At 43.8% G+C, this 50,477-nt stretch overlaps 2 long non-coding RNA genes across 8 annotated transcripts in view; both read left to right on the top strand.

Moving 5' to 3' along the window:
• The first annotated feature begins 2,599 nt into the window (after positions 1-2,599).
• LOC147019750 (uncharacterized) lies at positions 2,600-38,735 on the top strand. Of its 6 annotated transcripts, XR_015061503.1 has the most exons (8): positions 2,604-3,369; positions 11,319-11,388; positions 12,495-12,586; positions 17,071-17,249; positions 27,557-27,657; positions 34,780-35,026; positions 35,612-35,669; positions 36,643-38,735. It is a non-coding gene; the product is annotated as an uncharacterized LOC147019750 (long non-coding RNA). The 6 variants fall into 6 exon arrangements; XR_015061502.1 differs by lacking the exon at positions 36,643-38,735 and having other exon boundaries at positions 2,606-3,369; positions 35,612-36,618; XR_015061506.1 differs by lacking the exons at positions 35,612-35,669; positions 36,643-38,735 and having other exon boundaries at positions 2,600-3,369; positions 12,495-12,590; positions 34,780-35,605.
• A 6,277-nt stretch (positions 38,736-45,012) lies between these two features.
• LOC147019749 (uncharacterized) overlaps positions 45,013-50,477 on the top strand; it is a 7,278-nt gene continuing 1,813 nt past the window's right edge. Inside the window, exons 1-2 of one of the 2 annotated variants that reach the window (XR_015061500.1) lie at positions 45,013-49,705; positions 50,283-50,477. The exon at positions 50,283-50,477 is cut by the window's right edge and continues 58 nt beyond it. This is a non-coding gene — a long non-coding RNA (uncharacterized LOC147019749). The other variant, XR_015061499.1, reaches the window with a different exon arrangement.

Here is a 50,477-nt window from a genome sequence, read left to right as displayed (position 1 = left end):
CACAAGGCACCTTGAGTAACTTCCTGCTTAATATTCCCATCTAGGAATCTTGCATTTTGGAATTCATCAAAGAGCAATTGGTCCTTAAAGTGACAACACATCGGTATTTGACATTATTGTGTGAGAAAAAGGACACCTATGGATGATGTCTCACTCCATGTCATAGTTTCCTTTATAGATGAAACGCGTGACTTGTAAGTCAAAATGGAAAAATATTTGGAAAGTTTATTTTGAGCTTTGCCATCATATTTGGAGATCGTTTGTTGAGCGATCCATAGATGATACCCCATCACACCAAAGGTGGTAGCTGTGTACCTCGAGCACGTCACGTGCTCCTGGAACATTTGCGAGCAGGACACGGAGCATGCGAAAGTGAACACGGAGTTTGTACATGTCTGAGCTGGTTCAAATGAATAACAGTCGGCGGCTGCTCGGGGTATTACTTGGCAAGGGTTTTTATGAACTCTGTATGTTTTGGATTGCCCTCAATCAGGCACGAATGGATGGCTTTCATTAGGGGCACTTTGTGGCTTTGCTCGGGCGCTGCGTGTAGAATCTATATTACAGCTGACAGATGGTAAGAGCTCTCTGGGCCTGATGCTGCTTTTATCGTATGCTGTATGTCTAACGTAGCCTTATCCGGCTTCAAGAATGCGATCGCTTGGGTGCGTGTGAGTACGGGCTGGAGCTCAGGCCGTGTTGGTCCATTCCTAATGAGGCACTACATCGGACTCCCTTTTCGAGAGAGCAGGTATCTCTCCAGCACTCATTTCGCTACAACCTAACACTACATTCCATTTGTCGTACAAAAGGATGGACATGTTTTGGAATTCCAGGAAATTGGACTTTTGTTTGCATGTGTATAATTTGGAGAAACTTGAATGATTTTGAAGGTTTTCGACGTTTACCGTGTTTCACCTGAGCTCATACATGGGAAGGATAGGGATTCCTGCGATGAGCTTTGGACTGTTCATTTTGAATCCTCATTCCACATATTAGGCTCTGCATTATCGTGTGACTTACTGGAGGTTTCCATGGTGTGCGTGTTATACGTCCTTATATTATGAATGTTTCTCCTGATTTTTGAGCATGCTATTGTGTTTTTAAAAAGTGAATAAAAAAATATCAGGCATGTATATTTTCACAGTTAAAGACAGAGTTAGTTAAGTTGGTGGAGAAGGAATTGATGTTTTATTAGGCTCTTACAATATTAAAGCAATGTCTAAGAACAATTCCCTTGAAGATGAAGCACAATGAACGAGTTTTCAAGAACATTGTTCGTTGAGAAGGATTATGAGAGGTTTTGGAGGTTAATGAGACAATACAAAGCCTGTATGGTTAATTGTCACCCTGTGATAGCAATGTTACTTGGAATTTTGAATGATGGCAGTTTTCCATCAATAAAAAAATAAAAATCATAAAATATATTTCCGGTCAGGAACACAATTTATTATTTGTATTAAAAAATAATTTGGAAAGCTCAATCCAGGATTGAGGGGTGGGGAAGTACATTAAATAAGATATGTGAAGAGTTGTCTTTTCTGCACACAGTCAAGGTTTGTTGAAAAGTAAGATGGTTGGATGGCAATAAACAATCGTCCTGCATGCAAGAGAAATGCAGGGTGGGTTCGGTGAGCAGGTATTGAGGTTTGTGGATAAGCTTTGACTGTTCCAGAAAGGACAGGTGCACGTCGTGTCATGTCCAGTTCGCACATAGACCAACTTTATTGTCGATTCTTCATTTTGAGATGTACTAAAATCTATATATCCCCACAAAGCTCTGCATTGTAACCCCATGCATGCGAAGCCAAAAATGTGGTTAAGCAGTGGGTTCACTTTGTCTGTCTGCCTGTCTACAAAGGTCAGTCTATGATCGAGAGGCTCCCCAATTTCAGTTGAATGTTATATTTTGAACACTGTAGAACATGAATCAGAACTCGAACCTGTAAGTTTCACAGTACACAGTACTTTGGCTCTGAATTTGGCAGATTGTATGGAATCTCGTCCTGAGCGCACATCCGCACAGAGGAGTGAGATATATTTTTTTACCCTATCTGTCTGCCTGGCAGTCAAACAAAATTGAAAATCCTTCAAAGCAGGAAACTTACTGTTTTTAGGGACATCATAAGGGACACAAACAACAGGCGCGAACAACTAATTTATTATGCTAAATAAAGTGGTGTAAAAGATGGTGCATCAACTGCGGTAAAGTTCCAAAAAAAATGCTTTCTTTCCCCGACAGCTTTTAAAACCATTATTTTATTCAAACTGATTTATAAACTTTAACACTAGAACACAAATTGCTTTCTCGACACTCAAAAACCTTCTGTTTAGTATTACTTGGATAAAATATGACGCTATTTTATGCATCTCGACCAATCAAATGTGCCGCTTGCACTCTCAGCGTTGGGGAATATCGAGATTCAAATAAAAATGGTAGTTCATAGGAAATATAGATCGTGTTCGGAAACGCAATAAACAAGAGTTTTTAAAACCCTTCCCATGTACTTTTTTGTCAAGACTGTGTGGGGTATGGTGTTCGAGGAACTCTCTTGTTAAATGCTCCGTTTCATTTGCACGCGTAACCACATTTAATAGGAGTCGCTGTTCAGTCCTGGTCAACAATCACCTTATTCTCTCACCTTTGTGATCTTTCCAGTCTGCCTATTATACTTTGCCCTTCAGTCACCTTATACCAAAATAGAATTTCACTTACTGCTCTTGCTTCACTCACTTGGTTGTTTCATTAATATTTTGTTTTTGATTTTGTTTGGTGTCAAACTTGTGATTTAAACAAAGTATGCCGTCGCCGCTTTGGAGAGATGGGCTCATTAGCCTTGGTAAGGTAGCTCATCCAGGCGAATGAAACTGAATCCAAATCCCCCACTGCCTTGTGGTTAAAGTTTTCAATCCAAATGCGAAGGATTTAACAAGGTAAAGGCAGCGATCCTTTTTTTTTTCTTTCTTTGTTTTTTTTAATGGAGATGGCCTTTGCATTCGTTAACCCATGGGCCACCCTTGGGCAAGTTGTAATACCCAATTTTAGCCTCACAATCAGAGTTATGTGAAGCAATTGAAGCAGGTGGTGGATGGCCATGCAGGCAGCTGATACATATTGGCAGTAATGGCTGAGTGGCCTTGATGCGAGGCAGAGGATTCTCTTGTGGAGAACAATGGCTAGGATCACTCATCTAGTACAGACACTGTCTGGAAGAACGACACTGGGGTCGGTGCAGTGCAGGCATGATGCGCCGAATGACCTCCTCTTGTGCCACATTTCCTTGTGTGTATTCGTTAATGCTCAAGATCTGATCTTATGAGGTTTCCAAGCAATCGGCCTGCATATCCAGCACTCAATTGCAGACTTAGGTAAGTGGTTATTTTTATTGTTTTTTTTTCCATTTTGTATTTCCTATCATGATTTTGTGCAAGCTGCAATGCAATAGATATTGTTGAAGGTTACAGTCGTGTTCGTAGCGAGTTTGTGAGTAATTGTATCGGTTGACCGCGTTTTCTAAGGCAGAGTCATATTCACGGCTAATGGACAGTGGTCATTAGTTATGGTTCTCTTGTCAACCTGGGATGAGATAAGGGAGCACGAAGTACAGGCAAATATATAAAGAATGAAAAGCTGGTTGGAAAACCAGCCAATAGAGAGCGAGTTAATCGGGGAACAAGAAGAAGAGAGGGAGATTCTAAACGGTGTGATGAATGTTTGATATGGGCAATATGAGATATCAGGTCAAGTTAGGTATGGGAGCATCCACCAGAACAGCGCGTCGCTGCGTCCATTTTCCGCCGGTACTCCAGGGGCCTCCGTCTGGCCATCCCCCAGGCAGATGCCTGGCCCATCCCCATCTCCTTGAGATGCTGATCAACCTGCTGCAACCACGAGGCACGTGGTCGGCCCATTGGCCTCATCCACTCATGAGACTCCCTCGCTGAGAGAATCTGGTGAGCAGGATCAGCGTCAGGAAAACGAGCCACATGTCCATACAGCCGCAATTGACGCTCACGGACTATGCAGGTAACAAATCTCATTAGAGTCTCTCTCAGCAACTGCTCATTGGACACAAAGTCCGACCAGCGATAGCTAAGGATTCTCCGAAGAGACCTGGTACCAAAGGAATTAAGTCTCCGTCTCAGATCCTTGGTCAGAGTCCAAGTCTCACATCCATAGAGCAAGACTGGAAGCACCAAGGACCTGAAGACTCGGACGTTCGTCCTCCCGCACAGGTACCGGCAGCGCCACATCCCATTCCATGACTCCCCAGGCCCGACCCAGATGTCTATTGACCTCTGACTCACAACCAGCAGAGACATGAATATCACTGCCAAGGTAAGTGAATCTCTCCACAACGTCAACATCCTCACCGCAAACAGGCACAGACAGGACAGCAGCATCCAAGATGTCATTGAAAGCCTGGATCTTAGTTTTGCCCCAGGAGACCTGTAATCCCAGTGGCTCCGACTCCTCATTCAGCACCTCGTGGGCCCCCAAAAGGATATCGAAAGTCTCTGCAAAGATGACTGCATCATCTGAGAAATCAAGGTCAGAGATCTTGACATTCCCAAACGATGCAACGCAACTTGATCTCTCCGACATCCTCCCTAAAATCCAGTCGATACAAGTGCTGAAAAGTGTGGGGGCCAGTACACACCCCTGATGAACTCCAGGAACAACTGGAAATAAGTGGCGATGGTACCACCACATCTCACAGCACTCTCAGTACCAGAGTAGAGTTCAGACATCAGATCGATCAGTTTTGTTGGCACCCCATGAAGACCAAGAATCCTCCAGAGGGCATCCCGATCCACTGAATCAAACGCTTTACAGAGATCAACATAGGCTGCAAGCAGCCCCTGCCGAAACTCTCGTCTGCGTTCGGTGAGGACAAGAAGAGCAATGATACGGTCAATCGTTGACCTCTTTGGTATAAAGCCTGACTGCTCTGGATGTTGGTGCTCAAGCAGATGGTGGCAAACCCCATCAAGAATTATCTGAGCAAAGACCTTGCCCAGCACTGATAGCAGCGTCACCCCTCGGTAGTTGTTGCAGTCTTGGCGATCACCCTTCCCTTTCCAAAGAGGGACAACATGGCCCCTCTTCCAGTCAGTTGGGATGATGCCTGTGTTCCAGACAGAGCACAGAACTGCATGCAACGACACGAGTGCAGCATTTCCACCATCCTTGAGAAGTTCAGCATGGATGCCACAGATCCCTGTACCTTCACCCCATTTCAACTGTTCACCGCATCCTGTGTTTCCACAAGCAAAGGTAGACCACAGTTGATTGGAGGGTCAGCAACAGGGATTGTGACATCCCTGACGTCCAACTCGGCAGCTGGTGGATCAGCCTGGTTCAACCGTTCAAAGCAACCGGCCCAGCGGGCCTCCACTTCGGACTCCTCTGTCAAGAGCCTACCTTCCTCTGCTCTAACTGCAGTACAGTGAGGGATGGGCTTGGATGAACACAATGCGCAAATTCCCCTGTAAGGACGATGAGAATCCCTTGACCACAGGTGATGCTCCACCTCCTCACAGATTCCTCGCACATAGGCCTCCTTGTCCACCCTTAGCGCACGTACAGTTTTACGACACAGTTCCCTGAACAGCTCAGCTCTGCCATTCAGCCTGGCTCTGTGGCTCTGGTCAATGGTATCCAGTGTCCCTTGAGAGACAAAATTCTTCTTTTCCCTATGGTGAGTTCCAAGACATCCACCGGCAACATCAAGGACAGTGGTCTTGAAGGCACTCCACAACTCTAAAGGACCTCCCAAAGCACCCAGACCCCTAAATATCCATTCAGCTTGTTCGCAAACTCCTCAGCTATCCTCTCATCCTTGAGCTTGCCAACATCCAGCAGAGGCTGGGATGGTACCATTCTCCTAGATTTAAGGTGCAACTTCAGAGTTGCTACAACAAGCCAGTGGTCAGTATTGAAGAACTGAGCACTCCAGTGGACCCTGCAATTCTGGATCATCCTCCAGTGACCATCAACGAGGACATGGTCAATCTCGTTTTCCACACTGTCAGCATTGGAATACCAAGACCAGCGATGAGCTTGTGGACGCTGAAACCATGAAACCATGACTTCTTGCAAAGTCAAGGAACTTAGTGCTATTCTGGTTCTGAGTTCCTGACCCATGGGGACCAACACATGTCTCATAAACATCCCTATCAGTTCCAGTCGATGCATTGAAATCCCCCAAGACTAGAAGTCTATCTCGTCTGGGGCACTGATCAACAACAGACTCGAGTGTGGCGTGGCATGCATCCTTCACGGTGAGATCACTCGCCTCAGTCAGAGGATAAACAGAGACCAGGGAAATGACACCTAAGGAGTGACGAATCCTTCGTCTCAAAATACGCTGGTTGACCGGTGTTACCTCAATTATCATTGGAGTCAGCTTATTGGACACAGCTACAGCAACTCCTTGGGTATGGTAACCATCAGAGTGACCAGACCAATAGTAGGTGTAACCACCCACCATGATCTCACCACAATCCGGTCTCCGAACCTCAGAGAGAGCTGCAATACCGATGTACAACCGCTTGAGCTCAGATGATAACAGAGACAGGTGATCATCCTTTCTTAGGGATAGGACATTCCAGGCACCCACCCGAAGGGACCGCTTCAGGTTAATCCAAGGAGACCGCCGTCTGGTGGACGACATCTCAGCACCACTCCGACACACTCTCCCGCAATCTGACCCGGGAATGTTACCCCGTGGTTTCCCTCCTATCATCAATGATTGGGGGTTCCGAAGGCTTTGCCCCAATCCCGTCATCCGGTGAGCTGCCCTGCGAAGGGAAGCTGCACAGGAGGTACTCCCACGGAGTGGGTTTTCAGATTTCTTTGCGTTTTTGTGTTTGCGGAATGAAGGGTTTTACGGTGGCCGGAGTGCAAATCCTGCCACCAACCTCCTAATAAGAAGTAACCCAACTGCAGGAGGACGTCCGCAGACAAAGTTGGGCACGAGATATGGATGGCCCTTGGCTCACAAGGAGCTCCTCCACCCTTTGTGATGAATGTTTGTTATGGGCAATATGAGATATCATGGAGACAATAGTGTAGAAATGGCACGCCTGACAATTGATATCGTTAGGTTGAACGAATGAATAGCAACTTTACAGGAGGTTTTCTTTTCACATTTAATCCACTGCACAGAGGCTCGAGGAAGTCCATGAGGAGTGAATGAAGCATCACCTGAGACTTTGTCTACTCCTTCCTGTTTGTTTCAGAACTGCGGCAGTAGATCCACAGTTACCACTTTAGGTTGTAAGAACCTCTTTTGTGAAAAAAAGTCATGGATCATCCCAACTGCCTTTATGTGTGTGTATATATGTATATATGTATATATATATATATATATATATATATATATATATATATATATATATATATATATATATATATATATATATATATATATATATATATATATATATATAACAGTGATACAGCCATTGTGGAAAGGTTTCAAGACATTATATGATCCCAAAAGTTCTACCAGCCATCCTGCCAAAGCCGTGACACATTCCCCAAAAGCGTTTGCGTGCGATGGTCTGGTGTCGACGTGAGTGGGCTGGGTGCGGTACGAAGCGGCTTCTCATGTGGTTATCGTGGGGCACGGGCAGATAGAAGGCTCGACGGACTCACAGACCCTTTTATCTTCCTGTGCGTTCGAGCGCAGCTGGGCGGCTGCGTGCAAGCCCAGGGAGGAGATCGTGAGGAAGGTGATGAGGTGGGGGTACTGCATTGGTTGAGGGGAGGAGGGGTAGGCCTTCTGCGGTGATGTTTACCACTTGTGGCAGCTTTAACAGTGGCGGCTCGGAGTTGGAGACGATTGGATTTCATACCACTCAACTGGCACTCCTCCATACTCCAACCCCTCCCCACAACCTCATACACATTCTCCTCGCTTCATCTTCCTGCTCGACAGAGCGTCTTGCTGAGGACACTCCGCTCTCATGCTGAGCTTTTGTTCTCTCAGCTCTGGAAGGTGTCCAAGCCAGGTGTGCTTGTGGACCTACAGAGCGTGCCCCGTGCGTCTTTCGCTCGCTGTTTCTCGATCTGGACCTGGACCGTAAAATTGCTCGGCAAGTAGCAGAGAGAGAGAGAGAGAGAGAGAGAGAGAGAGAGAGAGAGAGAGAGAGAGAGAGAGAGAGAGAGAGAGAGAGAGAGAGAGAGACAGAGACAGAGACAGAGAGAGAGAGAGAGAGAGAGAGAGAGAGAGACAGAGACAGAGACAGAGACAGAGACAGAGACAGAGAGAGAGAGAGAGACAGAGAGAGAGAGACACAGAGACAGAGAGAGAGACAGAGACAGAGACAGAGACAGAGACAGAGACAGAGAGAGAGACAGAGAGAGAGACAGAGACAGAGACAGAGAGAGAGAGAGAGAGAGAGAGAGAGAGAGAGAGAGAGAGAGAGAAAAAAAAAAAAATAAATAAAAAAAAAACGTTAACCACAAATTTTCCGTGTTCTTTGGCACGAAAAATCTTCCTCATCGGAGCGTTCGCTCGTTTTCACAGCCGCACCTGCACAGGATCCAGGGGGTTCGCTCGGTGCACCCCCAACCCCCATTATCAATCCAGTGTTTCCTTTTTCATAATAAAGTGGCTCGCACACTTTATTTCATGGCAAATACACCACCAACCTTAACCCCTCCGCACACCCCCGCTCTCTCACATCCCCACTCTGCCTCCCCCATCCACATTTACGGGGGTTTTTTTTAACCTTAATTTCATAAATATGATATAAGGAACGGCATTACCTGTAATGAGGTTATCGGTGTGTACCGACATCCAATGGATGAGCCACACACTTGACACACTTTGCCAAAAAGCCACGACTCACCTGTTTGGTGCATTGTGGGCACAGGGGTCCCGTCGTCGTCGATGGGCATACGCAAACTGTACAAGGAAAGATGTATCTTGAACATCAAGTATTTTTACAGTATATAATTTGCTGTATTTTTAAGACTTCCAAACTCGAACCTGAAAACGAAACATTTGAGTGGTAGTGATGATCCATCGAGTCCGTGGCTTGTTTTAAAAGTCATTTACTGAGAATTAGCCTCTTTTTCTTTGAGAGAGTTTCTGTCCAGCCACATGACGAGCCCCATGATTGCTGTGTGTCGTCATACTGGTGTAATTGTTTTAAAACTACTAATACTACTACTGCCTATGGACAATCAGCATCCCCTCCAGGATACTCGAAGAGTTTAAAAGCTCTTTGTCTCCTGATTGCCTGGCGTATCTGGAGACTCTCAGTGAGGGTGACAAAACTATGCAGACGTCTATCAGTAACTCCATGGACTTTAACATTAGACCACAATGTTACGAGCTCTCTCAGCCACCAATATTGTACACCATATGAGTAAAGCCCCTGGCACATCTGAAATGTCCTTCCTGTGGGCTATCAAGGAAGGATATATACCTGCTAGTTATCCATTCGCTTCATTAAATAGCTCTTGAAACCTAACAAGATACTCCCTGGCATGAGATTCTTCCACTTCCTTTGCCTGTTCATCCATGTTGGGATTCACTGTATTCGTGGGGCAGATAACAGCAATTTTTGAGAGGAATCGTGCAAATGATGATACAAGCATCAAATTTGGCACATTTGTTCTCCAGGAGATTCTAATCAAATCTGCCTGATTGGCCATTTGAAGATTCCAAATTTTGCAAAATTTGAAAAAAAAATTAAAAACATTCAAAAAAGTCAAGATCACGAATCAATGTTGGATGCTGGCTGAGATTAGTGAATGTTTCAGAAACATCATCAAAGACGTTCCAAGTCTGCCATGCAGTTTTCTTCCCTTTACCGCAGAAGGCAGACACGACGTCACATCCAGTGAACGCATGGAAGTATGGGATCCCTCGAGCTTTCTCAGGCCCTATTGCAGAAACTACCTCATGGACTGGAATCCATCGCACCTTGGCTCCTTGGCCAAAGGCAATCCACATGTTCTCAAGACCTAGTTCCTGTAAGGATGGCAGTACAGATATTGCTATGACTAGTACGTCCGTGTCATTAGCTTTAATGATAATGGACTTGCTTCCATCCGTCGTTGCATCCCTGGCGTGTACAAATATTCGAGTGTCAGCTTCTTCATGACAACATGGAGACACAGCAACTAGTGACTTCCTTGTGTTACTAATGGCATCTTCTCCTTTTGTGACATGACTGTGATTGTCGTCTGTGCTTCACACATCTTTTCCGCAAGGAAGTGAAACAGCTCAGTCTTGTTGTTGTCATCTCGAAGAAAGCTTCTCCAGTTACCTGGGGTCTTACTGGTTCCTGTCACTCTTCTTCTGATTCCTTGCCCCCTTTTCGACCTTGCCTCAGACTTCAGACTTGACTTCTTGTACACATCAAACACTACGTCCACCCTCTCGTACCTGGCACCATAGGATTCCAGCTTTGGGATGATGTCTTCTTTTGCATAGTCATCAAATATCTTTGAAGTGCGTGGAGGTAGGGCATTGATAAGTGCTGAGCCATCAATGATGACTGCATCTCCCCTTGGTTCTCTGTCTGGGATGTTCACTTGTGCGTCAAGAATTTCAGCCAGCTGTGACTTCAGGTTTTTTTGAATTTTTTTTATTTTTTCAAATTATTCAAAATTTGGATTTTCAAATGGCCAATCAGAAAGCCCTGCAGAACAGAAATGCCAAATTTGATGCTTGTATCGTAATTTGCACGATTTTTCTACTATCTACTACACTATATCTCTCCCCAATGCCAAGCATAATGGTGGACTTAAGTTGGAGGTAGCTTCATGGTGCATTAAGCTTGGGAGCTATGATGTGGCATTTCACTAACTTCCAAGAGGAATGTTGTTTTTGTGGTGAAAGAGAAACTATATTTCACATATACCTACAATGCCGCCATGTTCAACCAATTTCTTTACTGATGAAAAACCTGCTCTTACGCTTCTGGCTTCACTTCTGTCCAACACTTTTTATCATCAGGTACCCGGTAAAGAAACAAAGCAAGAGACAAGATGTCCTTGTTAACTTTATTTTACCTGTGGAAAAATGGCAATATATAAAACCAGGAAGGGGAAAATTGAGAGAAATGTGCTGGAACACAGTTCTCTATGCCTGAAAGTCTTCATGCACTCACGCATTGTTTCAGAGTATAAGGAGGCAGAACATTGCAACACTGTTCAAAAGTTTAAGGAAACCTGGACCATAAATGATGCACTTTGTCGTATTTCCCCGCAAGATACTTTGCTCTTATTTGTATAAATATGTTGTTTGTTTGTTTGTTTTCGTGATCTTCTACCTCTCCTTTTGTCTTGGTAGTGCTTTCTCTTTTGAAATGCTGCACCTTGCCCACTGCAGCCCCGAACATGGATTAGCAGGGATGAGGAAAGTGAGTGACATCAAATAGAATTGTGGTAATTCTAACAAAAGCACTATGATGACTACGACCTACTACTCTTGCATGAGCATTCATGAGTGTACCAGTAAAGTATTTGTATTTTGTAGTCTGGTGTTCTGCCCCAAGGCAGGTTCAGTATTACCAAAGCAGTTTCTTGGCAAGGATTATGCTGGGTGGTTTGCCACTGCCTTTCCAGCAGTAGTTGGGGCAGGAATTTGTTCATGGTGCCGGCGATAGCTCACCGACTCTTTGTGAAGGACACAGTGGGATCTTTAATGTCCACCAATTAATGTCGGCATACGGGACAACCAATTGAACATCTGTCTAAGGGACTACGCACACATTGATGAATCACGCTGTATGTGAAACACCGGGATGACAGTTGATAGTTGGGTTGGGATTTGAAACCACGCTAGACTAGACGGCTTTCCGGGACGGCTTAGAGGAGAGTGTGCATACCTCTCGGCCATCCTTTCAGCCCCAAAGTACTTGTATTGCACTTTAATTATTTAATGTCATACTTGTAGCAATTGGAGTTCCTTGTTGATCAAAACAACTGGTGGATGCACTTTTGAGAATATTTTAAAATGCCCTAATGAGACAGTTTACAATGACTATGTTATGGTCTATGATAAGAATTTCTGAAGGATGTATAATATGGTCGATTATGGGAAATGTTGAATCCTTACAATAATTTACGGACCGATGTTTGTTTGTTTGTGTGTTTGCTTGTCGTGCTACTCACACAGTTCTGGGCTGATTTACAACCAGTTTTGCTACATAGGATCAGCAGGTCGCCAATTAATGTACAGGGGTGTTTTTTATCTTTGTCGGTGGTCTTGGTGGGGGGGAGGGGGTGAATGCAAATTCTCTATGTGAATGTGTATCATGTAGTGTCACCTTCAGGTGGGGGAGGGTATTACAAGTCCCCACCATTTAATGTATGCACAGATGCACAGATAATGAGTAAGTCGCAATTTGATTCCTGTCCCCACATTTTCCAGAAAATTACGTGATGTGTATTGAATTATAAAAGCTATCGGTATATTTTTGCTTCATGCACGTAACCTGGGTTTTTATATTTTTTTCGCTTATAGAGAGCTGTCAGTTACCGATACACCGCCGAAATCAAGGTATGCATTGCAAGATGAAGAACGTGTTGTATGCTTGGAACAAGATCGTCCATAGGGCAAGTATGCTGCCAGTGAAGTATAATATGATCGACGAAAGGAAATGCTGAAGGATTTATAATATGATTAATGATGGGAAATGCTGAAGGATTTATAATATGATCAATGATGGGAAATGCTGAAGGTTGTATATATGATCAATGATGGGACATGCTGGAGGATGTACAATATGATCAATGATGGGAAATGCTGAAGGATGTACAATATGATCGATGATGGGAAATGCTGAAGGATTTATCATATGATCGATGATGGAAAATGCTGAATGGTGTATAATATGATCGATGATGGGAAATGCTGAGGGATTTATAATATGATCGATGATGGGAAATGCTGAAGGTTTTATAAATATGATCGATGATGGGAAATGCTGAAGGATGTATAATGTGATCAGTCATCGGTCAGAAATGATGAAGGATGGATAATATTGTTGCGGACCTGGGGTTGGGAGCGAGAATACTATGGGGGAGGGGGGAGGAGGAGGGGGAAAAGCTACCTCGGGTTCCCACCAGACTCTCCAGAATCACAGGCCGTCATACACAAATAACTCCATGACGCGGCGGGTCACCAATCGGCCATGAACGCCAATAACTCGACCACATGACTTAGGGTCCTCCGCCTATTGAATGCCGGTTACCTAATGGTCACGTGATCTAATTACCCGGAGATTTGTCCTTGGTCTGCCTTGTTCAAACCGAATCACCTTACCGGATTAGATGCAGCGGAGCGTAACTAGGAAAAGGACGTGCCGGCTAGGAAAACAGATCATTGGGGGATAACATCCCGGCTCGGCTGGGATACGGACCATGCTGGACCAATGAAGGAAATGATGAAAACAAGCTGGGCGCATTTCTACACAAGCATTTATTTCAAATTAAGCAAGGAAAGGTATGTGGCACAGTGAATTAAAATGGGGTTTATTATTATGTACAGCAGAGATAGCAAGGAATTTGTGGGGTGCGACAAAAGGCAAGCAATTTACAAAGCAGACACAGAGCAGACTTATCCCATTAGAACTTCTACAATCTTAACTTAGGCTATGACAGGCACCATCACACACACACACACACACACACACACACACACACACACACACACACACACACACACACACACACACACACACACACACCCGAGGAAGATTTGATAGCCAGAAGGAAAGAGAGCAGATGAGGGCTAATGGCCTTGCAATACCTGGCACGGTCAGCTGATCAACGCAACCCATTATGCTTATGGAGAGGTAGGAGTGAGAAATATGGGTGTCTAAGGTGTAGTGTGGTGCAATATTGGGGGGGGGGGTGCAGTGTCGGGCAAGAGGAAACTGTGATTGCCAATCAGGGATGCTCTTTTGTCCGTCCAAAGGGGACGAGATAGAGGGGTGGAAAGAGAGAGGGGGAGAGAGAGAGAGAGAGAGAGAGAGAGAGAGAGAGAGAGAGAGAGAGAGAGAGAGAGAGAGAGAGAGAGAGAGAGAGAGAGAGAGAGAGAGAGAGAGAGAGAGAGAGAGAGAGAGAGAGAGAGAGAGAGAGAGAGAGAGAGAGAGAGAGAGAGAGAGAGAGAGAGAGAGAGAGAGAGAGAGAGAGAGAGAGAGAGAGAGAGAGAGAGAGAGAGAGAGAGAGAGAGAGAGAGAGAGAGAGAGAGAGAGCAGAGAAGATATGTGAGGCAAAATATTCCTAGCCTCGTCGTGCATAGGTCTGTGAGTGTAGCGTGTACCTCCATGGGATGCTCCGCTTGAGCGTTTCCACCTCGAGAGTCGGCGTAGTCACTTTGCCGGGGCTCGTGGAAATGTGTGTTCCGCACAGATCCCAGAATAACGTCTGTTGCACATCAACCATGAGTGTAGATCCAGCAACAGGCAGACAACAAGGAGCAGTGAAGAAGAGGGCAAATCAGAGAGGTGAAGGAGAGGTGAAACATAGTCGTGATGGGAAATGTTGAAGGATCTATTGTTACAAATTTGGAAGCCTTGTGCACACAGACAGACAGCCGTCCCCGTTGCTTCGTTATTTCGATAAGTATGTGTTTCTTTTAGAATCCATCCCCTATGTCTAATGGGAATTACGTGTACATGCACTGCGAAGTTATTTTATAGATAGGATTTTTACACTTATGACAATGCCAACAACAACACTGCTCGAGGAATTGTCCGCGCTGTTCATGCCCTCATGAAGCGTTTCGTTCTGGCCTGGCGCCAAATGAGAGAATGCGTCGTTTTGTGGCCAATGGGTGACGAGCGGATCAGAGCCGGGGGCAGTCCTTTGCAAGTAGGTGGAGCCGCGACACGCAGTCCGCCCAATAAAGCAGGCCACGCATGAGCGGACCGTGCCCGAGAAGGATGACGAAAGAAAGGAGAACAAATATTTTTTACGCCCCGTGAGCTCGAGCGCGTGGTCTGGTTCTCGGATCGCAGCTCGACGCTGGTCTGGTCCCATCTCGCTGGCGCTGGTCTGGTTCTCTGATCGCAGCTTGACGCTGGTCTGGTCCCATCTCGCTGGCACTGGTCTGGTTCTCTGATCGCATCTCGGCGCTGGTCTGGTTCTCGGATAGCAGCTCAACGCTGGTCTGGTCCCATCTCGCTGGCGCTGGTCTGGTTCTCTGATCGCAGCTTGACGATGGTCTGGTCCCATCTCGCTGGCGCTGGTCTGGTTCTCAGATCGCATCTCTCGATGCTGGTCTGGTCTGATCGACGCTGGTCTGGCCTCATCTCGTCACTGGCGCTGGTCTGCATCTGGCTGCCCTGGTCCGTCTTTTGGTGACCGGAGCTCCGGGAAGGGGTGGATGTCCAGCCGCGCACTCGCGGCAAGGTAGCTAGCCATCCTGACTCCCAGCCGAACTATCCTCCGTGGCTGGAGAGCCGAATAAAGACCATTTGGGTCTGTTTCTTTTGTGTGTGCGTGTGTGTGTCTGTGGGCCCAGTCTATAAGTAGGAATTGTTTAAGTGCTTTTTGCCTTGTACATACTTGCATTGCTTAGTCGTGATAACTCTGCCCTTACGTGCTTCCCTCGTTCCCCCGATTATTGTAAATAAATATCCCTATTGTTGAATGTTTCAGCTCGTCCTCGTCCTTTCCTTCATTGGTTTAGCACGGTGCGTGTTGGGTGATTAAAAAGGCCGTTGTTGCTGTAGTTGTGCATTTGGACCGACGGGACCTCGGTAACCATCCGCTTGGGTTATGCACGGGTCGAGCACGGAAACGGCTCGCCCCGTTCGAGCTCCATCGAGGGTGTGAATTCCTCGGTAGCTCGCCATGTGGGCCTCTAGGTATTTTGAAATTTGGAAAGTAACCCTGTACCACGTGGTTGAATTATTGACGATTCACGATCCTGTAAGGGACCCGTACCTTCGGAGTTATCCGAGGGTAACGATCTGAATTCCGGGTGTTCGGTGGAGTCGACTCTGCTGCTTCAACTAGCGGTCCTGCTCGTCACCGATACCCGGCCCACAACAGTATAATATGATCGATGATGGGAAATGCTGAAGGATGTACAATATGATCGATGATGGGAAATGCTGAAGGATGTATAATTTGATTGATGATGGGAAATGCTGAAGGATGTACAATCTGATTGATGATGGGAAATGCTGAATGATGTACAATCTGATGGATGATGGGAAATGCTGAAGGATGTATAATATGATCGATGATGGGAAATGCTGAATGATGTACAATATTATCGATGATGGGAAATGCTGAAGGATGGATAATATGATTGATGATGGGAAATGCTGAATCATTTTGATGTGGTTGATCATGTGATTGCTCAGCACTATAAGGATGTGCTCCTTGCGAAGTATTTTCCTCGACTCATCGAGTATGATTGCTCATAGTGATTGCGTAGGTGGAAAATATTTTTTTCTTATTTCGATTCGAGAATTTTTGTAATTCCTTTCGAGGAACACAAATCACCAGATTTTTACTGCATTGCACTCGGTTTTCCAAGCCTTGACGTGGTAACTTGCTGGTAACAGCCTGTGGATGTGCATGACGTTTAGCCCCGCTCCCTTTTCCCCAACCTCTGCCAAACGTGAGCACACCGAATCACACCCACCCTCCCTTTTCCAGGGAGTACACACCTTATGCAGACGACACGACCGTTGCTGGCCTGATTCTCAACAGTGATGAAAGTGATTACCGTAATGAAGTGGAAAAACTTGTGTGGAATTGTGTTCTCTAACCAATCTCAAACTCAACGTTGTGAAGACAAAGTAAATTATTGTTGACTTCTGCAAAACACAAAACTCCCATTCAACCCTTGGTTATTCACAATGCTGAAGTTGAGATGTCACTTCTTTAAAATTTTGAGACATATTTCTCATGATCTTAAGTGGAAGATATACACCAACCACTGTGTGAAGGAGGCTCAGCAATGGTTGTTCTTTCTTAGAAGGTTGAAAAGTTTTGGTGTTGGTCATCCTGTGTTGATTCAGTTCCATCGGGCAGTGATAAAGAGTATCCTGACTGTCTGTCACTGTCTGTTATGGCAGTTTGATGCAGTATGACCGATCCCGACTCAATTGGATAGTAAAGACTCCTCGTAAAATTATTGGGTGCGATCTGCCCTCCATCGAGAGCCTGTTCTCCAGTCGAGTGGCGTAAAGAGCGAAAGCCATCATCCGAGATGAGTTCCACCCAGGGCACGACATTTTTGAACTTCTCCGTTCAGGTAAACGTTATCCTTCCATCAAGACCAACTGTAATCGCTTGCACGACAGCTTTTACCAAACGACAATCCACACCCTCAATGAATCTGTGTCATAAGTTTTGTGACGTTCTGGATATTTTAAACCATGCCACTTGTTTCATTTTTCTCATTTCATTTCAACACCAAATTGTTGTTTAAGGCTCTCTATTCACAATGAATCTATATCTATCTATCTCTGTCCATCTGAAACTATTTCTTATTCAATGTAATGTTTCAGCATACACTGTCAAAGTACTTCTCATTGTATGCGCATCACATATATATATATATATATATATAGCAATAAACTCATGATCATTATGATTATTGGGTTCATTCTTTGGACCTATCCAATACCAAGCTCTTGGATTTGTGATATGCAGGTAACAACACCTTTAAAAGTTTTTGATAGCCATTCTAGACCCACGTCGGACATGGCTCCCTTGGGTGACTTCTTCTCCCTGCGTCATTCATCCAACTGAGAACCTGCCGCGGTTTTAAAGAGTGATGATGAGCAGTGACTTCTGATGTGGGAACGGGGGTAAAGGGTCGAGGGATAGGTCAGTAACGAAAGCAAAAGTACAGGGAAGCTTAACGGCAAGATGAGAAGAACCTTTTCAAGATAAAGGGTTGAGTTCTCATGGGCCTTGCCTTTGTCAATTACATGAGTCAGGTGTGGTCACTTTCCTCCTACACACACATATGTGCTCAGTGTGGGACTGCATTTGCCACCGCACGCACACATAAGTGAGTGTTCGGGTATCTCAGGGGCAAATCAGGAAAAGTTGTCTATATGATATTCTCTTAAACAAACAGCAAACAATGCACAAACATCGAGCTCATTTATAATAACAAACCATATGGATGATAGATCATGCCTGGAAGTTCTACAACCTTTGCTGAGCTTGGTGTATCATTTCTTTGAATGTCTGTCTTGTTCTCACCATCATACATTTCGTTTATAATCAAGAGGCAATTGATCGTTCTCGGTTCACGCTCTCCCATTTGAGCGATCTCGTGTAGGTTCGAGTCCTGACCCGACGATAAACCATCATCCTGATGCTTCTCTGGCAGAGTGCATTGTGTCATGCAGAGGATGTTAACCAGGGTGTCCAGTCTATGCACATTTGTTTGTGGACGTTAAAGTTCCCATGGTGCGTTTTGAAAAGTGGCGTCTGTTGTGTGCCGGTACAAACTTTGTAAATTGTCGATGTTCACCTTAATCTACTGGGCCATGATGAATGATGATGCAACCATCAGGTTGTTTGATAATTTAATTCCAACTGAATTATGCTTCGGATAGATTGGCTGATTGGTTTATTCACCCTGTCCGAACTTGAACGTCCCAAAGCATGCACAAAACTATAAAGACAGCCGGCTTGGTTCATCGAGTGAAAAGCCACATCTGGGCAGAACTGTTCCCAGATGGTATACGAAGCATGCCGGTAAATAATAATCGTGGTCTGTATATCCATCTCGAGCAGTTGACTGAATGCGGACAGACTACAGTCTCGACCCAGTGGTCGGCCGGCCTAATTGATCAATCTGGCTGTGAGAGCGATGACCTTTTGTATGCACTCCGATCTGAGATGGATGTGGCTGCTTGTATGGTATGTGAAGCTCGGCTATACTCCCTCCAGGCATCTGGCGAGGAGATCCCTCCACCCATGAGTGTGGCGGACTGGGAGTCGTGCACTGCCACGCAGCTGGGTTAGACCACCTTTGCCCTGAATGACTGACGCTTCAACACATCTTGTGTTGGATTCATTCCACGAGATATCACATGACATTGCTATTCAAACCTTTTGTCTCTGATCACCATGCAGTGCTGTTCAGAATATGTATTGACTCAGTCTATCAGGACAATATTGATTATTAATATTATCATTATTGTTGTTATTATTATTATTAGTAACCTGTGCTCGAAGCACAAAGTGGGGTTAAGCAATTGGTTTACTGTCTCTCCATCACTCTATTTTTATGATCAAGAAACTTCTTACCTTCAACTGAATTGTACATCTTGAACACTGCAGAACATGAATCGGAACACAAACCTGCAGTTTAGCAGTACTTTGGCTCTGAATTTGGTCTCTTGTACAGAATCTCGTCCCAATCGCACATGTGCGGAGAGGGTAACGTCATTGATTTAGTCTGTCTGCCTATCTCACTGTCAAACAAAATTGAAAATCATTCCAAACAGGCAACTTACTGTTTAGGGATGTTATGAAGGACACAAACAACAGGCACGAATCACGAATGTAAAGCGTTAAATAATGTGCTGTAAAAGAACAGTGTATCGATGGTAGTAAATCTCCGAATGAATGTTTTGTTTTTTGTTTTTTTTTGTACATGCTGTCGAGGCTCATATGAGAGCTAACACACAGAATGTACAACAAGGGGAGCAGGAGAGGGAAGGACAAAACAGTGGGGAACAGAGACATGAAGAGATCTATGGAAGGGAGAGGGTTGGGGTGGGGTACACAGGGTAAACAAGACAGACACCACAGGGAATTTCAGGTCCTGACACGACAGGGACTTTCAGGAAGGAAAGCAGGGAATTTGAAGTCTGGGTTTCGGGTGGATTAGCGGGGGTATAAAAGATTGAGGATTTGGATGGGGGAAGATAAGAGATGGTGGTGAACAGCTGTTTTAAAGACCTGGAGGGAAGAGTGGGATTGAAGAGAGTGTGGGAATTTGTTCCAAAGGTGGGGAAAAAGAGAAATGAAAGAGTGAAGGTGACCAGTGATTCTTGATTTTGGTAGTTTTACTAGAAAGAGGTTGTTGGCAGACCGTGAGCGCCTTGCGGAAATATGGGAGGGACATATCGCAGACAGAGCAGGGGGGGGGGTGAGGTCAGAGAGGAGAAGATAGAAGACAGAAAGACCACCGACCTGCCTATGGTGAGAGAGTGAGAGACCCAATGACTCAGCCTCATCACAGGAGATACCAATGATCCTAAAAGCCTTGGTTTCCACAGCATGAAGCCAAGAAAGATGAGAGGTGGGAACACCAGTCCAGAGAGGAGAGCAGTACTCCCTGAGGCTGCAGCCAAAAGCTTTGGATGCGGTCAGGAGCTCAGTTGGCCAAGGAAAGACTTTTCACGACAGATGATGCCCAGTCAGTGACTGGCTTTGGAGGCCACCTTGGAAATGTGGGTTTCTCAGGAAAGATCATGGCAGATAGGGAGACCCAGATGCTTGAATGAAAGGACTTCTTCAAGAGGATTGTTGAGAAAGTAGATGAGGGGGGTTCCAGACGGTCCTTTCAGAGAGACATAGTGAGAGTGTGAGATTTGTCAGGATTGAAAGATGTTCCAAGTATTGGACCAGCTTGTGATTTTATCCAGATCTTTGGAGAGTGAAGCAGCTGCCGCATTGCTGGTCTGAGGGATGACAGGTGGTACGGCAGAGGGTGGAGTCACCAGCAAAGAGATAAAGTGGATTTTCCAGAGAGTCGGATAGATCATTGATGAAAACCAGAAAAAAGAACAGGGCCCAGAACGCTCCTTTGAGGAACTCCAGCCTGGACAGGAAGAGAGGATGAGAGTACTCCATTTAGGGCCACATGTTGACTGCGACAGGAGAGGAAGTCTGTGATCCATGAGTGGATATGGCCTTGGATACCATAGGAAGAGATTTTGGTCAGCAGGGCTGGGTGCCAGACCATATTGAAAACATATGATATGTCTTGGGATATGACTCTGATTTCATGTCTGGCATTGAGGACCTCCATCCATTGTTGGGAGAGCAGAAGCAGCATATCCAGCAGAGAGTGACCTGGTCTGAATCTAAATTGTTTTCAACAGCCTTTAAATTATTTATTTATTTCAGTGAATTATGTAGGCGTGAACAATGTAGAACACAAATCGCCTTGTTGGCACTTCCATAAACCTCCAGTTTAACAGTACATGGGCAAAATTGTACGCAGTCTCGACCAATGAAATTTGCCGTGTATTTTAAGGGTGGAGTAACAGCGAGATTCAGACAAAATGGCAGCAATTAGCGATGATACCACAGAGTTAACCTCGTCAACGAGATGTGTTTGTTTTGTGCATCTTTTTTGAAAGATCGTTCCAAAATCATCAGTTTCTCCATTTTAAGAGTTGGAAAAATGGTTCAGCTCTGGATTGTTCTGTTTGACCTATCAGCTTCATCTGGTTGCCATCGCGCTTGTTATTCAAGTGCTCAAACAAAGCTAATCTAGTTCATGCTTGGAAACGCAACGCAAGAGTTGAAAAGACCCTTCCCATGTCCTTTTCCTCAAGACTGCCAGACATGCAGACAGAGTAAAAAAAAAAACAAATTTGTCACTCCTCTCTGTGCATGTGCGATCGGGACACATTCAGAGCCAAAGTATTGCTGAACTGCAGGTTCGTTTTCCGGTTCATGTTCTGATTCGTACATTGCCTGCAAACAATCTGTTCATAAATATCCTAATGTTGAGTTAAAGTCAGGATTGATCCTTCACTCCCAATCCTATTTTAAACTGGTAAAAATAGGATTAGGAGTTGAGAGTTAAAATAATAAAAGGACCACATGCAATCAAAAACAATTTCATCAATGCCAATAATTTTTTTTGGGGTTGAACTCAATGATTTTGCTTCCCCAAGATTAAAGATCTTTCAATTCAGGAAAGTCAAATGTCATACCACAAGGATTAGCTGGCAACCCCACTGTCTACTTCTTTGGACGACTCTTGGAAGATGTTCAACCCCTGGAGCTCCTCTGCCTCACCATCAGACCACATCTCCAAACAGCCTTCCTAGGTTGTCTGATGCCTTGGTATTCTCCATGGAACCAAGTTTATTCTTAAATGCTCACCCCTCATTATAGTATGTGATGCCTTCACCAAAGTATCATGGAGTACGGGTCCCCACTGGGCTGGTACAGCTGCTTCTCATGTTGCATCCCTGGAGGTGATGATCGAGCACAAGATTTTCTGTGTTATTGGAATATCTCGGCATGTAGCTGAATCTAAAAGTTGTCTTCTCATCCTGTCTGCACACCTCAACTGTTTTATTTCTCACTTGTAATCCTTGGAACTACTATGCCTCAACCTGTTCGGTCAGTTGAGGTATATGTTCTCCAGGGATTACAAGCGAGGGATTACAAGCCAGAGTTCATCAACCTTCCAGGTCAGTCCAGGATTGACCTAGCAGGTTGATGAACTGCATTTTCTATTCTCTCACTTCTGGGGTCTCACTCTACCACCCCCCCCCCACTCTCTTCCTTCCATCGACTAACAACCACCCCTGTGGGGGTCACACACATTCTTTCAGAAGCCAGCACTTGGTTAGCTTCCTCAATTCTAAGCTGAACGCTCACCTACATCCCTTATTCCTTATGGGTCTGTCAACCTGTGAAATGGACTCCCTGTGTCTGTTGTCTCGTCCGCTTCTTGCAGTCCTTAAGAAGTGCTGCCCCTCATCACCTCATGCTTTCTCCCATCCTGGCCCCTGCTGGGTTTTATTTTTCTACTCTTGCTGCCCTCACTCTCCAGATTGTATTCTTCTTCTTTTTTTTTTGCTAATCAATTTTCCTCTTCTTCCTTTATTGCCTCTCAATTAATTGTTTACATTGTGTTCATATGTTTTTATCTGCCCGTTTCACTTTTACCCTGTTTCAGTCTTTAAAGCTGTTTCTCTCGAGCATGAATCTCCTCCATGAGCCTTGCCTTCTGCATAACAATACCCATTATTGATGCAAGGGTGAGATGCACTTGCATGAAATTATAGCACTATGTGTGCCTGTCTTTCCATAAGAGCCAAGTTCTGTATCAAATTAATGGACTGACAGGATATCCCAGAGGTAGTGTACACGCCTTTGAGCTGTCTACTCCAGGTTCGAATCCCAAGTCGATTATAAATATTCTCGCTGGTCCTTCGCAGGCAGAGCATTGCATTGCAAAGTGTGTCGTGCATCTGATGGGAAGTTATTCTTTGTGTGCCATCCTCTAGCATTAGATGATTACGTTAAGATATTTTGAAGAAGACTAGGCCATTGTGTGCAGGCACCCTGAATAATTACAATTTCCTGCTCTAACGAGCCGTGGAGCTAATGTCGGTCGCCATCTTGTGGTGGACCTCGGGTTCTATCAGGATTCTATCAGGACCAGTGTCTACTTCTTTGGACCAGCGCTAAAGGACCAGCATTCTATCAGGATAAAATTACAGATACACACCCGTATAGAGAGACTCGTCGGACAGTTTAAGCATTTGTAGACAAGGAGAAATCGCAGTGCGCTGAACAACCTCAAAACTGGCCAAGTCATGAAAGGCGATAGAAATAGGATGGTGACGATGGATAATATGTCATGGAATCCTAACGAAACCCAAATTACATTTTTACATCTACAGCAATTACACCCTGTAGTGCAAATTTATTTTGCACTGTCTCTTTACAGATAAAGGCAACTACATCCAAAGCCGCTGAGGACCACTCAGCTAATGGGGTGTAAAGCAGTCTTAGGATTGACCTTTGATCTGTTCACGTTGCCTTCAAAGCCAGCTGATTGTTTGAGGGCCGAAGGTCAGGTTGTTGCTATTGTGGCCGCGCAGTGGTGCGGTTAGCACACACATCCTGGATGCTGTCACGGTGACTGCCCAGTCAGTTGGGCAGTTATCAAAGTGATCATTAAGCCAACCACCTTTAAACAAACTCAATGGGTCCTTATTCTCATGTGGTTACAGGACAATGCTGTGATCAATATTTGCTTCATATTATTATGGCGTGGTTATAATAGCACTTACAGGCCAGAGGTTCCACAGTCCCATGTACCGTGTTGAGTCATAAATGTCTCCATATTATTTCTCCTATATCGCTTTGAGCGGGTCTCAAAAGGTGGAGTGGAGCCCTCCTGGCATCCAAGGTATACTCTTTCTATTTATTAGGATCACCTTTTGAGGACCGAGTTGTGATGTTTTGACCTTTTTATCGCCAAAGCTCGTTCTGTTCTAATATATTTGTTCTGAGGGATATTTTATGACTATCACCGCATATGATTGTCACAGCCTCTAATAATTTGAGTTGTAACACTTCCTGGTATCGTTTTCAAAATCCCCGTGAGGTTCTGCTTTCCCACTCCAGTTGCTGTAACTATCATTGGCACAATGTGTGTACTCCTCAGATTCCAGGTTCTGTTTATTTTGTTTTTCCATGCCTAGTATCTGGACATTTTTCGAATTACCACGTTATTTAGGCCAAAGTGACTGGGTACAATCACCCCAATTACCAATGCCATCCTTTCCTATTTATACCTGAGCATGTGTGGTCGCGATGCCTTGTTTTCAATGTTCACACTGGATGGGATGATCAGGTCATACATGCGCTCTCCGTCCTCCTTTTTGATGATTGCCCTTGGTTTGTTCTTCCATGACTTTTCTGAGTCTGGGATATTGAAGTGTTTGAAGATATGCTTGGGGATTACTCTGTATACATTGTTATGTCTTTATGGGTATCGTGACTATTTTTTTTTGCATCCCAAGAGAAGGTGACGATGATGTGTACTTTCTGTTTGAACCTTGCATAACCTGTAGTTGTCCGATTTTATTACCCCGTGCACGTGTCGCGCAAAGCATGGTTGAGTAATTGGTTCACTCTGTCTGTCTTTCTGACAGACGTCAGTCGGTGGTCGAGGAGCCACTTAATTTCAATTTAATTTTATATTTTCAACACGGTTAAACATGAATCGGAACATGAATTGGAACACGAACCTGCAGCTTCGCAGTACTTTGGGTCTGAATTTGGCAAATTGTACGGAATCTTGTCCCGAGTACGCATGCGCACTCATGGTGAAGCGATTGCTTCAGTCTGTCCGTTTGACAGTCCAACAAGATTGAAAATCATTCCAAACATTAAACTTACTGGTGTTAGGGCTATCAGAGAGGACACAAACAACAGACATGAAGAACTAATGTAATGTGTTAAATAAGGTGGTGTAAAAGAGGGTGCATCAACGATGGTAAATTTCTGATTCAGTGGTTGTTTGTTTTTCCTACAGCCTTCAAATTTTTTTTATTTTATTTCCATTGAATTATATATTTGAACACTGTAGAACACAAATCACTTTGTTTGCACTTCCAAAAACCTTCAGTTTAGTCGTACTTGGGCAAACTTTTACGTAAGCCAATTTGCCGCGCACTCTGAGGGTGGAGTCACAGCAAAATTCAGACAAAATTGACAGCACCGAGCAATGCAACTGCAGAGCTACTTTCGTCCAAAAGATCTGTTTGTTAAGCCGCTGTCACACCTTGACGTTTTAGCCAGCGTATGGCAACGTATCAAAATGTATGTAAAACGCGGGCGTACGCTGAACTATTGATGTTTTTTTCAGTTTTTGGCGTATTCATAACGAGTTGGACGTATGCATAACGTATTAGTAATGTACACAGAACGTTTCAATCACATATAGATAACTTATACCAACGAATGCTTAGCGTGTTGTTGGCGTTCACAACCTATGCCCAAAGATAGTCTTAATGTATGCATAGCGCGCGGCAGCTTATCGCCGACGATCACGTGGCGTAGCCTATTAAAAGGCTGCCGCTCGACGATTGAAATCATAACCGCACGAGAGATCGAAGTGTCAAGGCCCTGTCACACCTTGACGTTTTAGCCAGCGTATGCCAACGTATGAAAAATTTGCCGAATACGCTGGCACACATCGAATACGTTATGGGTAAGTTGTGTGTACGTTAAAAGCACGCTGAAGCACGCTGGCATACGTCGTAGTACGCCGAGCACGTCGACAAATTTTAAGCATGCTAAAATTTTTTAGACGTATGCCAGCATATGACGCACACGTTCCGCATATGCTGGCAATAAGTTGTAGGCACGTTACGCGATCGTTGACACACGTCGACACACGTTACTTGTAAGTTACTCATAAGTCAAAACGCGTCGAGGTAATGTTTAGCATACCCGAAACTTATTTCTATCCTATGAGTAACGTGCTTTGAACCTATGTGTAACGTATCTCCAACGCATATTGACGTATGTAGACGTATTTGACGCTTCCGAATGACCACAGAACTTACTGAACGTGTTTCTAACTTGCAGCTACCGTATAATGGCGTATTGGCAGCATTTATGGGAATTGGTATAGAAAAATGGGCTTCACACAGGAGGAACTCGTCAGTGTTCCAGACTCCATGGTTTTTTTTTTCTTTTCTTTTCTTCGGTATGACGGTGATGTTGACACTTCAATTTCGAGTGCGGTTATGATTTAAATCATTGAACGGCAGCCTATTAATTATATTATATTATAACCGCACTAGAAATCGAAGTGCCAACATCACCGTCATGCCGGAGAAAAAAAAAAAACGTGGAATCTGGAACACTGACGCTAAACATTACTCGACGTGTTTCGACTGATGAGTAACTTACAAGTAACGTGTGTCGACGTGTGTCAACGATCGCGTAACGTGCCTACAACTTATGGCCAGCGTATGCAGAACGTGTGCGTCATACACTGGCATACGTCAAAAATTTTGAGCATGTTAAAATTTGTCGACGAGCTCGGCGTACTACGACGTATGCCAGCGTGCTTCAGGGTGCTCTTAACGTATACAAAACTAACCCATAACGTATTTGACGTGTGCCAGCGTTTTAGACAAATTTTTCATACGTCGGCATACGCTGGCTTAATCGTCAAGGTGTGACAGCGGCTTTAAGAACATATTTCCTCAAAAATAGTTCCAAAATTTTCAGTTTCTCTGAGAAGAGTTAGCAGAAGGTGGAACTCTGGATTGTTTCGTTTGACCCATTGGCTTCGTATGGTTGCCGTTGCACCTGTTATTCAAAGTTCACGAACAAAGCTAGCGGAGGTCGTGCTCGGAAATGCAAAGCAATAGTTGAAATGACCCCTTTTATGTCCTTTTTCTCAATACTGCATGGGGTAGGGGTGTTCTATGAACTCTCTAGTTTTAGTTGTTGTTGGATACAAATTTAAACTCCTGAAGTAGTGAGGAGACTGAGGGTATAAATTGGCAACAAAATGATAATTTCGGACTTGGAAAGGCATACTTGACTGCAGAATTAATGGGTATACAATACATGAATAATTATTATTGTGGAGATGATGTGATCTTGTTGACTGTTGAACATTTCCTTGCTATGTCCCACTGGGTGTGTCTTGTCCTGGTTGTTTGTGCAACGGGTGTATCCTGCTTTAATTGTTCATTACCTTAGTCAATCGTCGGTTAATTTGAACAAAACTGTGCGAGTGATGATGATACCTGATTATCAATCAAATTTTACCATCGCGATTTAATAACGACATATTTCATGCAGGAGCGAGGTGACAGAGGGTAAAAAGGTGATGAACTGACAGTTGGACAAAAGAAGCATGAAAATGAAAGGAAGAGAGCGAGGAGGGGAGGAAACACTAACGTGTGAGTATGAGGGTTGGATTTCGTTGGGTTAATGGGAGCTGTAAAATATTGTGGGTATGGATGGGGATGACATGATAAAATGGAATAGGTGGTGCAATGTTTGCTTGATATAAGGGAATAGCTTGCAATGTTTTAAAAAAAAATTGTGTAAATTTGTTGATGTATGTGCAGTAATTTGTGCATCTCGTTGTGTGCCTTCATATGTGTTTTTGTGCTGGGCTTGTCTGTCCATATCCGTATCGTGTTTTTCTGTGGGCCTCATTTGGACATAATGCTGCATTTTCTCTTTCCTGTTTTTTTTTACTTCCCTGCTTGTTACCCTGCTCACCCTAACCCTTTCCCCCATATACCCCCTTCACTATGTATGCATTGCTTTTAAAAATTGTGTTGCCCTTTACTCTTCCATGAGCCTTGTTCGAAGGTGAGGGAAGGTGGTTTATTTTAGAATTTTAAAAAGGTGGGGGTTACTGATATCTCTTGCATTCAAGGCGATACAGGGAGGGTCGAGGGATGAAAGACCATAGGGAATAAGACCAGAGAACAGGCAATTAACAAAAACAGATTGATAACCGGCTTGTCTGCAATGTGAGAGCTGCAGTTCTTGTGCTCCAGCCTCATTGGAGGAGATTCCAATAATAATAATGAGAGCTTTGAATTACACAGAATCCAGAATTGAGATCTGTGCTGCTGGGGTTCCAGCCCTTATGGGAGACAAATGCTCTGTTGAGCTATGGTCAAAGGCCTTGTGAAGAGTGACGTTCTGATTTCCCAAGGAAAGACTCAAAACAATGAAGGTCTTGGAATCGTTTTGAATCAGAGAATGGAGCGATATCATATCATCTATTTCTAAGAATATAACAATTACATTCACAATATATAAACCAGTCATCTTGTTTCATGCACGGTGCTATTGTCACCACTTAGGAAAGGGGATATGTAATTCACAAAAATAACAAATGTTTGACTCGTCCTTCAAACGACTTCTCACCCTTATCTCCTCCATTATGTTATGTTTTCTTCCTCTTTCCATCTCCTTCATTTTTTAAAAGTATCACCTGAAGTGGGCTGGTTTAATGATCATCAATAATTGTCTTCCTCTCGCTATGATCGAACTGATCATCCCTCTTACCCATGCATCATTACGTTGAACTCGATGTTTTTGTCAGCCTATAAAATCAAGGTCAAAATGGTTGTTGCCCCTTTGCCACCTCTAGAGAGGATATTAGGCTCATCTGCAACCAATTGAGTGTAAGTCCCATGGCATCTCTGCAAGAATATATATTTATTCTTGTACCTATGTCTAGGTTAAAGAAGGAGGTGTGAGTTAACCTCGTGATGACTCTTATCTTTGATTTTTCGAGGTTCCCTCTGATGACTCCAATGCAGCATTTGGTCTTTCATTTGATTAAGTGAATTGGATCTGGAATCCAGTTGCAGGTTCTATGTGTTCTATACATGTTGATGAAGCAAATCCTTTTCTCGTCAAATAAATATATTCTTTAGTTAAGTCAATACATAAGTAAACAGGATGCGCTTTATGATCCGAAAGGTGTGTTCCTCTCCAATCCGAAGACGAGAACGGCACGAGAACACGTACAGTATCTCCGCCAGGCTGAACATTTTATGTTTTGTATCCCACTGATCGGCCGGACCTGGATCTGAATCAAAATCGAATCGGCATGTTATTGTTACCTAACCAAGCCAAGTCATCCATGTAGTTTTGTCATAACTCATCCACAACTTTTTAAAATATCATGCTAGAAATCATTTTTGGGCCCACATCTCAATGGTTAAGAATTACTTTGAAAAATTGAAAAACTCTTGTAACCGGATCCGGATCTTTACAAAAATCGAATCAATTCATCCTTGTCACACACCCAACTCCTCCACCAAATCTCATCTGAATCCGTGCACAACTTTTTTGCAATACCATGTTCACACACAAACAAATGGACAAGCCGGTAAGCGGCGATGGGTCGCCGAGCATGAAAACTATAAGATATAGAGCAAAATGGATGTCATATAGCGGATAGGGAATCACCTTTAGATTATGCATATCAAATCTCATCCAGTTCCATCTATTGATAACTACTCGGTATCCATTTGAATGAAAAGTACCGAAAATGCGGTTTGAAATCGGAAATCCCCAAAGTTCGAGGGGGTGCTGTGGGTGAACAAAGAACTAAATCGAAAATTCGGCTCGATCGTTTGTGCACAATGTATTCCAGACGATTAGTGTGAATTTTTCATGACCATCCAACCATAATCCGCGGAGGAGTAGCATTTGGCGCGAAAGCACCTCCAGCTCTTGCATATTATCGATTTTTGCACTAATTGACCTTTGATCCCTGACCTAAGCGAAATCGGTCAATATGTCCTGAGGCAAAGTTGTAGTACTCATTGAGTACCATGAACCTGCAAAGTTTCATTCATATCGATGCACTCACCTGGTCGCTAGGGGGCCTTCAATTTTCGCACATACCCTAATTGTAGGGGGCGCTGCGTGTAAAGTATTCCATATATCACAAAAAACGGAATATATTTGATAGAGCATCACCTGTAGATCATTCGTGCCAAATTGCATAACCCTACGTGGGATAATGGCTTTCGAAATCAATTTCGCGTGAACGGTACCAATTTTGAAGGTTTTTTGGTTGTTGCTTGGGAACCAAAGCGTCCCGAGCAACCATCACAATTTCCAAAGCACTAGGTCATTAGATGTACCGACCACCCGAGTTTGGTCAAAATCCGCCCACGTTTACTACCAATTATGCTGATGACAAACGAACAAACATCCAAACAAACATCCAAATAAACAGACAGAATTGCTGACAATAAGGGTCACCTATTTCGGCGACCCAACATGACAGGGGTGAAAATATAACCTCAGTCCACCTTCGTTGGCAGAAGTAATAAAGCAAATGTTGGTGGACAATGTTCTGGGGGTAAAGCATGTATCCGAAAAGCTGTGTTTATATTTATTCAAACGGATGAGTAGAACCAGGTCTAGTGAGATGATGAGGCCTGGCCATTGTTTGGAGTGGCTATCCTCACCTGCGCTCGCTTTCTTGTCCCAAGGATATTACTGCAATATGGTTTTCCCCATGCAATTGATAAACCATCCTTGGCTCATAAAAGGATAATAATTGTTCCCACCTTGCAGAGATTCGCTGCTCTCTGTGATTGTGACCCCCCGTTTGCCAGAATCTGGAAGCATTTGATGTGCTTTGCAGAGTTAATAACCTTTTTGCACCATGCACTTACATGTCAAAATGCTTACACTCGTCCCTAATGAGACGTTTAGGTGATTTGTAATCACTTGTAATGCTTTGTAGGGTCAGCTTAAGCAATTACATGAGGATGAAATCCCAGCATCGAATAAGAGGGGCGGAAGTAGGGAGGCGAGGGGGCATTCGCACTACGAATCGCAAACTTTGGTCATTTCCCCACTTGGTGTGAGTCCACCCAAGTCAAAGTGTTTGGTATGTACGACGAGCATTCCTTTGCACCACAATGGAATGCAATCACCCGATCGCATTGGGATGCAAACAGCTCTGTAGTCCTTGTCCGCCTTCCCTGCGGCATTTCTCAGGGACGGTGATGAAGCCACACCAGTAATTTTGTATGAACTGAGTCGTGAAGAAGAATCACTTGCGGGTTCTATTGTTTAACAATTGTCTCTGCTTCATTTCTTTTCCCTGTACATATTAATTTATTGCCCAGGTGATGGAAACCAAACCAAATGTAGCGGATAAATTAGCCAAGAATCGCAAGAAGATGAACAAGTGCCACCCCATCTCTCCCTAATGGCATCGTGATCCCACCAACCAGTGAACTTGTCACCTGTTCAATTCTCTCGCCAGTCATGATCTCGGTCCTACTGGGTTCGTACGCGCGACTTTGATCGGACGTGCAGCTGGTCCCGGCTCTTGTTTTAAAGAAAAAGACTCATAAAATGCAAGAGTTGAAATTGTTATACGTGATGTAGAACCCAATCGGGAGGCACGAGTTAAGACGGAAAAGTCAAAATGAAATGGCAAGGCACCAATGAAGGATTTTGTGGTCACCTGGGAGCTGAAGTAGGAACAGCTGTTTGGCCTTGTAATTGTGACTCAATCATGGCGATTAAAAATAAGAAATGCAGTAAAACTTGGGAAAACCCAAGTACAGTACTCTAGTACATGGATCACATCAAAGGATAGTGCGGAGTTGTCACATATTTTTGAAAAAACAAAGTTATATCGACATCAGAGCGTTAAACAAAATCGTCGATTTACTGATGCAAACCAATCCAGCTTCCTGCACATGTAACTTTACAAAAGCTATTGCAGTGTTTCCTACAAAAATCCGAAAAAAAAAATCCTAGAAAAATGCAGCATCAACATTTTTTGAAACGTGGTCAAACAAAAATGCTTTTCTGTGACGCCACATTACAAAAGACAAAGAAATAAGTAAGTTGGTCTTGGTCAAAGGAATATTGTAGACTTTGTCAAAGCTGGTGTCGGTCTGTGTCAACAGACAATTTGAACAATAGGTTTTATCCACTGAAGGTTGAAAATGGCAGACTAACTGCCGTGGGAAGCAAAGTAAAGCTGACGTTTCGAGGATTCACCTGTCGCAGGAGCAAGAGATGCCGTTAGACCCACGTCAGGTGTGGTTTCCTTTGGTGAGGTGGCCTTCCATTGCTTTAATGAAGGGTTAACGCCCGAAATGACAGCTTCACTTTGAATCTCAGAGCAGTTGGCATACCTTTGCATCCTTCAGTTGATGAAGCCGACAGATAGTTTATGTCGCTGTGCTTACTTTACGTGTAAAAGAAGTAATGGTGACTTAATTAGACAGATGTATGAACCCGATTCTGATTTCTTGGGATGTCCCAGCCCTGGCGCCGATGATGTACAGGGTCTCACGAGGGTGTCCATTATGCGAGATACACCTCCGAGGATCCCATCTGTGGAGTAGGGGGGCCCGGCTGTCCGGATCCAGCCATGGTGCCATTGTGCTGGACACATCTCTTCGGAGCCTGGTTCCGATCGTGGACAGGAGGAGGGGGGGGGTATTATTGACTGCCGGCGGCTCATCGGATCTGGCCAGGGTGCCCATTGTGCTGGCCTCGCCGATGAAGAGCCCAGATCTGATCCACACGGGGAGTCCCAGCTCCAGGGGCAGAACAGGTTCCATTACATCGGAGTGCACGTTCTGCCGGACATGCCTCGGAAGAGCCCGGCTCTGATCCACATGGACTCAGGCCGCCGAGGCACACCAGTCCTGCCAGAGTGCCCATTGTGCCGGCTGTGCCTCTAAGGAACCCGGTTCCAATCCCACGTGAGGGTCCCGACGATAGGGGCGTACCGAGTGCCGTCAGGATTCCAATTGTGTAGGACGCACCTCCGAAGTGCATCTATTCCGAGTGTCGAGCGTGCATTGAGATTGCAAACAGGTGCTCACGCGCCTTTTGGGCCCATGGATAAGAGTTCAAAGTCAAGGGAAAACTTTGGAGTGTTTTTTTTCCCCCCCCCCGTCATTCAATCGGTGGCAATTCCCACAGCCGCAGGGATGAACAACCAATTTTACATCAAATATTTGCATCTCGGCCTATATCAGCTTACATGCTTAAAAAGGCAGGATACTAATAAAAGAAACTTGAAAGTCTTGCTGTCAAAATGGAAAGGCGTCATCGCACAGGCATGTTTGTATTTTTGTGACATGCAGTGCTGGAATGTCTTCCAATTGCTTACTCCTTTTAATTCGTCAGGACAATGAAATTGGCCAGAATGTATTTCTATTGGAAGTACTATTACAGTTCTTTTTTTTTTGTTTTGTTGCCGAATTTCACAAACGTGCGGGAGGGAGAACGTTTCCACCATAGTTCAGCAAAGGTTTGAAAGCACCGGAGAGTGTGGCGAGGTGCAGACGTTTCAAGAGTTCCTCAACAGGATTTAATGGATCGTAGTTATGAAAAAGGGAGTGCAGGAGAAGTTCGTTCATCAATTTCATGTGCAGTCTCTGTTTGCTGGTTGCATCATTTCTGGGAGCGCAGCTGTGCCCGCTGATGCAGTGCCCCCCCCTGTGGGTTTTGGCATGAATTTGTAATTTGGCCAGAGTGCCGACAATGACTCGCGTACTCTTCGCGCGAAGGACACCGTGAGATTTTTTTACGACTGCTACGACTCATCTGCATGCCCAGCTGAGGGGCATAGCGACCCCCTTGAGGTTTGACCCTTTTGCACTTTGTTCTCTTGGGACAGAGGAGCCGAGAGGTTATAGGCCAGACATTTTGAAATTTGTTCCTGGTGGGACAGTGTGGGATCTTTAACGCCCACCAACTAATTCCAGCAGATGGCACACTCATTTTTAACGTTTTTTTTTAATGTCCATCCGAGGGATGGCACACACACATTGATGAATCACCCTGCGTGTGAAATACCAGGATGACAGTTTATAGCTAGGTAGGAATTCGAACCCAGGCGAGACAGCTTCGAGGCAAGTATGCATACTTCTCGGCCATCATGTCAGCCCAGCTTGACTGACTTGTTAGGGTGGATATTTACATACGGTCCTCTAGCCTAGCAGTGTTTCCTTTATTAATTGTTTTACATCAAATGCGTTCTCACAATATCGATGCCATAAGAGCACAGGTGTTGGTTGGGATCGTGCCTGGGTGTTTCCTCATTGTGGGAATCTTTCATTATGAAATCCCAAGGTGTGTACGCCATGCGGTGTCAAGTGGCTTTGGCTGAAAAGGTATGGCATTGCGATGCGCTCGCGAACAGGTGCGGCGTTTGAAAGCAAGCCACGGGTTTGTGGGAAGGTTGTGATTGGGAGGAATCTGTAGCAAGGTAGGTGAGGTATAGGGGGTGCTGAGGCAAGTACAGGTACGTAGGAAGAGGACTGGGGACAAATTCTAGAAGTAGGGGGAGGGAGGGGGTCGTGAAGGTTCGATTAAACCTGGGGGTGAGGGTATGGTATAAATTGGATATAAATGTTACGAGGAACCCATTCAGTGTTGCTTCTAAGTAAATACTTCCAACTTTATTTTTTGTTAAAGAACAGCCAAAGCTCTGTGTTCTTGGTAAACTGCTCGACATGTATATCCATCCATTAGGACCATGCTGTGTGCAGAGCGTTGATGCTGCTGAAGCAGTCTCCTTGGCTATTGGGCACAATCCTGGATGAGTCGCCACTCCGACACAGGATATCAGCAAGCTGACACTCATTTTGCTGACCTCAGAAGGATGACGGGCAGAGTCAACCTCACCTGGTATTAATTCAACAGCCGAGTGGGATTTGAACTCAGGATCCTCGGATCCCCAGCCTACCACCCGAACCATTAAGCCAACATCAGGCATACATGTATGCCGGGACCTTTGTAAGTAACAAAATAGTCAGGTCGACCATCTTGCACATCTTCATGCTGATTGTCTTTCTGCCCTATTTCATGATCTACTAAACAGAAAAGAAATGAACATCTTGCCAACACTTTTACCTTGTTGTGTCGCCACCTCGTGGGAAGATCACAAGGAATTCGCTTTTTCTCCTCGTTTGGAGAAACACCTCCTCGAATCTCGTCCTGTTGAAGAACTGGCCTGAGATTGAGACCCGATCTCTCATCTCACCGCTCAATGGGCATCGTGGAGCCACTGGGAACATCTTGCCAACACTTTTCCAATTGGACTTAAGCTTGTGTGTGCAAGAGCATTCTTTGATTCGCTTATTTGTCGTGATGTGTTTTTGTGGAGGTACATTTTGGTTTGTTCAAAGCGGTACAATGATTAAATAATTAAACAATTATTTTAAAACCTCTTCACTTACATCCTCTTTCTGTTTAGTCTCTAAGTTTTTTTTCCAAAGTACTCACAATGAATCATTTCCAGCCTTTGATACATTTATCTGTTCGTGCGAGAACACCTCGCACCACCATTTTAAAATGGTGGCGCTGTGTAATATGTTTCAGGAGGAGCACTTTGCTGAGACTAATGGCTGAGCAGTCCTGGATCAAAGGCAACGCGAAGGTGCGGCGCTTTGGACATGAATGCCCCCACTTTAAATCTCGAGGCCACTGTCTTCCATATGCGGAATATCCGACAGGACGGTGTGGAGGTAGTGCACTTTGAGATGTTTAGTCTGGGTTCGATTCCCTACCAGACTGTAAACTGTTCAACTGGGTGTCCCGTCTGTTGTCAGTGCTTGGTGGACGTTAAAGATCCCACAAGGAAGAGTTGGTGAGTTATCCCTGGCTCGCTGACCAAATTCAGAATTCCAGCCAAAAATCACTTTCAGTCGAATGTCAGTCCTAGCCAGTCGGTTCGTGAAAGACTTGGGCCAAAAGCATTCCTCGGTCGACCTGAAGAGAAGGTGGAATTAATTTGGACCTTTGTGGTCGTGCTCGTCATTGTAGTCGTCGTAACAATTTAAAATGTGAATGGACACCATCATAAGATGAATGGAACGGTCGGTTCAAATCAAATGTTCAAAAGAATGGAACAGTCGGATGGACAATGGTTCAAATGTGGAATTCCTTGCATTTCATTGCACAGTCAAAAATGAAACTGCATTTCCATTCAAATTTTAATTGTTTGACTGAATTGTATATTTGATCGAATGCATTTGAACATCCTTCTCTGAACAGTTTGTGACATTTTCTGGGGGGTTTTTTGGTGACATGTTCTTGTTATACAAATACAGTCATTTGTCATTTCAACAAATACAGTCATTATGGGATTAACTCAATTTGAACTTTTTTCCTGCTTTTTTGCAAGGATATCCGATGATTAAAATTGGATTATGAATATTTTAGAAAACCAATTATGCTAATTGCAATTAGCCACACTTAATAACTAGCAGCATGGCTGACATGATGGCCTCAAGGTATGCACACTCGCTTCTCAGCTGTCTCGCCTGGGTTTGAATCCCTCCTCATCTATAACATGTCATCCCAGTGTTTCACAGGCAGGGTGATTCATCAATGTGTGTGTTGTCCCTCAGATGGACGTTACACTGGGCGTGTACTTGGGTAGAGCCTGTTGGAGGTGCTGGCGGCTCACCAAGTGGTGCGTGACGGTAAGGGAGGTCACAGGTTGAGTTTCCCACCTCTAGCCTCAATTAGAGTACACCTGAATTCCATACAAAGCAAGCTGGATGACGAGACACAGCTGGGAACAACAGACTATCTCTACAGTGGTGCAGTCCTGGTGATGTATGGGTATAGTGAGCTGTGCTTTGGCGAGAAGGTGACGTTGGCTGTTCTGCTAGTAGATTTCTTTTTTGTAGAGAGCACCGCTTATTGCTGGACTTTAATTTCCAAAAAAAATCAAAGACAAAGCGAGCAATTTTAAAATGAATTAAAAATCATGCATATACTTTTGGTGCTGTTTTTTTAGTCAAAGAGCAAAATGATTGTTGATTTAATATATGTCCCACAATTAGGCCTTGCGTTGTCCTCGCCATGAAAAAAACACATATTTGTGCCGACCATATTTACCAGTTAACAATCTTAACATCAACACAGGCCATTCATTTTGGTTAACAAATTGTCAGTGATTTCAACGTCGTGAAGACCCTATGAGTGGCTCTTGGTTTGCTTACTGGAGTGGAACTCTTGCCCAGCCTCGTCGACTCCTCCAGCTGAGATAACACAAGTTGGCAGGAGGCTATATTGCTTATGCCATCTTGATTTGATTCATTGAGCAACGAAAGAGATGTTTATGCAGGTGATACCAAGTCAGAGCAATGGCGGGTCCGTTGGAGGTCAGCGGGTGCCTTGAACTCCTTGAAAGTCGCGTTGCGGTCTTTAATATTGCCGAGCAACAATGTAACAAATATTTCAAAATGACGGATGCTATCAATTGTCGATTGAGATCCTCAATCAGTGGTGTTTCTACAACCATAGGATCACCAGGGGCTGTGATGGTCCAGTCCAGCTTCACTACAGCTGATTTACCTACTGCACCTTTCAACTAAGTTAACTCACCAAACCTGGTCCAAATGTTGATCTATATCTATCTGACACGTACTGTACATATCTACCGCTGCTTCTTCAAATGTCTTGATTATTTCCACCTTCCTCCGAGGTCATCCCAAGTCGACTAGACTAGCTAGGCCTTACATTCAACTGAAAGTGGTTAGGGCAGGAATTTGTAATTTGTTCAGATTACTGGAGATCACTTGCCTACTCTTTATGAAAGACACAGTAGGATCTTAAACATCTGCCAGGTAGTGTTAGCAAACCGGGCACGCAGCTTAATGTTTGTCTGCCAGCGAAGGACCAATCAGACAGTTTATAATCGGGTCGGGAATCGAACCCAGACAAGACAGGTCGCCGTCAAGTGCACCACGTATACACCATCCTGCATTGTTCAGACACACAACACAAATAATCATCTGATATGCAACATATGACAAAAATACAATTGCAGAGCATTGATGCTGCTGAAGCAGTTTCTTGGTGAGGTTTACACCAGATGGTTTACCATTGCATTCCCAGCGTTGCTTGTCCATGCTCTGTCCTTTTTGATGCTGAGCATCAAGCAAAGAAGGAGCAGGTACCATTTTAAGTCTTTTGTATTTCCTCAACCTGGGCTTAAACCACCGACCTCTCAAACTCAGAGCGGACGCTCTTCCCATTTACGCCACTGAGTCTGGTTAAATAAAGAAAACAACTATTTTTGTATATAATCTGCTATTGTGTACAATACGCAGAGCACTTTTCAGGTAAAATGCTCAGGAAAATACCAATTGACACGTATAACCTGCACCCCAAAAATGAACTCCAGGAATAATTGTTATTCAGAAAAAAAATTAAAATTCCGTTCAATGTTGCATAAGATATCCCGCAATGCACTGCATTTTAAGATGGCGGCACCCAGTAATGAAGGTCAATCTTTAGTTCTCGTGGATTATACGCACCCAAAATTTGATCATATCTTTCTGGGAAAAAGGTGCGGCTTATACATGAGTGATTATGGGTATATAGTGCACACACACACACACACACACACACACACACACACACACACACACACACACACACACACACACACACACACACACACACACACACACACACACACACACACAGCGTTATCGAGGCTCATGAAGATCAGAACAATAGAGGATTAAGGGTTAACAGACTGGAAGTAGGGAAAAGGGAACCAAGACTCCATGCATGAGAAAAGATGCAGGTGAAAGGGGGACAATGGCTTCGCATGTGTAGTGAAGCTCACAAGTAAAAATGGGCCATATTTTGAGGTGGCTGTGGACAGCTGATTTGAAAATCTGCCTTCATTTCATCGATACAACAATTGGAATTGAACTAAATGATTCTGGATATTTAATGGATTTATTTTTTTTTTTTGAAAGATTTTCCAACACAGCTGACTTCATCTGTTTATACCAGAATAATAGGGATATTTGTTAGGTGGTGGGAGAGAAGGGGCAGTTGACTGCTGTACTATAAACTCGCCGAAGTGCGTTGCTCTCAGCATTCAGACGACACCACGCACACTTTGGCAATCGCCTCTGCTGATTGACATCCTCCATTGTCGAAGATGCTACAGCCGCCAGGTCAATAGTGGCTGGAATAGTCCGACTCGGCTTGAAACGATGCTTACTTTGGCAAACACCTCATCACTTCTGAAATACCTATTCATGTTTATAGTCCAGTCAAAAAGTCGAACCCAGACGAGAGTTCAAAGAGCAATGTACTACCTTGGCACAAAACACATTTTCACTAACAGTTTGGACAACAGTGAAGGCCTGCTAGGAGCACTAAGTCAACATCCACAATAATTTCTGCATCAATTAACACAAAGCTTCGGTTATGTTAAGCTGCGGTTATGACATATGGTACGTCAACAACCAGACTACTGTGTGGAGAGGGGGGCACAAGTTGACTGCGCTCTCCACAAACATAGCACTTGTACGACGAGTCAATCAGACGTATTCCTGGAAAAAGTAACAAATAAGCATAGCAATGCAAAAGTGACAAACATTGAGAATGTGTAGAGAGCAGATCTCTGCATTCTCTGTTCCAATATGCCAGGATTTGGGTGAACATGGTGCAGTTCTTTGAATGTCAGCAGGGAATACATTCTGTAAAAATGCTTTAAAAGTGAGATAACTCAACAGTCAGCACCATAACATTATTATGTCTTATACACACTAAACGATAATTCACTTTTGTTTGCTTTTATCTGATCACCCATGCCACCTTCTGGTAGAATAACTTCATAAGGTAGTTGATACACTCTGGGACATGGAGGCAATGGTGGACCAAATGGCCTCTTCCAATGTGTGAGTTTCTTCGTATCGTCAATCAAAGCTTAAGCATTTGTATTTTGGAGAGTTTATTTTGTTGTCGTTGCTTGAAAAATAACTTTTTAACTTTACATTTTTAACACTTTGAAAGCAGCTACGAAAGAGCACAGGGTGCTCACCGTGGAATGCTGACATGTTGCAGACACCCCGTTGGCCTCCATATTTTCTCTCTGATGGGGCGGTATTTCTTTCCCACCCAGCCCTGGACATCTGATTTCACTTTACATTCCTGAAACAGTACAGGCCATGGCTTGATAAAGAAACAAAACGCAGGTGGAAGCAACAGGTGTACATGTGAGAATAGCTGAGCAAACATATACTGTGTGTGCTGCTTATTATTCCCAAAATATTTACCTATGCAGCTGACATGAAGTTGTTTATGTCTGTCATGTCCCCCCAACCTCTGTGTTATGTTATTTCAAGGTCGTGGAACAGTGGTGGAATAACAAGGTGGTTGTGTTCATATGCTTTTTTAAAGCGGTGAATGGCTCCAGGTCCAGTTGTTGCTGAACGCGATTCGAGCGATCGTCTTCATCGTTACACAAAGTGTCCATAACCATCACAGCACGAAAGCTTGTTGAAAAACGCACAATGTAATCATTTGCGACTGATCAGTTCAAAGTTAGCCATCATGTTGAATATGGTAATTGCATACACACAGACTGGTCATGAGTTTGGCTTTACTCAACCTCTTCCTTTGGTTCCCTTCCAGGGTGTCGCTGATCCATTGCCAAATTTTAAATGAATAAAAGGTAGTGAATGTACGTTTGTTGATGCACTTTTGCACTGTCGGTACCATTCTGCTGTTGGATTGAATCCACACCCTGTATTGTGATGTCACGTCCTAAATATCATCACAAAGCCACCTGTGCTTGGCATCGAGTCAAGATAATGGCTGCCAAAGCACTAAGGTTTCACTTAGCTAACGAGCGGCCTGTAATCTCTCGGCTGACCTTGATGACAAAAGGCTGCAAATAAGGCCACAAAATGAGGATTTACATCGGCTTTGAGCCTCCATCGATAAACTCTATTAACATTCCTTAGCTTTTTTTAGGACAAAGCTCACTGATCTCACCTTGTATGACATGCACTAGGCCCACCAAGATCGTTCTGGTATGCTAAACTGACCAGGCCTCTCAGAACTGACCTCATTATAGAACTGAATATGGTCTACACTTTCCTGAACATCGAAGTTCCATTTAGCCCCTGAGCAATGATATGGGACCCTAGGAAAGGTCCAAGATGAAAGATTCACTGTACTTGGGTCATTTCGCACAATTGTTGTAAATAAATTTCAATATGAAGTCTTTAGTTTTGATAATCCGTGAAATTGCTTCACTTAAAGCAAACAAAACCGAATCGTTACGACAAAATGTTATCATTCCGACAAAACCTTATCATTCCTAAAAAAAAAAGCATTTCTAAAAAACCTTATCATTTCTCCAAAACATTATCAATTCCTCCAAAACCTTATCATTCCTCAAAAAACCTTATCATTTCTCCAAATCATTATCATTCCTAAAAAAAAAAACCTTATTTCTAAAAAAACCTTATCATTTCTCCAAAACATTATCATTCCTCCAAAACCTTATCATTCCTAAAAAAAAAAACCTTATTTCTAAAAAACCTTATCATTTCTCCAAAACATTATCAATTCCTCCAAAACCTTATCATTCCTCAAAAAACCTTATCATTTCTCCAAAACATTATCATTCCTAAAAAAAAAAACCTTATTTCTAAAAAAACCTTATCATTTCTCCAAAACATTATCATTCTGACAAAACCTTATCATTCCTAAAAAAAAAAAACCTTATTTCTAAAAAACCTTATCATTTCTCCAAAACATTATCATTCTGACAAAACCTTATCATTAAACCTTCTCATTCCTTAAAAACCTAATCATTGCTACAAAACCTTATCATTCCTAAAAAAAACCTTATTCCTAAAAAACCTTATCATTTCTCCAAAACATTTTCATTCCTCCAAAACCTTATCATTAAACCTTCTCATTCCTTAAAAACCTAATCATTGCGACAAAACCTTATCATCCCGACAAAAACCTCATCATTACTCCAACAAAACCTAATTATTCCTATATAACCTAATTTTGTGGGACCACTAATACCTGGCTTGTTTACTTAAAGTTATGAACTTTAGAAGTTATTTGAAGGCCACAAACCTCGTGTTGTGTTTATTTGATTCTGCTTGTTTTTAAAGCTTAATTAACAGTTTGCTGCGACATGTTTCAAATACTTTTCCTTTGTGTTCAATAGAAGGTTGTTTTTAATTCCATTTGAATACAGTGACATTTGTTTGCCATTTTTAACTTGCAGTGAATGACGTTCGTGTTAATTTGAGGAAACCAAGGTCAGGGGAAGGGAATTGTAGATTTTTTGCAAATGAGAGTTGTCCAAGTCAAGAGACGTACTCGAAAGCCCGTAGAGAACAGGATTTTTTTTTGTCATGAGAAAGCAGGACTTTGCCTGTTTGACTAGGCATAATACATTGTCGTTATTGATGTCAATGCTGGCCTTGACTCAGTTGGCTGACAGTTCCTCTGGAAAATGCTTAAGATATTTGGCATTCCAAAGAGTCTGTTTCACCTCATCAGATTCCATTATATGATTACCAATAGCAATGTAGAAGTAGGAAATTAACTTGATGCATTTACCATACCATCAAGTGTTCATAAATGATATGTACTCATCCCAGAGTTATTCAACACAGTCATCGACCATCTTTGCATTGCTTTCTACAATGATCCCAGTGTGGCATACAGCTTAATCGGGACAGGCTGGGCCACACTTTATTAGCCTCGTTGGACTTAGTCCGAAATGGGGGCTTATGGATTTGGTCTCCATTTTCATGTCCGTGTGTGTGTGCGTGCATCCGCAACCATATCTCGGACATGTCTGGACTAATTTTATTCTTGCTTGGCACAAAGACAACATATCATGCTATACATAAGCACGTCACTTTTTGTTTGACATCAGATTCAATATGGCTGATTGGCAGACATTTTAGTTGTAAAAAAAAAATACCGTGTCAAACACATCCTCAACTATTTATCGAACACGCATTTACCGATCTTTGTTACCAATGGAAAAACAGCTGAATAATGCTTCTTCCTTGTGAGCACTAAATCTAGAAATGGGAAAAGCTCAATCAGCAGTTTCTATGACATTATAAAATGGTTTATGAACAGTTGTTATTATGAAGTTACATATGTGCATATGAGTTATCTATTGTTTTCTTTTAATATATGCATCAAGGCTCATGGAAGAGGCAGAACAACAGCTAGTACAATGGATCAACAGACAAGATGGGGGTAAAGGGAAATATTGTCGGACGAAAAAAATCTGCATCCACCACAAAACAAGGAGAGGAACTATTGTTGGAGAAGGGTGAGGACTGGGTCTCAACAGGTATAGTAAGGCTCAGTTGTGGAAATACGAGAGACATAAGGTGACTGTAAACTTACAGTCTGTGACTGTGACTTACAGACTGTGACTGTAAGTGTGAAGAGTAGACTGGAAATCCTAGGAGGCATTGTGGGGGCGAATTCATAAATCATAAGATAAGAAACATTCATAAACTTGTCAAAGAGATGTGGGGGTGAGTTGAATTTGGTGGTGGGAATAAGTGGAGTTGAGTTCACTTCGGGGTAATTTGACCACAGATTATAGGACAGAAGTTACAAGGAGGCAATGCCACAAATGGCAAAAAAAGGAAAACAGAGGAGCGACAAAGTGAAGATGGCTCTATGTTTGGACTTTGGAATAATAAGAGAGAATGAGTTGCTGGAATAGAAGACCTTGTGTGGCTTGGAAATGGTAGGGAGGGGTAGTAGGAATGATTTGGAAAGGAAGAAGAGATGTTTTATACAGCTAAAGAAAATATGGTGGGCAGTGATATTAAAGGAGAGAGTCGAGTTGTCAGAGAAGGAAAAAGGGGATGAGAAATGAACAGGGAAGTGTATCACAGGAAATGGGTGCAGGAATATTACCAAAGCACGACAATGAACTCCATAAACTACGTTCATGGAAATTTAATATGCCAGGAACACGTGCATTTCCCTAATCGCATGGTGATCCAGAAACACTCACTCAGGCTGATAGCTGGGCTCGACTGTAGAACATCTCACAACAGAACAACATGTAGTGTCGACTCAATATTGCAAATAAAAATAGTTCAGTGGAGGTTTGGTTTTGACTTTACGCAATAGGACCTGTTGTGGTGAGACTTTGTGCTGTGTTGAAAGGTCCTTGCCTTTCCTGAACCTGTGGATGGTATCCTGTACTCCTGTGAATAACTATCAGTCACTTGCATTACATTTGGTGTCAGGAGTGTAACAGTGGATTACAATAATAATTCAAGCACATTCTTCTCCAAGAAAAAGTTACCACAAATGGCATCATAAATATTTTATTTAATAATAATGGCATACTCTCGGACCCCGCTATTCGTGGGGGATATGTTCCTGGAAAATGCTGCGAATAGCGAATCCGCGAATAGCGAGGCATTGTTTCAGTGGAAAAAGAGGGGATAGGTTCCCGGCGGTTCGTGATTCATGAGGGAAAATCAAAAATCCTGTAACAAAAAAAAACAAAACAAAACACGAACTGTGAATATGCTCCTGAAAATTCGTGATTAAGGCCCGGTCACACCTTGACGTTTTAGCCAACGTATGCCGATTTTTGAATTTTTTTTCTAAAACGCTGGCAAACGTTGAATACGTTATGGGTAAGTTTTGATAACATTAAGAGCACGCTGGCATACATTGTAGTACGTTGCCATAAGTCGTTGTACGTTGGCTTTAAACGTTGTACTTTTCGGTTGTCCTCAAATTTTTTCATGCTTGAAATTTCATGACGTATGCCGGCGTATGACTCAGACGTTCCGCTACGCTGGCCACAAGTTGTAGGCACGGTCTGCGATCGTTGACAGACGTCAACACATGCAACTTGTAAGTTAATCATATGTTGAGACACGCCGAGGTAATGTTTAGCATACCCGAAACTTATTTCTAACCTATGATTAACGTGTTGTTGGCACGTTACGCGATCGTTGACACACATCGACAGACGTTACTTTTAAGTTACTCATAGGCTGAAAGACGTCGGTATAATGGATCGTCCTTGCGTCAGCGTCCACGGCCACGGCCAGGACACTTATTTGCAGCATTCTTCAAACTTTTCTTCGGCATGACGAGGATGTTCACACTTCGATGTCTAGCTTGGCTATGATTCCAATTGTCTATCGGCAGCGTCTATTTAAAATAGTCGAGTTTGAGCGTTTTAACACGTTCAGAAGAAACGCTTCAAATTTCCAAACCCCAGCGTCAAAAAATAAATAAATAAATAAAAATAAAAACAAAGGCGAGTGACAGCAATTTAAATCGTTCATTGTAAACAATGAAACTAGCTGAGTGGTACCATTTCAAAGTCGTTGAGTGTAAAAAAAATCCAATTGTTGAGCGCAAGCGTCTACTTTCAATAGTGGAGATGCAGCCATTTAAATCGTTGAGTGGCAGCCTATGAACCTACCCGTGGACACGCGGACGCAAGGACGATCCATCATAACCCACACCCTCCCCCTCACACCCACCTACTACTGCCAACATGAACAAACTAATACTAATGCTAATACTGATACTGATACTGATACTGTTACTGCTGACATGGACATCAACTCAAAAAGGACTCCAAAACACGGTTGGGTTCCCCTTTTATGAGCACCATTTTTATATACCAATTCCCAAAACCGCTGGGAACACGTCTTTATATGGCAGTTGCAAGCGAGAAACACATTCATTTTTTTTTTTTGTCGACCGGAAGACGTCATTGGAATACGTCTACATACTCGATGTGTGTTGGGACTACGTAAAGAATTGGTTCAAAGCACGTCAAACACAAGTTAGAAATAAGTTTCGCGTAAAAAAGACATTACCGCGACGTGTTTCGACTTATGAGTAGCTTATAAGTAGCCTTTGTGGACGTGTGTAAGCGTCCACATATCTTGTGTAAAACTTATCCTCATCGCATGCGAACGTGTGTCATACGCCGAGTACGTCGTAAAATTTTGAACATGTTCAAAATTTCTTGACGTACTCTACTTACTACGACTTATGATAGCGTATTTAGCCTTCTACTCACGTATACCAAACTTACCCATGCCGTATTCGACGTGCCCCCAACGTTTTAGACACATTTTTCTTAGGTCGGCATACGCTGGCAAGATCGCCAAGGTGTGACCGCGATGTTGACACTTCCATTTCTACGGCAGTTATGATTCGAATCGTTGTGCGTCAGCCTTTTAATAGGCTACGCCACGACATCGTCGGCGATGCGTGCAACGCGCTATGCCTGAGTTAGACTATCGTTGGGCATCGGTTGTGTAGGCCGACAACAGGTTCAGCATTCGTTGGTATAAGTTATCTATAACACAACGAAACGTTCTGTGTAGTTACCAATGCGTTATACATAAGACCAAGTCGCTATGAATACGTCCGAATCTTTAAAAAAAAACATCAAAAGTTCAACGTAAGCCAGCGTTTTACATACATTTTAACACGTTGCCATCGCTGGCTAAAACGTCAAGGTGTGACCGGGCCTTTACTTACACAAAAAACCCCGTGAAAAATCGAAAAAAAACCAAAAAAAACCCTGCAAAAACGCAAAAAAAAAAAAAACCCTGCAAATAAGCGAAGCACGGGGCCATGAATGTTGAAGCAGGTCACATTTTATAAACTACGAATAGCGGGGTCTGACAGTACGATGTTGATACAATGCGTATGAATGGTGCTGTAATATTGTTATGAATTTGGAAGCCTTGTGCACACAGACAGACAGCTGTCCCCGTAGCTTAGTTATTTTGATAAGTGTGTGTTTCTAGTTAGGGCCCCCTACCTGTGTGTACTGGGAATTACATGTGTGCGCTGTGAATTACTTTTTTAGTCAGGGTTTTCTTTTATTTTTACATCAACGATAACAACCACAACAACAACAACAACACGCCTTTGCCTCACTTCCTCGACCCGATGCCATTACGCACGTAGCCAGAGGTGAGGAGGTGGGCGGAGCCACAAACGCCTCCGCTCAGGACTCCACCCAGAAGAGTGGGAGTTGCCCCGCCTACCGTGGGCCTGTCCATTGGAGGACAGCCAGGGAATCGCGCGATGAGTCTGACCAATGAGGAGGCGAGTGGCCAGAGAGAAGAGGCCCCTCCCGCCTGAGAAGAAAGTGTGGTGGTCTGGACCAGCGAGAGGAGATAGACGGGACGGCGCGGTGTCCACAGCTGCTGGTCTCCTGTCGCTGCTCCTGATCGCAGCTCCACGCTGGTTTGGTCCCATCTCGCTGGCCTGGTTCTCGGATCGCATCTCTCGACGCTGGTCTGGCCTCATCTCGTCGCTGGCGCTGGTCTGCGTCTGGCTGCCCTGGTCCGTCTTCTGGCGACCGAAGCTCTGGGAGGGGTGGACGTCCAGCCGCGTGCTCGCGGCCAGGAAGCCAGCCATCCTGACTCCCAGCCAAACTATCCTCCGCGGCTGGAGAGCCAAATAAAGACCATTGAGGTCCATTTCTTTTGTGTGTGCATGTGTGTGTGTCCTGTGGGCCCGTCTTTAAGTAGCAACTGGTTAAGTGTTTTTGCTGTACATTATTTGCATCCTTTATAGTTGGTTTAACTCTACCCTTTATGTGTTCCTTCCCCACCTATTGTAAATAAATACTCCTATTGTTGAATGTTTCAGCTCATCTTTTTCCTTTCCTTCATTGGTTTAACACGGTGCGTGTTGGGTGATTAAAAAGGCCGTTGCCGCCGTCGTTGTGCATTTGGACCAACGGGACCTCGGTAACCATTCACTCGGGTTATGCACGGGTCGAGCACGGAAATGGCTCGTCCCGTTCGTGCTTCGTCGAGGGTGTGAATTCCTCGGTAGCTCGCCATGTGGGCCTCTAGGTATTTTGAAGTTTGGCAAATAACCCTGTACCACGTGGTTGAATTAGTGACGATTCACGGTCCTGTAAGGGACCCGTACCCTCGGAGTTATCCGAGGGTAACAATCTGAATTCCGGGTGTTCGGTGGCGTCGTCTCTGCTGCTCCAACTCGCGATCGTGCTCGCAGCCGATACCCGGCCCACAACAATATTGAGATAAGAGCACTTGATTTCAATGGTTGTCGGTTCAAATGTGGCAAAAGGAATCTGAATTAAGGCTCAGAGGCAAAATAATAACTCAGTTGGTAATGTGGTCACCATCAAGTGGCCAAGACTGGGTTCGATCCATGACACAATCGAGCACGACGAAAACAAAACAAAAAAACTGCCGTTCTGATGGTTCCAAGATGGGTGTTGTGTCTTGGAGCATGCAATCCTTAAATGAGGCTTTGGGGGTGGCTGGCCAGGATGAATTACACTGTAGACAATAAATATCCTTTCGCATTTCCCAAAACAGTAGGTCATTCATCCAAATTCCCTGCTTTTAAATGTTAAAGGGATATATAGATGTTTAATGATTTAGGTTTATGATAAGAATAGGGTTAGTATTAAACACGGGAAGTAAATAAGCTTTTAGATTACATTAATAGGGCATCAAAAAAGCCATAAGAGCCTTCTGTGTATGTTTCCTTGAATCTACTTGTACAATTAAAAACAATTTGTGAAGTGTGGTTTATTTTCTTTTTGTCCTGGGATTTGGCTCAGAAATAGAATGCCATGTTGCCAAATAGACCGAAAGGGCCATAAAGTTTGACAGTTATACCATCGACCCGGATGGCAACCATGACCGTCGCTCTGTCAGACAAAAGCCAGTCTGTGCTCGGGCTCGGCCTCTCATGCCTGGGCCACGTTCACACGCGCGACGTTCAGATCTTACCTTTGTGCGTTGCACAATGCCGTCGCTCAAAGGTTACTGCCTTCCCACACGTCTCCCGCCGGCATGCTGGCTTGCACAGAAAGCGTCTTTCACTGCAGGCTGTACAGGTGCGCCGGGGCACTGCACTTGACCCCCTGGATGGTATCCCTTAGGGACCCTCCATTCTACCTGAACAGCCCTCTGAATGATTCCTGCACCTGCTCATTAAATTCAGAACTTCATGCCAGCAAAACTTTTGAAAGATATATAGTTGTGATAAAAGCTTGGATCAAATAAGCCATAACTACTTGTAAGGTACAAGAATATCATGGTTAGTTAGTAAGCTGTGCATGTCAAGTATCTTCTGATGAAACGCTAGAGGGAGCAACGAAAGTGATGGAAATTGTAATACCAACAGGACATCCGGTTTTGAGCAAAGGGCTTTCCTATGTGATCCACAATCGAGTAATATGTGAGGTGTGTGAAAGTTCTCCATTACATCAAACTCTTGGAAGTGTAGTTAAATCCTTCTGTCTGGGATCACTTTATAGGGGCTAAAAAGTACATTTTCCAACATGATTCTACTCTTTGCCACACATGCAGTGAAATTGGTGACTGCTACGAAGTTGATTTAAATGGCTTAAAAAGTTTTTAATGTCATACCACACTAGTTTCATTGCAGATACCAATGGACTACTTGAATGACACATATTGCCCCAATTAAAGAGAGAGACTACCTGCATGATGCTGGCATCTGGACTTTGTCTCTGCCTGTGACAGTCCTTGTATTAACCCAACTAAAACCTGCCGGAGCATTGTTGGCAGGAAATGGGATGAAGAAAATGCCAAAACGATGACTGAGCATCAGATCTATATGACGCAGGTATGACAGAGGAGATTGCAGTTCATTAGATGAACCATCTATATTTTTCACCACATCCATACTATTATCTCATCCACATCCATGAGGAGCCAAGCTGGCATCAAGGTTAAAAAAGGTACAACCTGTTTTGGACCTCAGAACCATAATGACGTCAAAATGTATACATGGTGGTACCTTGGCGGTACCTTAAAGACGAACAGAGCGATGATCACTTTCAAGATAATATGATTTGGAGAGCTGAGGGTAAGAAGTGAAGTTTAGAGGGGACGTTAGATATCAGGTCTAGCAAGAGTGGGAGCCATTAGTAGAAATATGAGTTAAGAATCTATCTGGTAGGATAAGGCCCGAGGTGTTACAAATGCTTTTGCTGCAGCATCATGACAAGTGGTTGACAGCAGCTGGATGTCAAAGCAGCTTAACTAGTGGCATTTTATGTCGTCACAGACATCAATCGAGGGTAGCTGCCATGAGGGGGAAATTAACCGAACATTGATAACTTCCTCTGCCACCAAAGATGGGCAGAGGCTGTGTTTTCACCCCTATTTGTCTGTCTGTCCGTCTGTCTGTCTGTGAGCAGGATATCTCAAAAAGTTATTTCACCCTGCTGGAGCAACAATAATAATCCCAACCACCCCGCTGGAGCAACAATGTTCTGCAAGGACAACCCCACCCCCTGGCGATGGATTTGGTGCCATTGTCACAGCTCGGTGGGATTCACTGAGGACACGCTTTCCCGGGAGGACACGCGCACACAAGAACGTGCATGGAGGTG

This window comes from Eptatretus burgeri, chromosome 9, assembly GCF_056783735.1.
Source record: "Eptatretus burgeri isolate ZD-2024b chromosome 9, Ebu_testis_v1, whole genome shotgun sequence".
NCBI lineage: Eukaryota > Metazoa > Chordata > Myxini > Myxiniformes > Myxinidae > Eptatretus > Eptatretus burgeri.
Note: the sequence above shows the minus strand (reverse complement) of the source record. Positions and strands in the feature narration are given on the sequence as shown.